The 67,578-nt window shown below is 46.5% G+C and overlaps 2 protein-coding genes across 2 annotated transcripts in view; one reads left to right on the forward strand and one right to left on the reverse strand.

Annotated features, from left to right (window-relative positions):
• The window catches only part of LOC114047003 (adhesion G-protein coupled receptor D2-like), a 43,744-nt gene extending 41,425 nt beyond the window's left edge, over positions 1-2,319 (forward strand). Inside the window, exons 23-25 of the mRNA XM_027867646.1 lie at positions 647-705; positions 1,801-1,971; positions 2,179-2,319. Coding sequence (XP_027723447.1) covers positions 647-705; positions 1,801-1,971; positions 2,179-2,319 — 371 coding nt within the window. The remainder of the gene's footprint in view (positions 1-646; positions 706-1,800; positions 1,972-2,178) is intronic.
• Positions 2,320-14,788: 12,469 nt separating this feature from the next.
• LOC114047120 (steroidogenic factor 1) lies at positions 14,789-57,772 on the reverse strand. The gene is made up of 7 exons (XM_027867861.1): positions 57,707-57,772; positions 55,463-55,579; positions 53,030-53,171; positions 48,056-48,687; positions 40,444-40,563; positions 35,832-35,979; positions 14,789-17,776 (listed from the first exon to the last, which is right to left on the reverse strand). The coding sequence occupies exons 2-7, from the start codon at positions 55,562-55,564 to the stop codon at positions 17,529-17,531; spliced, it is 1,392 nt and encodes a 463-aa protein (XP_027723662.1). The 5' UTR covers positions 55,565-55,579; positions 57,707-57,772; the 3' UTR covers positions 14,789-17,528.
• Between the last annotated feature and the right edge of the window lie 9,806 nt (positions 57,773-67,578).

The raw sequence follows: 67,578 nt of genomic DNA on the forward strand, positions 1-67,578 counted from the left end.
TTATAGATAAGGAAACAGATGCCCCCAGTAGGTAGGCTTAACATATTAACTTCAATAATGACAATAATAACAATTAGCATGTGTATATCACTTTAAGGTTTGATCCTCACCACAACCCTATGAGGTAGGTGCTATTATTATCCCTGGTTTTACAGATGAAGAAATTTTGAAAGAGGTTCAATGACTGGTCCAGGATCACACAAGTAGGTTTCTGAGGCAGGATTTGCACTCGGGTCTTCCTAACTCCAGATCTTTGGGTTCTGAGCTCCTTCCACTGTGCTGAGCTCTCTCTAGACTGTTAGAGCTGGGAGGAGCCTTAGAAAAGGTATGTGCAGGACCAGAGAGGTGAGGAGCAGCCATTCACCAGAGTAGGGTGTTCTGGGAGGGGAGAATCTTTTTGGGCCATCGGCTTTAACTTCAGTGGCACAAAATAAGACCGGCGACTTGTTCTTCATCAGTGTCTAAGGTTTAGTGGGTTTTTTGTTTTGTTGAGTCCATTTGAGACGTTTCAGTCATGACCCCTTTTTGGGGTTTTCTTGGCAAAGATACTGGCGTGCTTTGCCATTTCCTTCTCCAGCATGGTGGTTTCTAGGCTCTGTTAAAGCCAAGCTTTGACACAACTGTTGTCATTTTCTTAAAATTCTAGGGAATCTTGGTGCCGAAATCCCAGTGGGTATTTCATCCATCATGTCATCTGAGAAGTCAGTAAGTAGCCTTTGGGCCTGGTGTTTGGGGATGGGAGCATTCTCTGAAGCCCTGAACCAGGATCTAGGAGCTGACACAGATCTTATGACCCACTGGGCCCAGGGGCTTATCATGAAATTCCATTGCTAGAAAGGACCCTTAGGACCCAGAATGTCAGAACCGAAAGATACATTAAAACATGAAATGTTCAGGCTGAGACAGCTTGAAACATAGACCATCAGAGCTAGAAGGGAACTTGACTATTAAAACATAGAACATAGATGTTTTGAGATGGAAGAGACCTTAACAGACCGTCTAATCCAATGCCTTGATTTTAAAGCTGAGAAAACTGAAAGCCAGAGATGAAAAGTGATTTGCCCAAGGACACAAAGTGAGCCGAGAGCAGAGCTGGGGCTGGAACCCCTATATTCTGATTTGTGCACTGTTCTTTTCACTGTATTTAAAGCTGCCTCTAGCCCCTCGGTCTAACCTGGGCTATGTTTTTAGTGCCCAACCCACAAACCAGAAGGGAGTGAAAAGGAGGGATTGGAAAGGCAGATCCCCGATCAGATGATCTCAGTCCTCTTGGTGCTCCCCCACCCCCTTCCTATGCCTCTGGTGGGCCAGCTAGGCCTCTCCACCCTAAACCCACCAGACCAGAGCAGCTTTCAGCCACCTGGGGGCTGAGTAGTCAGCTGGGCATTCAGTTACTGGGCAGAATAGCCCTGAGGGAGGTGCTAACTGGGAGATGAGCCAGGTGACATGATTTCTGAGCCCGGGAGCATTAATCTCCGCATGGTGTCTGAATGCCAAGGCCAAGAGACAGAGGGAGGCTGAGAGATCGAATCAGTTTGTTGCTGGGCTGGTGTTTGAGGGGAGGAGGGGAGACGAGGAAACCATTTCATAACAGCTGCAGCTGTTGGGAAGGGGGAGAGGCGGGCGGTCAGTCCCTGATCCAGTCCAGAAGTGAGGAAAAGCCAACTTCACTAAAAGGGGGTCCCACCCTCTCTCTCTCAGTGTTACCCACACTCTCAGGGCAGGGAGGAATCCCAGGTCATAGATTTAGAGCTGGAAGGGACCTCACAAATCATCTAGTCCAACCTCATCATTTTACAGATGGAGAATCGGAGGCCCAGAGACGAGGAAGGTCACAAGAAGAGACCAGTGAGCCTTTCCTACAGACCCCTAAATTCTGAGTCCTTGAAGGATAAATGGGATGGGGGGAGGGGTACTGAGCTGAGAAGAGCTGAATTGGAAAATGGAAGGCAGAACAGGGACAGACTTGGGGTGAGGGGGTGTTGAGAGGGGACAGAAGGAGGGGTGAGTTGAGTGACAGAGGGGAAGAATAGGCATTCCTGGAGAAGGTCAATTGGGCCCAGGCCAACAACAGTCACTGGATAGAATTCAGATTGGGAAACTAAGCACAAAAGTCCTGTGGCTGCCCCTGGTTTGGGATGTACTAGTAACCCTGTCTGATTTTCATCCTGTTTTCAGGCAGTGGAATTGACAGCGTTCAAATCCTCAGGTATGAGATGGGAGGAGGCAGAGACAAAACCCTTACTGGGGCTGGGGGCTGGGGAGTACTGGCCTAGGGCCCGAGCTCAGAAGCGGGGAACAGCTCTGCTCCGGGCTTAGGGACAGCTCCCTACCCACTCTGGAAGTTCTGGTGTGAGTCAGAAGGGAGCCTAACTCTGCCTGAGCCGAGTTCTCCACACAACGCTCTCCATCTTGTCCCCTCCCCCTTCTCACTTCCTGCCCCATGGCTGCCTCCCCTTAAAGCTTCATGCCACAAATTTCACCATTAGCCCTTCATTTCTTTGGCTTGGTGCTTTGTCCCCTGGAGGACAGCGCTTACACATTCAGTCCCTGAATCCTCAGTTGATTGGCCCCTTTCCAGAAAGCAGGGTTCATTTGTAGGGTCTTTTTTGGGGAAAGGCAAGGAGAAGACAAGAGGACCCTGGGCACCTTGTGGCTGGTAGAGTGGGAGGGGGAACATGACCGAAGTGGGGTTGGGGACTGAACTTGAAGAAGATAAACAAAGCAGTTTTGAGTCTGGCTGCCTTGACCCCACCGTGCCCCCTTTCTTTCTCCCCTTCTGCTCTTTCTTCCCCTCCCCATTTTCTCCTACCCCAAAAGCAGAAGATCTCATCTCCCCCCTCCCACCTCACCACTGCCTCATCACCAAACCCAGGACCTCCCTGCTCCTGACTGTCCCCCCATACTCTGTTTCCCTATAGGTAGGAGGCCCCTCCTTCCCCTCAACCCCCATCCCTCAAAATCCAGAGATCCCTTTCCTCCCCTCCCACCTCCCTGTCCTCTCCCTGCTCAAAAGCAGAAGGTCTTTTCTTCCTTCATCCCTCCTCCCCAAGCCCAAAGGCGGGAGATGAGTCTCCTTGGGCTGACACGAGAACCACTTATCCACCTGCTCCCAGTTTTCCTTTCTTGGTCTTCCCCCTCCCCCCTTCCTAAGTAGCCCCTGAATCCGGAGGTGGCCCGGGGGGGAGGAAGGTATTCAGAGCTGGTGGGGTAGTGTCCTGTCGCCTCCCCCCACAGATAAAAAGGCAGCCCTCTTCAGGCCTGACACCGAGGGGGATGAAAGTGGGCAAGAAGGGGGTGTAGAACCGTGACATAGCCCTGCCCAGCCTGTCTGTTTGCATCTGTTTGCCCACGATGCATGTCACACGCATGTGCTGTGGTTTCTGTGCATGAAACCCAGCTATATATGCATAGATATATACAGATATGTAATTATCATTGCAGTCATCCGTGCCCCCCCCCACCCCAGGTTAACTAAACAAGCCCACGTCCTAGATAAATCTGGAGAATTTACTGTCGTAAGCCATTCGGTGTAGCAAGGTCACTGTCATTTATCTCCCAGGGAATTGTCAACTTCAGAGAAGAGCTCACACTTTCCCCTCACCCCCTTCTCCACCACCCCCCCTTCACCCATCCCTGCCCCAGGGACAAAGGGAGGGAGAGAGGAGAGAAGAGAGAACCCTAGAATGTCAGCCCTACCTCCACAGACGGCTGGAGCTGGATGCCCCTTTGGGCCAAAAACAGACTGTTAGAACCGGGAGGGATCTAGAACAGAAAACATTCGTTATTAGGCACCTACCCACCCCACCCAGCACCATAATGATGGTGGCCTTAGTCCCTACTCTCTATCAACTTTTAGGCCTACTGAGAACCCAGAACTCCTGAGCTAAAGAGATACACTAGCCTCGTCCTCCCAAGTTGCTAGGGTAACAGGTATGTGTCAGGAGGCCTGATGCCCCATTTTATAGCTAAGGAAACTCCTCACAGGTGGGTCATAACTTGCCCCAAAGCAGCTATTTAGTAGCAGAAGGAAGGTCTCTGCTAGATTTGTTGAATATGATAAATCTCAGAGCTAGAAGAGACCAGAGCCTATCAAGTCCGGCCCCTATCTGAAAAGCCATGCCCTCTCCAGTCTCCTCAATGAGTGGTCTTTCCCGAGAAGACCTCCACAGGTGGATTCTTTGCTAACCTGAAGGCCGGCCATTCTACTTGAATGGAGAGGTAGTTCTTCCTAATATTGGGTCCAGCTCTGCCTCACTGGAACTTTCATCCAGGGCTCTAAGTTACTAGTGGCTAACTTTTTTTTTTAAGAATTTATTTATTTATGTCAAGGCAATCGGGGTTAAGTGACTTGCCCAAAGTCACACAGCTAGTGAGTATCACATGTCTGAGGCTGGATTTGAACTCAGATACTCCTACCTCCAGGGCCGGTGCTCTAGCCACTGTGCCACCTAGCTGCTCCACCAGTGGCTAGCTTTTGAAGGCCTATATAAAGTACTTGCCTTGCCACAATCCCGTGAGGTAGGTACTACATACAGGTGACCCGACAACATCTCATTTTACAGAGAAGGAAAGTGAGGACCAGAGAGGTTGAATCCTGTGTCAGGGGTCACACAGCTAGCAATTATCAAAGGCAAGATTCAAAGCTAGCTTTCGCCACCTTCTGCTATACTACACTGACTCTCAGTTTGGTCTCTAACAAAAATAGTCATCAGAATCCCCCCTCCCCCAAGGCTTCTTTTTTCCAGGCTAAATCCCTCAAGTTCCTCCATTTGCATGGCTGTCTAGTCCTTTCAACATCTTGGTTTCCCTCTTGTGGATACACTGAACACAGCACTCCAGAATCGTATGACTAGAGTAGAAGAGGAAAGAGCCTAGGAGTTGGAGTCAGGGGACCTGAGTTCAAATCCTACCTAACTGGCTGAAGGTGACCTTCATCACTTCAGGTCACTTCATCTCTCCAGGCCTCTGTTTTCCTCACTTGAAAAATGAGGGCCTTGAACTAGATCTCTAAAGGCCCTTCCAGCCCTAAAGTAATGAATGATCCTATGAATTTCCCCATTCTGGCCACCACATGTTTATTAAGGCAACCTAAGATCCAATCGACAGGGTAACGAATGATAAAATTCCCTGGAGGCAGGAAGATCAGGGTTCAGATTCTACTTCTGAAACAAACTAGTTATGTGACTTTGTATAAGTCACCTAACCACTCATTACCCCCCAGGCAGCTTTCTAAAACTACAGATGGTAAAGAAGTTTTTTCCCCAGAAGTTTCTTATATTGATTTAATAATTTTAAAAGTCTCAATGAGGCTGTTTGACTGCCCTGTCACACTGTTGACTCATGTCCAGTTTGAGGTCCACTAAAGTCATCAGATCTTTTACACACAAGCTCTTGACTATTTACATTTTCTCCATTGTTCCCTCCAGTTGTAATATTCTAAAGTCCCATCCAACTCTTACATTCCATATTACAGCAGTCCATTATTCTAAGATCCCTTTTGGCTCTAACACTGTATGATCTAATGTCCTAGAGATGGTCCTTATGTCTCACCCCAGGCCCTCTTTTGCCTAGAACCAAGGACCAGTATGGAAAAGGAGGGAAGGAGGGGCCAATGTGGCTGATGGGGGACTGAAACAGAGTAAGGCAGTGACCCTGGGTAGAGCAGAAGTCATGTTGCCAAGTACAGAAGGCATGGCCTGTGGCTTGGAAGGAGACCGTGTGGTTTAACCCATCACTTTAGCACCCTGTTCCTGTCTGGTCCCTGGGAAGGATTTGCAGGGGAAAGCCTGTCCTTCACTGGACACTTTCTAGCCACATGGGTTTCCTCTCCCCTCCCCTTAGCCCTCCCCGACCCATCGGGGCTCACCTTCAAGTGCCAGGACTGAAGGTGACTACCTCACCCCCTTCCCCTCTTTTTCCCCCCTTTCCTCTGAGGAAAGAATGAACTCAGGGCCTCCTCCCTCCCTCCCTCCTCCCCCCACCTCCAACTCCTGTGGCATAAGCCTTGTCTTAACAAACAAGGGATGTCGGCAGCTCTGGCTCCTTCTTGGCTTCAAGTGATGCCTGCATTGTTTCCTGGGGATAATTTCATTATCCTCAGTGAATGCACGTTGCTAAGCCATGCATAGCAACGTGGAATGAGCTTCTCCCTGACTCCAAGAAGGTGTTGCCCTGCCCAGCAGGGCCCAGCCCCCTGGGAGAACCAGAGAAAGTAGCCCCAGGAGACCCTCCCCTCCACTTCAGGGAACAGAAGCCTCCCACCCCACCCTCAGGGAAACAGTCTTGTCTCCTACCCTAGGAAATAGCCCTTCTCCCTCATCTCAAAGAAAAAGACCTTACTCTTTTGCCCCCTGTTTCTCCTCCCCACCAGAAATAGCCAGGTCACCTCCACCCTCCACGGGGAAATACCCTACCCACCTCAGGGCCTGCCAGTGGTCTGATTCTCTCCCCTGCTAAAAGCCCAGAGGTACTCTGTCTCTACTATCCCCAGGAAAACAGGCCATCCCACCCCTCAAAGAAGAATACCCTCCTTTCACATCAGAAAGGCCAGCCTCCACCAAAAAAACCTAGCCAACACCTCCACTGCCACCACCCACTCCAGAAACAGCCAACCACCCTCGTGACCCTCACAGCCAAATGCCCTTTTATCTCACAGAACCATACCCTTACCTCCACTGGTCAATCAACTAGCATCAAGTACCTATGATGTACCAGGCACTGTGCTAAGTGTAGAAATAGCCAAATTTGCCCTCTCTTCCCCTCCCCTCCCCTGAAAAACCCTAGCTCGCTCTTTACCACCTGTTCCTCTCTTCTGTACTCTGTACTCCCCCCATAGGGGCAGAATTTAAAGGAGCAGACTTGGGAAATTCTCTCCTCCCAGTGGACCCAGTGGGTAATCAATGCCACCTTCAAAACCAGGTTTAATTCCTTACCAATAGGCCCTGGTCTATGCTCAGGTTTCTAGGGCAAATGTCAACATGTGAGCCTAACAGATCTTCAGCGAGGGTGAAGTGAAGCCCACAGAGAATGTTGCCTGCCCATTATCCCAGTCACAGGTCAAGCTCTCGGATGTACATCCTGGAAATCAGCACCCCACCCCCAGCTGTAAGGAAGAACTTGGCCAGCAGACCAAGGACATAGGTTTTGCATATAGGAGGCCTTAAATAAATGTTTGTTGAATTGAATTGTGGCATTGAATTGAATGGAATAGAACCAGAGGCTGGGAAAGGAGCACAGGTCACCTTTCTGTGTAGTTTGGGTAGCTGCCCTCTTACTGTGCATCCTAAGACGACATTTTTGACCCAATACAAAATTATAGGATTTAGATTAGAAGGTTCCTCAGAGGTCATCTTGTCATCTAACCCGTGGCTGAACATGAATCACCCCCGTAACTCCCCTGACACATGGTCATCCAGCCTTTCCCTTCCAGGATGGCCCATTTCACCTTTGGACAAATCTTAGTGTAGGAAGTTATTCTGGACATCAAGCCCAGACTTAACTCATTGCAGCTTTCCCCCATTGCTCCAGGTTCTGTCCTCTGGGGACAAATGGCATAAGTCTAGCCCTTCAGATGTTTGAAGGCGGTTAAAATTCCCCCTGTCTTTTCAGGCTAAACATCCCTATTCCCTTCCATTGAGCATCCTAGAACATGCACAGATTCAATGATCCTTGTCCTATTTGCTCTCCTCTGGACAGTTTCCAACTTCTCATGTCTGAGATTCAGTTCCCATTTGGTACTGTATGGCTCTTTAAAGAATGTTAGACCTTAGAATATTACAGCTCGAAGGGACCTTAAAGTATAGAATTTCAGACCTCAAAAAGATCTTTAAAATATGGGATGTTAAAGCTGGAAGGAGCAATGGTAAGAACATTGAATTTGGAGTCAGGAGACCTGAATTCTAATCCTGATGCTGCCACTTTCACTATGAAGTCATATTTCCCTTCCCTCAATTTCAGTTTTTTTATCTATAAAATGAAGGATGATTATGAGCAATATCATCTTACAAAAAAGAGAAGCAGAGGAGGGTTAACCCAGTTTAGAGAAAACTTGCCAAGACATCCAACTAAGCAAAGTCATGCCAAAGGCATTCAATGATGAAAATAAAGGGACTATACACACAAGAAAAATGGAAAAGATTAGCAAGAAACAGTTGTTTTCTCCATTGAGAACAGTGGAATTCCATACTTGAACCCTAACATTGCAATCACAGTTGTGTTCATAGACAGGATATTAACGAGGAAAAAGATGGGGGAAACAGCTGGATTGGACCAAGTGGCTATAGAGGACATCCATGCTAGAGGCAATACAATTGTGAAGACACACACAAACTATCCAAAGGAGAAGATACTAAAGGCATGGAGAAAATCTCAGGCATATGAGAGAACATAGATGACTCCTGACTTATACACCTATTCTCTCTCTCTCTCTCTCTCTCTCTCTCTCTCTCTCTCTCTCTCTCTGTCTCTATCTCTATCTCTATCTCTCTGTCATCAATACAGATCTTTATTAACATTTTCTCTACATGAATTAAGAGCATCCTCGATGAGAGAATTACTAGGGAACAAGGAGGCTTTTGCAAGTAACATATTCAACAATGGACACTTTATCATTTCACAATCAACTGAAAGATGTAAAGAATATAAGATCCTGTTGTGTTAATCCTTTGTTGATAATGAAACACACATACACACATTTGAATTGGTAGAACAAAACATTGTCTTACTGGCTCTTTGACAACAAAGTGTTTCCCATCCATGCTTCAAAATCATTCAAGATTCCTTGGAAGACATAACAATAGAAATAATCCTATTCAATGACTCACTGATAATAAGCATCAGGCAAGGCATAAAACATGGAGATGGATGTATTCTCCCCAAAGGTGTTCACCACTGCAATAGAAGAAATCCAGGGCAAAGTCCAGGTAGAAGAGGAGATGGTGAAGTTCTCTAGATCTCCTGTTTGGTGATGTCATTGTTCTGGTTGCATTGAGACCTTGAAGATTGCAGAATCACCTGGAGAGAGATCAGTGATCTTGCAAGGGAGTTTGGCCTTCCATCTACACAAGAAAGACTAAGTGGATGAAGAATGTCTCCTGCCCAGATTTTAACATACATTTGGAGGGATACCCCATAGAACTTGTTCTGTTGATATGTATATCTGGGACAGATATTAAAGATGTACAGTGATTTAAGCCCAGAACTGAACAGGAGAAAGAGAGGGAGCTGGATTGCTTTGGGGAAATTGCAGAGTTTCTTACCACAAGCTTCCTCATGAGAGCCAAGGCCCATCTTTTCAATACTAACATTCCACCAGGGTTACTATATGGTGTTGAGTCATGGAATATAATTACCTCTGAAGAACTAAAAATGAGTACCCTACAGAGGACAATAGAGAGGAGTATGAAGGTGAGAGTAGGATGCAATATGTAATCAATGAAGAGCTTGTAAGAATAGATATCATCAAGAAATTCCATGATAGGAAGTGATGATGGGTTGGTCACATGGCAAGAATGACAGATGACAAGGGAACATGTTGCCAGAATGCTTTCCTGGAACACTAAGATGTAGGAGAAAGTCAGGACAGCCTCCAGAATATCTATGCCTGGAGCCTCAATGGCAAATTTTTGGGAAGACATAGACAAGAATTGCACAGAATTGGCAGGCATAGATGGATTGGAATCTACACTGGTGGAAGGAACCACTGAATAGATGAAATCATAGATTTGTTTGAGTAAAATAAAGGAGTCAGGTTAGATGTCATGAATCAGTGAATAGAATGTTAGAACATAGAATGTCAGAGGTGGAAGGGACCTTAGAATTAAAGAATGTTGGAACATGGAACATAGACAATCAGGAGATGGCAAGGAACTTCTTGTTGTTTGTCCTTCATTCTCCAAGAGGACCATGATGTTAAGAAGGTGATGCCATCACTTGCAAGTGAATTGGATTTAAGTGAGGCAGGGCTGTGTAAAGTCACCAGCCTCACTTTCTCCTCCAGAGCCACCTGGGTCCAGCGGCAAGATATAGATCAGTACGACTGGAGATGACTGCCTGGAAAGGAGCTGAGGACATAAAAGAGAGAAGATAAGAATCCAAAGAGACCTTAGAAGAGGAATTGCTAAAGCTGGAGGAAACCTCAGAAGTCACTAAGTCCAAATCCTACTTGAAGCACGAAACTCCTTTACTATCTTCCCCAGTGTTGACCTGTGTGACTTTAGATGAGCCACAGCTTCCCCACCATATGAGTTAAGAGCTGGAAAGGACTTTGGAGATTATCTACTCCAGCAACATCATTTTACAGAGGAGGAAACTGAGGCCTCAGAGGGAAGTAGCTGACCTATAGACACCCAGAGTAGAATTCAGGTCCTCTGACTACAGATTCTTTGGTTTTGCCATTCAGCCTACTTCAGTAGGGGAAAGAGTCTCCAAAACAAGGTATCAGAGTACAGAAAAGAGACTACAATTTGAGAAGGCCTTTGGACATCTGTGGTCTCCTTTACTTCTCATAAGAATAATAGCTAGGACTTAAATTGGCACTTTAAGGTTTGTACTTTACATTTATTATTTAATTTGATCCTCCCAACAACTCTGTGAGATCGATGCTATAATTAGCTCCATTCTACAGATGAGGAAACTGAGTTGAGGTTAGGAAGTGACCTGTCCAGTGTTACACAGCTAGTAAGTGTCTGAGACAGGATTTGAATTCCAGTCTCCTTGACTATAAGTCCATTGATCACTCTATCCACTATACCACCTAGCTACCTCATATACTTCCCTCCTCCTGGACCATCTTTAGCTCTTTCATTCACAAAGAAACATTTAGATACACAAACACACAAGCATCCTCACACAGCTTCAATCCCTTAGGCCAGTGCCCTCCAAACTTTTTACTTATGCATCAGGAAAACATTTTTGAGCCCTTCCCGATATATATTTATTTATAAATTACATACATGTACTTCTGTACTGATAGGTACATTATAAAGCTTACACCAAAATTTAAAGTGTGAGATAAAAATAAAACAATATTTGATCCTAGATTCAATTGGCAGCCAGCCACCAGAGTTTATTGAATGGGGGTGGGGTGGGTGACATAGTCAGACCTGGGCTTAAGGGAAGTCTCTTTTGGAAGCCATGGAAGATAGATTGGAGTGAGAAGAACCTTGAGACAGACAGATGAGTTGGGAGGCTGTTCCAAAAATTTAGATGAGAGGTGATAAGGGCCTGAGCTAGAGTGCTAGTTGAGGAGAGAGGGAACACAGATGGAAGAGATGTGGAGATTTAAAAAAAAAGCATTTGACAAGTGATTGGATATATGGAGTGAGTGAGAGGGAGGAGGCCAAGATGGCACTGAGATTGCAGACCTGGAGACTGGAAAAATGAAGGTTCCCTCCACAGTAATAGGAGAGTTCTGAAAAGGGCTGGATTTAGGGGATAAGATAATGTACCAAGATTGGCAATGCAAAGCATAATCCACTCATGCCCACTTACCCCATGCAACTCATTCTGTCCCACCAAGACTGGAGGTTGGGGGAGGGCAGGGCTTTTACTTAGGGCCACTGAAGCACATGGAGTTCCTTGAGGTCTGCCTGCCAAATTCAAGGTCCAGAGGGCTGACTGTGGGCCTCCTGGGCTGGGAGGAAAATTTGTCAATGCAATCACTTCAAGTGACAGGGGCCAGGGCTAGATTATAACAACCTTGAAGGCGAGGGGTGGGGGCAACATCAGCCATAGTGGTACAGCGGGAGAATGTTAAGTGATAATGGGTAAAGGGGGTAATTTAGTTGTGCTTGTCAAAAGTTCATGACTGGCTGTCTCTAAGACTGGAATTTAGCCTCTTTTCCCATCCTCTGATTGACTGATGGCCACCCATTCCTTGTGGTCATGTCATGCTTTCCTGGGGTACACAGCCCCCATGTAGGAGACTACTGCCCTACACTCCTGAGTCTCAGTGGTCCTGAACCCCATTTTTCCCTTGGGAGTGGGGATCACCAGCCTCGATACTGCCCTTTCTCAAAGCCTCTGCCCTGGACATCACCCCAGGGGTGAGTCAGGACCCTGGGAGTATGTCAAATTTTCATTTTTTTCTATCTTCCACTGCTATTGATCCCAGTGTTTCCTCATGGCATGGAGGTGACTCTGAATTGTAGACGACTCCTCCAGGGAAGCATTGTGTGGATCTGCAAAGACCCGGAGGCTGAGTGTCTGTCAGTTGAGGACCAGAGAGGTTAATTTTTGGTCACTGCAACTCTTCCTAACTTCCTCATTTCTGTAGGGGGCATCGCCATTCTTCCAGTGGCCCAAGTTCTAACTCAGGGAATCATCCTTGACCCTTCACTCTCTCTCACCACCACCACCACCCCTTCAAGACCAGTACTCGTCAGGTCTTACTGATTCCACATCCTCAACATCTCTAGAATCCATCGCCTTTTCTCTACACATACCCTGCCCACCTTCATCCAGGCCCTCAGCACCTCTAACTGATGCTACAGCAAGAGCCTCCTCCTGGTCTCCCTCCAGCCTAACCTCTGCACAATATTCCCAAGGTAGAGATCTGAATACGCCACTTCTGTGCCTCAAGAAACTGCAGATGATCCCCATTACCCTTAGGATAAAATACAACCTCCTCTGGCTTTTGAAGTCCTTTATAATCTGGTTCCTGCCTATCTTTCCATGCTGATTACATAGTATCTCCCCCCTCACTTACTCTACAATCAAGCTAACTTGACCCACTTGCTCTTCTCCATATGTAGCATTCCATTTCTCACCTCCACATTTGCATGAGCTGTCCCCCTTAACTGAAATACTCTCTATTCTACCCTCTGACCCTTGGAACTCCTAGTTCTCTTGAAAGCTCAGCTCACTTTGACACCTCCTTCCAGCCTCTCATGAAGCCAGCGGCCCCCACTAACTCACTATTTCTTTTGTATATATCTTGTATGTATTTTCTAGTAGGATATAAGCTTCTCAAGGGCACAGACTCCCTGGAGTGGGTACTGATTGATTGATTGATTGATTGATGAATAACATTTGCTAAGGCAAGGAAGAGTTTCAACCTGCTTCAGTGAAAGAGAAGGACACACACTAATGAGATCCTACATTCGTGAAGTACTTTGCCCCAGACAGTAGTAGAGTCAGAGATGGGGCAGAACCTGTCCCCCCCCTTATCATTATCCCTTCCTTCTTCACCAAAAGGTTGGGAGTGGGGGATTAACATCAGGTCAAAAGAGGCACTTGGTTTAGGCTCCCCATATTTAGGTATCCCCAAAACTCCATTTGGAATGTGTGTATATTGGGGGTAGGGGGGGCTGGTCAGAGGATGGTTCTCCTGCTAAGCTCCCCTCCCCAGTTTCACTTGTAATGTCTCCATCTCCATGGAGATAGATGACACACAACCCTACTGGGTTAGATTCATCCTGAGTTTGAAGTCATGTAAAAGGATTGAGGGAGTAAGTGAAGAGTCCTATTCCATCCAACACAGGGAATCAGAAGGACTGGATGTAGGCAAGGAAGGACTCCTTCCCACAGGGTGGAAATGATGGGAATTAAGTCAAAGGTTCCCAGATATTCTCACCAACCACCCTGCTCATCTTCTAATTCTGTGAGTCCAAATAGTGTGTGCTTGAATCCAAGCCCTTCTACCTTTTCTCCCTTCTAATCTCATCTGTTCCCACCTTGGCTGAGCTCAACTCATGCATGTGACCACACACGTCTCTAGTGACTCCTATTACTATCCTCTCCGGCCATGGCAATGCTGATCTGCCTTCTTTGTCTTGCCAGCAGCTGGGACACAGTAACCTCACTTTAGGAAGCAGAGGCCAGGCCAAGACCCCTGCCTCATAGATTCATAGAATGTTAGAGCTGGAAGGGAGCTTAGAACACAGAATGTTAGAGGTGGAAGGGAGCTTGGAACATAGAATGTTAAAACATAAGACTCTTGGAGCTGGCAATTTCAAATACAGAATGTTACTCCTAGAAAAGATCCAAGACATAGAATGTTAGATGATAGAATGTCACAGCTGGAAAGAATCTCAGAAATCATGAAGCCTAAACCCTCACTTCATGGGCGAGAAAACTGAACCTCAGAGAAGGAGAGGTCATTTAGTGTCCAAGGAGCACTGAAATCTAGGTCATCTGATTCTAAGGTACTGTGTGTGTACTGTTCATGTTCAGTCATTTTCAGTCGTGTCTGACTCTTCGTGACCTCATTTGAGATTTTCTTGGCAAAGGTACTAGAATTATTTGCCATTTCCTTCTCCACCTCATTTTACAGATGAGGAAATTGAGGCAAACAGGGTTAAGTGACTTGCCCAAGGTCACACAGCTAGTGTGTGAGACCACATTTGAACTCAAGAACATGAGTCTTCCTGACTTCAATCTGGCACTCTACTGAGCCACCTAGCGCCCACTGTGTGCACTACCACAGTGCTTTGAGAGGGTGCTTCCTCAGTGTCCCTATCTGCTTTTTGAAAACCACTGATCCTGCTCCTTCTCATTTCTTTTGGTTCATTCTCCCTTCCCCTAACCCCCACACATGCATACACACACATGCACATGTACACGTGCACACATATGCACCTACGCACGCACATGTGCACAAAAACCCTTGGTAGAGAACTGGGAATATGCTATCTAGATCTGGTGATCTACATGTCTGTCTCTGCTGAGTTTTTACCCTCAGCCTTATCCACCACCCTCCGCCTTCCCTCAGTGCTTCAACCAAGGAGAGACGAGATTGTACTTCAAGCTTCAAAAGACAAAAGTAAAAACACTTCGAAACCAATTGCAAAATTTATTGGAGGAGGGCAGAAAGGTAGAGACCTTCCCATTGGGGAGGGGGAGACACTTAAGGGCACTTCTCGTTTTCCAGAAAGAGGACACTGTGTGTCTCCCATCCGCTGGTCACCAGCTCTTCAATGGGCTGCCCAGTTCAAAGTGGGGACTGAATCACAGACAGAGACTGACAGATGGGAAGGAAAAAACACCCATGCTCTTGAGCCAAGATTCACCAGGTTTGGGCAAATGGCAACAAGGAAGGCTCTAGGGGGAAAGGTCCCTGGTTCATCTATTCATGCACCATCTTATTCTGAGAGACTCTTGCCCCTTACCCCACCTAGACTGCCAGCCCATCCCTGGTGATGGGGATCCCTTAGGCAGATGGGGAAAGTGGGCAGGCGTGCTAAGGAACTGGAGCTGAGGACAGATCTACAAAGACTCTGGGCCACTGAGAGTGTAATACAGAAGAGGTGAGGAAGGCTTCAGGATGGGACCTGTGTTTGGGACAGAAAACGGGAAGGGCAGATGGACCAGTACCAGGCAAATGAGAACCCATTTTGCCCATAATGCCAAAGCATTATGATTGGCAGGTGCCAAAGTCCCCATTCCCCAACCCCTCACCTCAAAACAGCTTTTGCCTCCCCCAGCCCAGCAAAGGTGAACAGGTGCAGGCCACAAGCAGAGCTCCTTGGCAAAGTTTTCTTCCTGGGTGTCCACGAGAGAGAGAAGGGGCTGCCCTCTACCCTCCTCAATGGACCAGTGTATCTCCACTGAAACAGAGCACAGGCTCAAGATTTCTTTCACTTCATCCCCACATACAAATACACACAAAGCCATCCTGAGAACCCGCCTAGGGTCTGAACCACCCCTAAAGGAATAGAGTTCCCTTGAGGGATGAGGGTGGGCCAGAGATCCCAACCATTCTAAATCATGGAATCTCTCAGCTAGAAATTACCCCAGGTCATCTGGTCAGAGGATTCCCCCCTACCCATTCCCGAACATAAGTCCTCCCCACAATGTCCCCAACATGTTGGTCATTCAGACTTTGTGAAGTCCTCCAGTGTGGGGAATCCATTTGACATTTGGACAGCTCTGGAGGTAAGGATATTATTTCTTGGGTGGGTCCTAAATCTGTCATTCTGCAATTTCTACCCACTGCTCCTAGATCTGTCCTCTGAGGCCGGGAGAAATGAGTCTACTCTGGATAGCAGAACCCCAAATCCCTGTAATTAAAAGAACTTCAGGACAATTGCCCAATTGCATAATGAGGCTAGGGAAGAATGAAATGTTGGTTATGGGGATGTAACAGCACTGGGGGAGCTGGCGGTGGCTGCCAGCCCTTAACCCTTTCCCTTACTTCTTCTCACATCCTAGGATTGTCCCCAAATCTCTCCCACAGAGAGTTCCATCTCCCTCTCAAGGAGTGATAGAGATGGTTGGAGAGAGCAGACCTTTTCTGTAGCCTTGCAGATAATACCAGCCTGGATTTGCCAAATGAGAGGATGGAATGTGAATCGTATCCAATTCTTTTCTCTAAGGAAGATGGGGGCTTCCTGTGCCAGCCCGTCTCCAGGTTCCCTCTGTCCACCATTAGCCTCTGCCCAATGTGACTCACTCTTTTATTGCTAAAATAACAAGATCTATGCAATAGGGGCTGATCCCCACCCTACTTCTACTCATTCTATGCTCTTTTAAGGGTTCATGAGGAAATTGGAGAAATGCACGATGAGCTGCTGCTGTGGGCTTCCTCCCTGTCCTTTCAGTGGGGAGATGCTCTGCCTCGTCTTTTCCTCTCTCCCATCTTCTCCCTGCATCTAGGGGTATGTATCATAGAGTCCATGTCTGTCCCATGGGGAAGGTGAGACTAAGAAAAAAGGCCCCCTGCGAAGTTACACGCCGTCCCCTCTGACCCAGTCCCGTGCTTCAGCCTCTCAGCACAAAGATCAGGATGGAGTAGAGAGAATGCACCACCTCTCCCCTGAGAGCTCGGGTCTAGTGGTTGGCAGTCAGTCAGCTTAGCCACCCAGCCATTGGCTAAGTAGCTCTATAGAAGAAGAAAATGATAGGGCTAGAAAGGACCTTATTGATCATCTCACCCAACATCTCTTCATTTTACAGAGGTGGAAACTGAGGCACAGAGAGGGAAATTGACTTGCCCAAGGCCACACAGTGAGTTACCATTAGGGCCAGGACTAGACCTCAGGTCTCCAGACTTCAAGGTCAGAGCTCTTTCTATCACACTGACCTCTCCTAAGTAATTACCATAGAATCCTAGAGTTTAGAGCTGGAAGGGGTCTTAGAGATCATCTAGTCCAACCACTTCATTTTACAGAAAAGGAAAATGAGGCCTGGGGAGGGGAAATGACTTGCCCAAAATCACACAGGTAGCAAGTAGCAAAGCCAAGATTTGATCTCCCAGGACATCAGCCAGGTCAGGAAATACTCCGGCTTAACAGAGGCCTGGGAGTTGGAGGCACACATGGGCACATGTGCTCACACACGCATACATACACATACACACACACCAGGGGTCAGGTCCATACCCTCCCTCCCTGCTTTCCCAAACACTAGCCAGGGAGCATGTCCCTGGGAGGGTAAGGGTGGAGCAGTTCTGAGAAATAAGACCCACCAGGCTTGTGATAATAAAATAAATCATCTCCAGATATGGCCAAGGCCACCCCTCCCCTGCCCTGTGGCCTAGATCCCAGCTCCTCGGAGTCCCAGGGACTGGGCAGGGCCAGGCCAGAGGCTCAAGTCCGCTTGGCATGCAGCATCTCAATGAGCAGGTTGTTGCAGGGGACCTCCCCACCCAAGTGCTTGTGGTAGAGGTACTCCTCAGCCTGCATGCTGAGAGAGCGCACCTCAGCCAGGCGCAGGAGCAGCTGCCGGAACTTGTCGCCACAGTGCGGGTAATGGCACATGGTGTACTCCAGCAGGGCCGCGTTGGCCTTCTCCTGTGCATCCTTGGCCAGGCCGTGATTCTCTAGGAACTTCACATCTGTAGAGAAAGGCATATCATCAGCATCACCACTATTCCTGTCTCTTTCAGCTCATCTCCGGACTCATCCTTACTGCCTGGCCACCCTTGCCCCCATGCCCATCATCACCACTGGCACTGACTGTCAGCTTAGCCCAGGCATCATCCTTCTCTTCTCCATCCCCATTATTCATCAGCATAGGATAATGGGGGAAAAAAAACAATAAATTTGGAGCCAGAGGGCCTGGGTTCAAATCCTTGCCCTGCTACTTGGCCTTGGATAAATCACTTATCTTTCCTTTTCTGTGCCTCCTCTTTAAATGTGGTACAATGGACAACCATCCCCCAAATCAGGAAAATCTGGGTTCAAGGTCCCTTGCGCGCGCACGCGCACACACACACACACACACACACACACAGACTATGTCACCCTGGCCAAGTTAGTGCCCGGGCAATTCTCTAAGATTCTGAGTAGAAGTACTTTCTTCACCACAAAGCGACTTATATGATTGAAATCATGGGTTTTGTCCCTTTCCCTGCAAAATGATTAAAATGAACCAAGTGATGTCTAAGTTCCTTCCATGTCTAACAGAAAGATATAGACAAAATCTTTTGCAAGATCAGAGGAGGGAAAGATAATTATGATTTTAGTTAACATTTGTGTAGCACTTACTATGTGCTAAGCCCTTGACAATTATTATCACATTTGATCCTCACAACAACCCTGGGAGATAGGTACTATTATTATCCCCATTTCACAGATGAGGAAACTGAGGCAAACAGAGGTTCAGTGACTTGCCCAGAGTCACACAAATAGTAAGTGTCTGTGGCTGATTTTGAACTCAAGTCTTCTCCATTCGAGACCAAGCACCCTGTCCACTTCATCATTTAGCTGCCATAGTGAAAGATGACTTCTAACTGGTCAGATATGGGAAAGTTTCATGGAGAAGGTGATGTTTAAGCTGGATCTTTGGGGATCAGTAGGATTTCAATAGCTATAGACGGAGAGAGATGGAATGTCAGGCATGGAGGATAGAGTGAATAAAGACACAAATGCAGGAGAACATGGGGTATTTATGGGGGGACGATGTAGTCTCTTCTGGCCAAGAATAAAGTACATGGGATGGAGTTGCATTTGCTAAAGCTGGAAAGATCATAGAGTACTTTGAATACCCAACTAAGGAGTGCAGACTTTCTTCTGTAGGCTATAATAGAAAGCTATGGCCCTGCATAATCAAGTCTGTGCACCAGGAATATGGAGGTAGTATTTTATGAAGCACGGAATTGGAGGAGACAGCAACAGCATCACTAGTCCCCATCATCACCCTCAGGCATCAGCTGTTTCCCATATCCCTTTATCCCCATTCCTAGTGTCTATATCCCCATCATCACTATCTTCAGCATCTCTTTAAAGTCACTATGATCCCCATTCCCAGCATCCCCATGACCATCATCCCATCTCCATGGCCACCATCCCCACCCCCATTACTATCATTACAAAGTTCTGATAAAGCACCTGCTTGCTCTAAGGATTGTACAGACAAGATACTTCAGCCCCTGAGGTCTGGGAGTTCACAATTGGAGACATATACATTCCTGTACAAACTCCCATGGAAAGGATGCCCAGGACCTCCTAGTATAAATGTGCCATAGGTGAAAGGGAATGGGATTCAGAATCTAAAGGCCTGGGTTTGGGTCCAGACCCTGTCAGCTTGGACTGGTCACTTCCTCCTTCAGTTACTTGGCTTCCTCTTCCGGGGATCTGGGGATGACACAGGACTTGCCCTCCATCCCTCACAGGGTCGTGGTGGGAAAATATACTTTGGAAATCTTTAAAAAGGCTAGAGAAACATGAACTATGACTATCTCTGACCAGCAGTCATTCAGCTTTCAATTAAGGAGCTCCAATGATGAAGCTTATTAACCATAGCCTGAGGTGGCCCATTTCACTTTTGGAAAGCGCCCAGCTTAGGAAGTTTGTTTTTTTTTTTTTAAGATAAGCTAAGTTCTACCTCCCAGTTACATAAATTCAATGCTCTTTCTTCTAGTCTCAAGTCCATAAACAACCCTTTGATTTCTTGAAGACAGTGATTCTGGTCGCCCTAAGTCTTTCATTCTCTGAGCAAAAGATCCCAGCTCCACCTGTTGAAAACTTTTTTCCTGATAGGCTCAGCAAAGGTTTTACCTCCTTTAGGAAGCCATTCTGATCCACCTCTCTTCCACCACCACCAACCCCCACCCCACACAGCTGAAAGGATCTCTCTCTCTCACCTCAGATTTTGCTAGAGCACTCGGTATGGATTGCTCCTTTACTCTCATCCCATTTTGGAGACAGCCCAGGACCTTGAACCCAAGAGCCCTGGGAAAAGCTTAGCTTACCAGTCCTGTTTCCAGCCTGGCCCCCACAGCCATCATTGAGGGGAACCATCCCTATGGAGAAAAGTCCCACCATCCCCTCCCCACCCAACCACTGACCAAGTGCCAATGAAGGGCAGGTCAGCCCCCGGCAGCTGCCTTTGCAGGTCTAGGCAGCCTTGCCTGCCTGGCTACTGAGGACCCAGAAAAAAAAAAGTCTTCACCACCAAAGACCTTGGCACCATCAGCAGAAATCATAAGCAGATATGATTTTATCAATGAAAACGACATTTAAGAGGATGTGTCACCATCGGCTTTGCTGCTGCACCCTAAGGAGTGTGGGGCCTTTCCATCTGACTTGTAGCTGAAACCTCCTCAAGGTGTCATCACAGTGCTTTGCACATAGGAAGAGAGGAATAAATGCTTTTTCATTCATTTATCATGTTTTACCTTGCATCATACTTATTTGTGCACATGGTACATCCTTCTTAATAGACTGTAAGCTCCCTGAGGGCAAAGATCATATAATTTCTTATCTTTATATTCCCAGAACCAAATATAGGGCCCTTGCACATAGTAGACACTGAAAAATGTCTTCTGGAGGAAATGAATTGTAGAACAAGTAGAAAGTGGAAAAGGAAGGGAATAAGAATTTATATAGGGCCTGCTATGTGCCAGGCACTGTGTGATAAGCTCTTTTTACAAATATCTCATTTGATCCTATCAACAACCCTGCAAGGCAGGTGCTATTGTTACCCAATTTATAGTTGAGGAAACTGAGGCAAACCGAAGTTAAGTGACTTGCCCAGGGTCACACAGCTAGTAAGTGTCTGAGGCCGAATTTGAATCCCTGGTCTCTACCCATTGCACTACCAGGTAGAATGATGACCTGGAATGAGCAATGAATGCATAGTCAGAGGAACTGACCTTAAATTACAGCCACGCGCTTACTACATGTGTGTTTTGGCAAGTCATTTGCCTGCTCTGGGCTTTTTAGTCTCCTTATCTGGAAAAAAAAAAAGGAAGAAATTGAACTAGATGACCATTCTGTGTTCTAAGATTCCTTCCAGCACTAACATTCTATGTTCTAAAGCTCTTTCCAACTCTAGAGCCCATGATCAGGTGTGTTTTCATCTCTGCTTTATGTTTACGTCCCTCCTGGTGAACTTGAGGGGTGGGGGAGGAGAGGAAGGGAGAGTGTGGGGAGCCTGAACCTCTCAGATGGAATCGGCCTGGTCTCTGCCCCTCAGGAAAAGCTCCAATTCTAATCCCCCTAACACTCAGGTGCGCTGAAGAGGCCCAGAGAGCTCAACGATCATGGAAACCCTGATCCCCCTGCCCGCCCACAACGCCTGCCTAAGGCCCTTGGCGTCCACAACAGCTTTCAGGGAAATGTGATCCGGAGCAATCCGAGGCTAAGGTGCCCCCAGATCCTGATCCCTGTATCGCCCCCGTCCCCATGAGTGCGCATGCACACACACACACACACACATACACACACACACACACACACACTCTAGTTTAGCCCTAGGGCCCAACACCCCCCAAGCAAGAAAGGAGGCTCTCACAGCATTAACCAGCAGCTCAGGGTACTGGGGACCCCTCCCACCCTAAGAAATTGCTGGTGAGTATATGTTATTAAGTTAAAATTAAACTATAAAATTAAATGATTATTAATCTCATCTAAGATTTAGTAATAAAATTTTAAAAATAAAGATAGGACTGGGCACGTAATCTCTTGAGTCTTCAGTTTTTTTATCTGTAAAATGATGGGACATGAGTCAGGGGATCTAGGTCTGAATCCCTGTTCTGACACTATGTAACCTAGACTAAGCATAAGGACAACCAGGAGGCTCAGTGGATCGAGTGCTGGGCCTGGAGTTGAAATCTGGCCTCAACACGCACTGGCTGTGTGACCCTGGGCAAGTCACTTCACCCTGTTTGCCTCAGTTTCCTCGCCTGTAAAATGAGCCAAAGAAGAAAATGGCAAACCACTCCAGTGTCTCGGCCAAAAAAAAAAAACAAAACCCAAGTGGGGTCATGAAAAGCCAGACGCAACTGAAAAAGTCTGAACAACAACAACAACAAAAAGCCAAACGTAAGGAATGGGATTTGCGGACTTTAGACCTCTCCATAAATGGGAGTGGACATTATTAATATATATAATCCAGTGTGTGATTCAGTTCTGTATTGATACGCATAATTCAGTTCACAGGAGGTGTGATATTGTGGAAAGAGTGCCAGAATACGCCTGAAGACCTAAGTTCTTCTACTCGCTGCATGACCTTGGGCAAGTCAATTCCCCTCCATGCTGAAGTGTCCCCGCTGGTAAAATGAGGAGCTGAAGGAGGCAGCCGTGAACCTGGAGCTTGAACTGGTGTCATAGGGCCTGAGCTTACATCGTGGTCTGCTACTTACTACCTGCTTGACCTTGGGTCAGTCACTTAACATCACTGAGCCTCGGTTTATTCCTTCACTCAGAGGCAGTGGCTGCCTTGTAGCCACTTGTATAGGTGCCTGCCAGCCCTAGAGTGACGATCCTGTGCATCTCCTCGATCCGTGGGCTCCCTCCTGCAGGGCTGTAGGAAGACAGCGTCATGAGCTCCACTGACTAAGATAGCCCCTCACCCGTCGAGCTCTCTGCCCTCATCAAGGCTGATGCTCAGACAGCAGGCACCCAGCCCATTGCCAGTGGAGACTGGAAGCCAGCCTGGCCTGCTATAACCTGCCCAAGCTCATCTTCTGCTGGCAGAGAACCCTTTGAAAATCCAGTCACCTCTGAGCCACCGTGAGGCATTGAGGGTGGACATTGGTGGAGGAATGTATATGTATAATTTAGCAAGTTAGCAGTAGTAGTAGTAGTACTTTTATATTTTCCAAGAGCTTCACACACATGGCCCCATGAGGTAGTAGGGCAAAGACATCTCCCTCTTTAGCAACCCAAGCTCAAAGATAGGAAAGGATTTGCCCATAGTCACACAGCTAGTAAATGGAGAGTCAGGACTTGAACCCAGATCTTTTGACTGTAAGTCCAATGATCCTTCCCACAAGACACCCACCCCAGACACAGGACCTATTGCTTCCAGCTGTCTCCAGGTCCACCCTAATATTCTGCATATTAAGTGGGTTTAGTGAAGCTCAATTTACCTTCTCCACCAAAATAAAACTCCTAAGCAGCTCAAGGGGAATTTCTAGGGCTTCTTCTGTATTTCCAGAAGCCGAATGTCACCCTCCTCCCCAGGTAACCTGGCACTATGGACTCAACTTAGGGTCAGAACACGTGGGTCCAAGTGTCAGCTCACTTGCTATGCAAATCACTCTGTCTGAACCACAATTCTCTCTGTAGTAAGGTAGTAAAATGGAGATTTTACTCAGCTTGGTTAGTTGGATAGATAACTGACCTCAGAGTAAGGGATGTGGTATGTGTTGAAGGTCACATAATTGCTGTGTGACTGGCAAGTCATTTAACCCTTGAATGTCCCCAGTTAACTCTATAAGACTATTATTTGTGAAACAGTTACACGTCTGCATTGGTAGAAAGCATTTCCTTACCCCTTTAATGTAGGGAACTCCTATACTAATGAAATCACTAGTTCAAACATATACACACACACACACACACATGTACATACATACATATGTGTGTGCATATATGTGTGTATACATATGTATGTATGTATGTATGTATGTATGTATGTATGTATAATCATAGCTTGGGCAACTAAGTAGATAGAGCTTCTGCCCTAAAGTCAGGAAGGCTTAAATTCAAATCCAGTCTCAGACACTACTAGGTGTGACCCTGGGCAAGTCACTTTATGTCTGCCTCAGTTTCTTCATCTGTAAAATGGGAATAATAATAGCACCTACCTCCCAGGGTTGTCGTGAGGAGCAAATAAGATAATATTTGTAAAGCACTTTAGCACAGTATCTGGCACATGGCAGGTGCTACATAAATAGTTATTAATACTATTATATTATTTATCATAGCCCTAGAGCTGGAAGGTATTTTGGAGGCTGTCTAGCCCAACCTCCTCATTTTAGAGATAAGGTTAAATGACTTGCCGTGGCTCACACAACTAGTAACTGGCAGAGCCAGAATCTGAACCGAGATCCTCTAACTCCAAATCCAATTCTCTTTCTTCTTCAACATATTGCCTCAAGGAAAGAGACTTCCACCCAAAAACGAGCTTGAAACTCGGACCTTTTTAGATCAGAAGTGTGATGTTCTACTGACTGAGTTATCCAGAGCTCTCCTCCTCTTCTCCTCCTTTTCTCCTCCCCATTTTCCTCCACTCCTCTTCCTTTTCTTCCTCTTCCTCATTCTCTTTTCTTCTTCCTCCTCCTCATTCTTCTCTTCTCTTCTTCTTCCTCTTCTCTTCCTTTTCTGCTCCTCCTTTCCTTCCTCCTTCTCCTCTGCCTCTTCCTCTTCCCCATTTTCCTCCTCTTCTTCTTCCTTCTCCTCTCCTCTTTCTTTTTTCCTCCTCCTCTTCCCCTCCTCCTTGTCCTCATTGTCCACTCCAGGCCTAGCATGAAAGTCTGGTTTCAGGGGAGGAGGTTTTGAAACCTGGCAGGACTTCCTCCCCCATAGCCCTCCTCATGTGGTGTGGAGGCGATGGGCTTTTGAAGGCCCTACCAGCAGAGTAGAAGCTCAGAGAGGGCACCTCCCACCTCCATCCTCTACTTTGTTCTCTCACAGCACACCCCTGGCTCAGGCTCTCAGCCACCCCCTACCTAGACTGTTGCAATGGTCTCCTAATTGGCCTGCTTGCTCCAATTCCCTCTACACACAGCTACTGAAGTGATTTCCCTAAAACACAGGTCACTCCTCTGCTCATTAAACTCCAATTATTCCCTGTTACCTCCAGGATCAAATATAAACTCATTTGTTTAGGCCTCAACCTACCTTTCCAAACTTAGTACACATGACTGTATCCCCTTCATCTACAATCCAGCCCACCTTGCCTTACTGCTCTTCATGCACAGTGCTCCATTTCCATCTCCATGCCTAGAATGCATTTCTTCTTCAGCTCTGATTCTTAGCATCCCTCGTTTCCTCCAAAGCTAAGCTCAAACCCCACTTCCTACAGGAAGACCTTTCACGATACCCCCCCAGGGGTATCTCTGCCCTATTACCTTGAATTTTTGTTTGTTTTTACACACACACACACACACACACACACACATTTTGTCTTCTATGATGGAATGTAAGCTCTTTGTGGGCAATAACTGTTTAATTTGCCTCCCCCCCTTTCATCTCCCAGGACTTTATCACTCCTGCTTGCTTCATCAAACAGTAAATTTCTTCAAGATCCGTCAGGGTGATGTTGCTATGAGCCCTGGGGGAATGCCCCTCTGGGGAGGCACCCCAACTCTAACAGATCTGCCAACTCTGGGACCTTCTAAGGGCCAACAACCTTCTCTGACTGTGTGACCTTGGAAGAAAAGAAGAAAACAAACATTTATTAAGCAACTATCATGCGCCAGGCATGTGGCTCAGTGCTTTACAAATATTATCTTATTTGATCCTCACTGCAACCCTGGGAGGCCCAGGGTCTGGCACTTGGGAAGTGCTTAACTGATTCTAGATTAATTGATTGGTTGGCAGGTTCTACAAAGCTAGAAGGATCCCAATGGGGAATCAGTATGTCATACAGGCTGTATGTCTGCTGTGGGATGACCAGCCTAGCTAAGAATGAAGAGGGTCATTACAAAGTTAGCCACCAGCAAAATAAATTTCACAACCGCAGAAACTCTTGGAATATCTGCCAAATTAGAGATGGGTCGCAATCTGAGGTGGTGGAGGGCATGCCCACACTGATAAAATCATCAAGCTTTGAAGTATTGGTGTATATGTAATTTTATGGTATAAAATTATTAGAGCAATTGATCATATTTAAATATCATATAATTATATGAATAACTAGGTATTACAAAGATATTGTTTAATGATGTTCTTGACTCTGCTATTTATAACCTATACAGATTTGGGCAAGTTCCTAACCCTCCCTGGGCCTCAGCTTCCTCATCTGTAAAATAAAAAGGTTGAGTTAAATGATCTGCAAAGTCCCTTCAAACTCTTCATTGAAAGATGCCCTTATAACTACACACATTTCTGTAATATTTAAAAGTTTTCAAAGGACTTTGCTCACAGCTCTGTAAGGTGTGCTTGCTCTCTCTTTGACAAAAGGTCATATAACCGGTGAACGCCAGAGCCTGGATTCAAATCTCATGCTCCTAGCTTAAAGCCCAGTTTTTTTTCTACTCTGCTGCCTCATTGTGTGACCTTAAGCAAGCTACCTTCCCCAGGCCTTTGATATTTCCTATGTAAAATGAGGAAGTGGACTTATAAGTGGCAGCAGAGGTCATATTCGAACCCAGGCCCTTTAACTTCAGCCTTATCTTCCCCAAGTCCCAAGTGCCTGTTTGAGGTCCAAAGAGTGGGAAAGACTGTCTGAAGGAAGCTAGGTACTACAGTGGAGAGAGCACAGGGCATGAAGTCAAGAAGACTTGAGTTCAAATCCGGTCTCAGATATTCACTAGCCATGTGACCCAGCACGTTACTTAACCTCTGTCTGCCTCAGTTTCCTCACCTGTAAAATGGGGATACCAGCACTTACCTCCCAGGGTTGCCATAAGGATTGAATGAGATGATATTTGTACAGCACCAAGCCACATGCCTGGCACATAATAGTTGCTTAATAAATGTTTGTTAGGGGCAGCTAGGTGGCGCAGTGGATAGAGCACTGGCCCTGAAGTCAGGAGGACCTGAATTCAAATCCGACCTCAAACCATACACCTGACACTTACTAGCTGTGTGACCCTGGGCCAAGTCACTTAACCCCAATTGCCAAAATAAATGTTTGTTTTCTTCCAAGGTCACACAGTCAGAGAAGGCTGTTGGCCCTTAGAGGGGCCCAGAGGTAGCAGATCTATTAGAGGGGTGCTTCCCCAAAGGGGCATTCCCCCAGGGCTCATAGCAACATTAGCCTAACCGAGAGGATCTTGAGGAAATTTACTGTTCCCTGAAGAAAGTGGGGAGCAAATAGGAGCCACAAAGCCCTGGCAGATGGAAGGAGGATCAGGAGGAGGTCGTTTGGTGCTGTAGAAGGAGTCATGAACTTTGATTCAGACTCTAGCACTTCCTAGCCCTAAGAGTTTAGCCAAGGGGCAGCTAGGCGGCACAGTGGATAGAGCACCGGCCCTGGATTCAAGAGGACCTGAGTTCAACACTGGCCTGAGACATGTAACACTAGCTGTGTGACCCTGGGCAAGTCACTTAAGCCCATTGCCTAGCCAAAAAAAAAAAAAAAGAGAGAGAGAGAAGAACTTAGACAAAGTTCCCCTCTCTGGGACTAGATTCCTCGTACTTGAAATGAGGGGATGCTGTGCACTGTCAGACGAGCTCTGAGGTCTCTTCCAGCTGTCCTGTGCAAATATGCTCATCACTCACACTCTCTAGTGGGGGAAGACCAACTTCTGGGGTCAGGAGAAGGAATCTTTTCTCTCCTTCACAAGCTCCAGCAGACAGCCCAAGAGGGACCATTGTATCATATATCTGAGCTTGAAGAGTATTAGTCCAATTCTGCAAGTCCCTCATTTTGTAAAAAAAAAAAAAGAAAGAAAGAAAAAAGGGGAGGAGGGGAAACTGAGGCACAAGGAGGTAACATGATTGGCCCAGGTGTATACAGGTGGTAAATATCAGGAGCAGAATTGGAACTCAGGTCCTATGATTTCAGAATCAATGCTCCTTCTACTATGCTATGATGAGGTAGGACTCTCGTACCTTCTCCCTCCCCCCACCAATATCGTCCACAGAAGGATACAAGGTGATACCGGCTAGTGGAGCATACAGCCCTGAGTGTCCATTCCCCTAGGGTCATCAGGGCCTATGAGCAAATCCATCCCTATTCTGCCTCCAAGCCCGCCTATCTGCCCAGTCAGGTGAGGGCACAAGTGGGGACTACTTAGGACCACCATCTAAGTGAGACAGGTAACAACACCAGGCCAGGCAGGGGGCAGGGGGAATGAGACAGGTCAAGCCTTCCCACGTGGGGCTCCTTCATTGACGGTCACAGGCTTGAACGAGGCAGGGCAAGAGCTTCTATGGCTACCTCAACTCCACCCCCCCCCCCAAATCCCTCAAGTAGAGCATCAAGTCAGAATCTTTCACCATCAGAGCTTGAAGTAATCTTAGGACACAATGTTAGAGCTAGAAGGGACCTGAGAACATAGAATATGGAAACTGGAAGTGACCTTAGAATATAAAATTATAGAATATTACAGCTGGACAGGGTATTAGAAAATGTAATGTTAAAGCTGGAAGAACACAGAATGACTTCCATGTAAATAAAGACAACAATAACAGCAACAAAAGCCAGCTAAATATAGAGGAATCAGAAAGGTCACAGAAACAACAGCAATTTTGTTACTACCTCGTTAAAATTATTTTGGCTTTAAAAAAAATCTGTAAATAACAAGCTTATAGTTACATGTACAATCATTTAGAATCACTCGTTTTGTTATAGTCTATTTGCTTTTGTTTTTCTTATTTTTTTGTTCTTGTTTATATAATATGTATACTTGTCAATGGAAGTTAACATAGTAATAATAAAAAGAACATAGACTGTGAGAGAGGAAAAAAAACATCTGAGCTGGAAGGGATCTCAGACCAAAGAACATTAGAAAATAGAATATAGAACACCAGAGATGGAAGGGACCTTGGAACACAGTGTTAGAACAGAGAATACCTGAGCTAGAATATTTGTGCTACAGAGGATCCCCAGGCTGTCTAGCCCAGTCCTTACCTGAAACAAGAACTCCCTCCTCAACATCCCTACCAAGGGTCATTCGTGTAACCTCAGCACAAACCTCTGACTTGTAGAACTTCTAAGCCGTGGTCTTAGTTCTGCCCTCTCTTGGGGTCAAGAGAACAAACCTGCCCCCTCTTCCAAAGGTCAGCCCTTGGAATACTTGAAAACATAGAGCACATCCCCACCCCACTCCCAAGTCTTCTTTACTTGAGGCTAAATGGCATCCTAATACCATGCTATTGGTCCACAGACCAACAGATCAAATGGTCTGCCAATGGAGGCAAAAGGTGGGCACCATCCACACCTTTGCCTGGCAGGGTCATATTAATAATAACCCCCACTTCCATAATGCCTTCCTCACAACCCTACGGAGTGCATTATCCTCATTTTATAGTGGGAGAAACTGAGACCCCGAGATGTAAATTAACTTGACAGTAGGATCATAGATTTAGAGCTGGAAGGGACCTTAGAGACCATTAAGTCCAAACCTCACATTTACGAATGAGGAAACCGAGGCATAGAGCAGGAAAGTGACTTGTCTATGGCCATACCTATTAGAAATAAGATGAGATGCTTCACTGGGGCATCCTGGCTGTTGAATTCAACCCTCTTCCCACTTGATCCATTTTCCTAGAAATGCCATCTTCATGACCAGCCCATAACCTGGGTAGGGGAAGCCCCTGCTTTTTAGGCTTAAAGGGGTCAAAAGATCAGAATCACCCCCTCTCCAATTCATCTCTTCTACCTCTTTTTCCCTTCACCCCTCCCATGCCCAGGAGGGTGGGGGGAGCTGAGCATCTGTCACAATCCCCTCCTGCTTTTGGGGGACTGCTGTTTATCTATATAGGGTGACAGTGAGTGTCAGCAGCAGAGAAAGAAGTTATATTGATAGATGTCAAACCCAGGCCCCCCCTTCGAGCAGCTGCTGACAATAGGCAGTTCTGCTGGATGAACTCGCCTGAGGTTCTCAGGGGAAAAGAAAAAAAAAACCTTTTTTTTTTTTTTTTTTTACTGTTTAATTGAATATTTGAATAATCCTTTCATTCCTCCGAGGAATAAAGAATGTTGTCCAAATAACATTGACTCACTCCATTGGGAGACAGGGAAACAGTTGCAAAGGCTGTCGGGCACAATGGCCCCCCTCACACATCTCCAGCCTCTGGGATGATGTGTGTACCCTCAAGTGGGCCTGCTATTCAAGACGCCTTTTGTTGGCGAGAAGCTGTTGATAAATTGCAAACGCTTAAGGGAATGTGCGCTCTGAAAGCCGCGCGGTCCCCGCCTGCTGCCGCCGAGCTCCCTGAATGTGAGTCATGAAATCGAATGTTAGGTCAATCCATTAAGCTTCTATTAAGCCCTTCTGTAGAACAAAGCTACCCTGGGCCGTCTCCATAAATATTGCTATTTTGAGAAGAAGGGTCCTAATTTTAATTAAGCCTCTTTACCTGCTCAGGAGAGAAATCTATTTAGACACCAAATGGCTGCCCCTTGTGCTGTGCGTGAAGGCAAGCTTCGATTGTGCTATTGCCGGGTGTTGGAGAGGGGGGAGGCAGACAGAGGTGATTGCAACCCCAGGTCCTCTGCCTGCTATGGGTTCATCCTCCCCAGTTAGGTCAACCCCTGACTTGTCTTCAAAACTTCCCACCCAGAGGCTGCCCAGTCCGGCTTCCCAGGGGGAAATATGGAAAAGGGGTAAGGGTCCAGAAGACACCCCGCCCCCACAAGTTTGCTAAGTTCTGATCGGTGGGAGAAAGGGTAACAGGGAGTGGTTGAGTTTAGCAGTGTGGAATGCTACAAGGGTTTTGGGCTAGGAATCAGGAGATCTAGGTTCTAGTCCTGACTTTGTCACAACTTAAGGAGAATTTCATGGGATATATAGATTATATATGTGTATATACACATCTGTATGTGTATACATGTGTATATATACATATATGTATATATGTATACATGTGTAGATAGGTGAATGGATGGAGAGAGAGAGAGAGGGAGAGGGAGACGGAGAGAGATTTCACCCTTGGGATATCAGGAAAGGTAAAATATAGACTGCTGACTGTAATTAAAGGAGCCAGGTTCAAATCCAGCCTTTGATGTTTACTGCCTTTGTGACCTTGGACTTAACCACCCTGGGTTTTTCTAATTTGTAAAAATAAGTTGGTTGGAGAGAAATGGCTTCTGAGTTCCTTCCCTTCCCTATAGCCTAAAGGTCTTTCCTCTTCTAGCCTATGTATAGGACCCCTTCAAGCTGTAAATGATATGATTCTATGAAAATTATATGGGCTAATATTCCAACTATCTTTTATTCACTTCTCACGTTCTAAGGTCTCTTTCTGCTCTGAAATTCTGTATTCTAAGGTTCCATCTTGGAGGAGTGCCTTAGGGGCAAAGATGGAAACTGACCAGACCTGAAATACTCACCCAAAGTGGACTAGAGGAGATGTGATATAGAAGGATACCTAAGTCCTTAAGGAAGTTAAGCAGATTGATCAAATTCTGAAGTCTCCTTTGGGCCAGACTCTGATGTTGCTCCATATATAGTATAGTGGGAAATTAAATCCAGAGGTTAAATCCACTTACCAGCTGATCAGGGTCATGTGACTTCAGTCGAGTAACTTTACTAGTCTGAACCTCTGTTTCCTCATTCATGAAATGGGATAAACATTGCCCTAAATACCTCATGGACTTGTGAGGGGAACTTTTTTTTTCTAGACTGGATGCCCTATAGAAACGTTGACAATTCTATTAATAATAATTAATAATAAATTAAAAAGTGTTATAGCAATGAGAGCAAGTTACAGGAGTAGGAAATGGGGTAGTGTGGGAGGATGGAAGGAAGAGGCTAGGACTCCAACAGATGTTATCAGATCAGTCTGGGCAGAAATGTGGAGGTGGAGGCGGAGGGGGGAGGGAAGCAGGTTACAGAACTTTAAGCCCAGAGAAAGGGAGAAAAAGATTGGTGAGACAGAGAAAGGATTTGAGTTGGGGGGATGGGACAAGGAGGCGCTTTCTTTGCCACCACTTATTCTGGGATATTTAGTCTGGGTCAGAAGGGAGTTAATCGTGGAAACACAGAAGTCCTGGGCCAGGAGCCCAAGAGGGCGGCACCCAGGGCAATGAGCAGATGTATCCCCAAGTTGGTCCAAAGACCTCCTCCGACTGAGATGCTGATGCCCCATAGTTCTTTCCTGGACAGGGGAAGAGGCGGTTATCTGTGAAGGATATCTTCTCCTCTCCCCTGGGGGCAGTCTCCCCCATCCCCATCCTTGTGTCCTCTCTAGGGATTCCACTCGATTGGGAATTATATGGCTCACTTCTGGAATTTAGGGAAATTCCAGGCATGGGGCCAATTATAATAATAATTTAGGATTACATGAATTAGAATAGGAAGGAGCCTAAACAAAACCTCCCATTTTATACAAGAGGAAACTGAGGCCCAGAGGGGGTCCAAGGACAAACAACTAGTAAATAGTTTAACTGGGATTTCAACTCATGTCTTCAAATTACAAATATGGTGCTGTTTTCATTATACTATACTCTCACATTTATATACCACTTTGTAAAATAAATATTATATAAATGTAAATCATTATTGTTGTTGCTATGATTTACAAAATACTTTACCTACTTCTTTATCTGTAAAATGAGAAATGTGGACTAGATGACCTGTAAGTTCCCTTCTGGCTCTAAATCTATGATCTTATGATTTTCACTGACATTATTTCATATGATCCTCACAATAACCCAATGGGAAGGTAGCAGAGGTCACATTGTCCCCATCTTATGGATGAAAATACTGAGGAAAGAAGTGACTTGTCCAAGGTCACGTAGCAACAGAACTGGTATTTGAACCTTCATCTTCTAATAATTCCACATTCAGCATGATTTCCAATATGCCACTGACCCTTAGCACCTTCATTTCTGCTCACAACTCAGTAGCCTGGGGTATGTCAAAATAAGAAGTAGTTCTTCTGGAAGAACAGAACTCACCATTCCCCAAAGACTTAAGGAAATTAAGCAGATTGATCAAAGTCTGAAGTCCTCTCTTGGCCAGACCTTGCTGCTGATCCATATATAGTATAGTGGGAAATTAAATCCGGTGGTTAAATCCATTTACTAGTCAATCAATAGGACATGTGACTTTAGTCATGTAACTTTATCATTCTGAACCTCTTCACTTCTGTGAAGTTTGGATTCAGTCAAAGGGCCACACTTGAGGGCCTAGAGAGCCACATGTGGCCTCGAGGCCATAGGTCCTCCACCCCTGCCATACACTTTCATCCTTAGAAAATAACCTCTACCTTCTCTAAGTCATCTATTCACTCCCCCTTCCCCACACTTGCAGATAGGACACAATTACTCCCCTACAACACACACACACACACACACACACTTTCCTTCCTTTCAATCACCCCTTCACTACATATACCTCCATCATCATCCAATTATAAATACATCCAAATCACCCCCAATCATATACTCCCCAAATCACCCCAATAAGCTCAATTATAAACAATCTCATATGATAAATATCCCTTGTAATCATTCTCAATTATATGTACCCATAATCACACACACACACCCCTCCCACAAGCTGGTTAAAACAGGAAGAAAAAAACTGATCTTTACAAAAATATTTATAGCAGTATTATTTTGAATAGCAAAAAGATGATAAACTATATGCTCAACAACTCGGTAATGACTGAATAAATTGAGATATGTTGATGTAATGGGATATTGTTCTTAAGGCAAAAATAAATGGTAGCCTATCACTAAACCTTGTGATCAGGAAGAGCTGGGTTGGAGTCCTGCATCTAACATGTACTGGATATTGACCCTAGTCACTAATTTTTAAAAAATGAAATAACAGCATTATATACTGCTTTAAAGTTTGCAAAGGGCTTTATATAAATATGTTAACTCATTTGATCTTCACAATAACCTTGTGAGGTAGATGCTATTATTACCCTCATTTTATAGATGGGGAAACAGAGGCTGAGAGGTCATGTGATTTGCCCAGGGTCACATAACTGGTAAATATCTGAGGCTGGCTTTGAACCCAGGTCTTCCAGATTCCAAGTCCGGCACTCTAAGCACGATACCACCTACCTGCCCCAGGCAACTGTCTAATTCTCTAAATTAAATTAAGCCGATGTTTACCTGCCTTGGTAGTGAGAGTGAGAGTTTCCTCACTGAGTGTTCTCTACACCAAAGAAAATAGAAGGACAGGTCCCAAAAAAGAGGGGCCCATTGGGATGCTGGGAAAGGCACATAACATATGAAAAATTCAGAGACGTATGGGAAGACTGGAATGAAGTGATACAAAGGGAAGCGAGCAAAGCTGAGGAGAAGAAAACATTCACACGTGACTACAACTATGTAAAAGAAGACAATATTGAAATGGCAACAAAACTCTGGCTGAATACAATGGGTGACGTTGTTGCTGCCCAGGCTTATAAAATTTAAAGCAAGCAGCATTTCCTTTTTTTTTTAAAAACAAACTGCAAATGACAAAAGCGGGCAGTTCCCTACTATCAGTTGTAAACACTCCTTTGTGTTGTTTTGCTTTTCAGGAAGCTCACTTTGTGGTTTGTTGGTGTGTCTGTTTATGTGTGTCAGCTGTGTTAAGACAGAATTGATCAATTTAAGAAAGAAAACCTATTTCCTTGAGTGCCTGCCCCCCCCCGCCCCCCATCCCCAGCCTTCTCTTCTCTCCAGCTAAGCTGGACAGGTCAGCTCCCCAGCACTCCCATGCTTCATGTGTCTATGCTTGCCTGCCCCCAACCTCTGCCTCGGTCCTCCCTCCCCCTCTTCTCCAGATGACTTCCTACCCAGCCCTCGAAAGCCAACTCAGCACCAGCTCCTCCCAGAAGCCTTCAGCCCCACCCCCAATTTGGTGATAACCTTTCATGGTACCCTATTTTATAACACTTCAATATATTTGTCATATAATGTTGTGTACTCGAGGTATCTGTGTTTGTATCTTATTCTCCTGCTCAATGGTAAACTCCATGAAGGCAGGAATCACGTCTCTAGATTTTGCATCTTCCCCAGCCCTGGGTGTTTGGGTTCTACAAAATGTTACTTAATAAACGGTTGCTGAATAGATGAATGAATGAATGAACGTCCCTGCCCAACTCCAATCATGACATTCAGTGCAAAATCCCCAAACTCCCTCCAGAATCATTGATAACCTTCAATTATGTTAGCCTACTGGATTTTGGAATATGGCAGAGCCATATTGGGTCCTCAGCCAAGGCTTAGGATTGGAAGTATCAGACCAGCCCCCTGTCTCTTAGAAGGTGGGGGGGTGGAGCTGGTGAGAGAGAGATGTCTTTAGTGTGGCCTGATGCTGAGACCATCTGTGTATCCTTGCTAAATTGCTGTGGATATAAGGTAAACAACTAGACCTCATTGTGAAGAGTTGATTGACAGTGGGTGGTAGATGCCTGCCTGACTCCTCCATAAGAAACCAAATGGCTGAGGTTTCCAGTGAACAATGACCCCTGAGTGTGGGGCGGGGGGAGGAAGGGAATAGCTGTCCAATATCACAGAAACATGAAATATTAGAGTTGGAAGGCACTTTAGGTAAGAGAATCTTAGCACTAGAAGGAATTTCAGGAGATGTAGAATGTTTGAAACAAAAATTAGAATATTCAAAGTGGAAGAAATCTTAGTTAGAGGTGGAAGGGACCTTAGAGATTATCAAGTCCAATTCCTTCATTTAACGGAGGAGGAAAATGAGGCCCAGACAAGTTAATAACTCATCCACAGTCATAATGAACTCTGGTTAGAACCTAGGTCTTCGGACTCCTAAATCCATTGTTCATTCCACTACCTCACCTCCCTCACCCATCTCCACCCAGTACCCTGGTCCCACCCCACCCACCCTCCCACCCGGCTTGTGCACTCACCAAGGCTGAAGAGGATGAGGAACTTCAAGCAGACAAATTCCTGCCTGTCCACCTGTAGAGAGTGCAGTTGCTGTACAAGCTCCTGGGCCCGAAGCACTAGGCTATGGAGAAGAGATCCGGCCTGGACTGCCACTGTTGATAAGTCTACCTGGAGTGAGAGGAAGCAGGACTCAGGATCAGAAGGAAACCACCGGGGTCTCGTAGTCAAATCAAGGGGAGGGACTGTGTGAGGTGATGTAATAGAGAGCACTCTGCATTTGAAGCCAGAGACCCGGCCATGAGAATATTAGTCATGTCAGTTCTTCCTTTGGGTCTCATCTACAAAATGGAGACATCCAGGCTAGACTCTTTCTAGCATCTCATCTGGCTCTAAATCTGTGATCTGAACAGGTATATTTACAACAGACACCACCACCCCTATTCAGGAGGGCCTAATTCTCTTTTCCTTGCAACTACTTGAAAATTTCAATCTCAGCCCCTCCCCCTCCACACCCACATCCACTCATGAACAAGCACACAACCCCCTGTAGAAACTACGGTCCCTGAATATGGCACAGACGTAGCCTGCGAAGGTTTGGGCTGGGAGGGCAGGGAGAGAGAATTTGTAGGTCAGGTTATCCATTGATTGATTTCATTTGAAATCACTCAGAAGTTTTCTAGGTACTGGGTCTGGGATAGAGGGGTGAGAGGCAGCAGCAGTGCATAATGGATAGAAACCTGACCTTGGAGTCAGAGAGATCTGGGTTTGGGTTCCGCCTCTAACACATATTAACTGTGTGACTCTGGGCGTGACTCTGGGCGCCGGTGAGTCACCGCTTCTTGGGACCTCTGAGCAACTCTTTAAGATCCTAACTTACAGAACAGCCGCTTTTCTGAACTGGTTAACGACATTCCCTTATCTAGAATTCCCTTCACCAATGGAATCAGAGATCCAGACTCCCTCCCAAAAAAAAAAATCTGGAGGGAACCGTAGAACATCAAATGACCTGAAAAAGACCTTAAAAATAGTATTTGAGCTGAAACATAGAATGTCAAAAAATAGAATGTTAGGGCTCAAAGGGACCTGCGAACATGTTAAAGATGGAAGGGCCCTTAGAATATAGAATGTTTGACGCAAACAAAACAAAACAGAATGCCATGTAACTATAACATCCAAGCTTGTCCTGGAAGAAGAGATGAGAAAATGCATCTCCCCCTTCTTTGCAGAGCTAAGTTGACTTTGGGTGTGGACTGTCAGACTATATATGTAGGTTAGTTTGGCTGAACTGCTTTTTTCCCCATTTCTCCTTTTTTCTTTGTTACAAGGGAAGGCTCACAGAGTAGAGAGAGGGATAGATATTCAGAAATGAAAATGATATGAGAAAAAAGACCTCAACAAAAATCTATTTTTAAAAGAATGCAGAATGTTTGAGCTAGAAGGGACCTTAGAATATAGAATGTTAGGCCATAGAAAGAATAGACTTAGGGGTCATTAGAATATAAAATATTAGGGAAGAGTTCTCAGAACACAAAATGTTAGAACTAAACATAGAATATTAACGTGAGAGAGTACCCTAGGGACCATTTAACTCCACATCCTCAATTTACAGACATGCAAACTGAGCTCCTAAGGTGGGGAATTGACTTACCCAAAGTCACCCATTGAGTTAATGGCAGACCTAGGAGTGTTTCCAGGTCCTCTGAGTCAGAACAGTGCTGTTTCCACCATAAGAGGTTATTTCGCTCTATCCAGTTCTATGGGGGATCAGGCCAAGGTTCCTTCTCCATCCCCTTTCTCCCAGTAGGGAACCTTGTCATTCTGAGGTTCTGAACTCCTTGTCCCTAGGGTCCAGGATAATGCCTCTCATCTCTGGAAACATGTTGGGGTGGGATGAGGAGACAAGGAAGTGGAGATACCTTGGCATCTTCTCTCCCTCAATCCCACCTTTTCTTTCTTCAGCTAATCTCTCTTTCCCAGGATCCACCACAGAATCTGAGGTCACCCTCCAAGTACATCCTAAATTGTCCAAGTTACTTCTATCACATCATATTACAAAGGAGACTGAAGGCCTGGAGGTGTGAAATGACTCACTGTAGGTCACATATCAAATTAGTGATGGAGCTGGGACTAGAATCCTGGTCTCCAGGATAGACAATCTTCCTGAGCCCAGAGAAATATGGGAGGGAAGGGGAGAAGAAACAAGAAGAAATCCTACTAACAGTATATAATCCAGAACTGCCTAAATTTAATCTTCCCAGGGTGAAGACAAGAACTAGGCAAAATTTTAAAGCTGGATGGGGATCATCTAATCCAGTCATTCTCCAAGTGCGATTTGGCCACCCCTGGGGAGTCCCCGAGACCCTTTCAGGGGGTCTATAAGGTCAAAACTATGCTTATAATAATACTACTAATCTGCATTTCTAATGCAATAAATGTTAATAGATACATCCCACATAAACAGAAGTCCTGGGGGGGGTGCAGTTCTCATAATTTTTAAGATTGTAAAAGGGTTCTGAGACCACAAAGTTTGAGAACCGTCGATCTAATCCAGCCGTTTCATTTTGGAGATGAGGAAACTGAGGCCCAGAGCAAGGCAGTGACTGGCCCAGGGAAGCGATGAGGTCTTCCCTCCCCTGATCCCTTCTTCCACCGCCCCTCGGCTTCCCCGCCACATCCCAGGCCTCTGAGGCAGGCAGGAGCCAAAGCATCAGTGGCTGCACCCAGAGCTGACACTGCCAGCTTCTGAAGGGCCCTCCAGGCACAAAGAGCCCCGAGCCGCCGTTTGCTGTTGTTTGTGAATCATTGTACCTGGTGAATGGGAGCTGGGCTCAGACTCAGCTCCCTGAGCAGGGTCAGGCAGGCCGAGGGGGCGGGAGCAGGCCTGCAGCTCTCTGCTCCTTCCACCACACGGCTCCAAGAAGGCTCTCGAGGGCACACACACACACACACACACACACACACCGCTGCAATGTATATACTCTCCCCCACACAGTCAGGATGTCACATGAATGCACATAGACACATTTGCAACCTTAAGCTCACAGATATACATACTTGTATCCACATATATACTGACACACAGCCACAAGTACACTCACGGCCACAGACACATATGCAAACTCACAATATACCAAATAGTCTCAAATACACAGAAAGTTCTCACAAACACACTGGAAAGCACATTGGATTTGTAGTCAAGCAGCCTTGGGTTCAAATTTCAGCTCATCAACTTACTTCCCTCTGTATGACCTTGGATAAATCACTTCCCTCTCTGGGCCTCAGTTTCTTCATCTGCAAAATGAGGAGGTTGTACTAGATGACCCCTAAAATCCATTATTCCAGCTCTAAATCTATAATTTGTTGTTGTTCAGTTGTGCCTGACTCTTTGTGACCCCTTGGGTCATAGCACACCAATACTGTCTATGGGGTTTTCTTATCAAAGATACTGGAGTGGTTTTTATTCCCTTTTCCAGTGGATTAAAGCAAACAGAGGTTAAGTGACTTGCCCAGGGTCACACATCTACTAAGTGTCTAAGTTTGGATTTAAACTCAGGTCTTCCTGACTCCAGGTCCAACACTCTATCCACTGAACCATCTAGCTGCCGTATGATACAATAATTCACACACACACACACTGCATATTTATTTACTTTTTTCCAAGTCAAGCCCCCAAATTGGGAGATAAATGATGCTGGTGAGGATTAAGACTTCATCTCTGAGACTGCCATGTGTAAGGTTATAAATGAGGAGGCGGCTGGGGGCTTGGTAAAAGAGGACCAAGACACCCTTTGAGCATAAAGCTCTCTCGCTGGATTTGTTGTGATGGAGATTCCATGGCAAGTTCTGAGCCATGGCATTGAAGGGATTCATTTGTGGAACAGAGATTGAACTAGGTGTCCTCAAAGATCCCTTGCAGCTCTGAGACTCCATATTGTAATAGTCTGTGTTGCAGGATCTGTTGTGATATCGCCACTGGGCAGTTACCACTTTGGTGTCCTTCTATTCAGTGTCACGGAAAGATCCCTAGGCTTGAAGTCAACAGACTTGGGTTCCTTTCCTCATGTCATTGATAGAGCTTGAGCAAGTTATTTCCCTTCTCAAACCTTAGTTTTCTCATCTGTAAAATGAGGCTAGTAATTCCTACACAACCCACATAGATCCATAGTGCTTTGGAAAAATGAAGTACTATGGAAATCTATTAGTATTATTATTAATTATCACACTAAAATTCTCTTGAGAAACCCAGCCTCTGTTTCTTGGAGCTAAGGGGGAAAGGAGAGAATATACAAAGTTAGAGACATATAGAAGGGACTGTACCTCAAATATCTGGAACGAGAATAGCCAAAACAAAACAAAACAAAAAAACAACAATGGAATAGAACAGAGAACTGAAAGAAAATTCTATTCCTGCCTGGAATCTTCTCCTTTTGAACTTCACATCCAGCATGTACATCCTAGAGCAGGGATTCAGTCAAAGGGCCGCACTTGAGGACCTAGAGGGCCACATGTGGCCTCAAGGTTCCTCGCCCCTGTCCTAGAGAATGGCAGGCCCCAAAGTATTGTCAAGAACGGGGGAGAGGACAAGGAAGGTGGAGATTATAGGAGGGAGTGGGAAAGAGGAAAAAGTGGTACCTCCTGGCCAGTGACCAGCAGAATGCTCCCCTCCTTCCCATGTTGGATCTGTCTGTAGATGTGGTCAAAGACAAGCAGCTCGCTCCAGCAATTTTGCAGAAGTTTCATCTGGTCAGCCACCTGTCGGAGAGACACAGAGACAATCAATTATCAGGGCAGACCACAAGCTATGAACCCCAGCTCTGTATCCAGAGAATCTGCAGGGGAGGCCTTTAGGGCAGGTATGATTTGGGGTGGCAGCTGTAATGTAGTAGACGGAAGACCAGAGCAGGGGTCAAAAGACCTGGGTTTGAATCCCCCTCTCAAACTTATAGCCCCTCAGGCCCACATTCAAAGACTCTCAGACCCAGTGACTCCTCCTCATCCCCAGCCTTTATAACACAGAATATTTGTTAGAGCTGGACGACACTTCATAGCATGAAATGTTAGGGTTAGGACAGCTTTCAGAACATAGAATATTAGTTTCAGAAGATCTCAGAACAATAGAAAATCAGAACATAGAATATTAGAGATGAAAAAGACCTCAGAACATAAGACCATGTGCTCTGAGATATTAGTGTTAGGAGACAGCTTGGGAGATGATCTGGTTTGAATCCCTCGTATTACAGATGGAGAAACAAAGGCTCAGACAGAGGAAGGGACCAGCCCAAGGTCACATAGTGAATTAAACCAGGTTTTCTGACTCCTAATGAGAATGTACTGTTCAAGAATGGCCATCTCACAGTGGCTAAATCCCTTATGTCTAACAGGACTGGCTGTCAGACCACCTACCTGCCTGTCATGGGGAGAAGCTGAATCAGGCAGAGGTTAGTGCTAAGTAGAGGGGACAGTGTGTGCTCCCTCACTCTCTCAGCCTCCTCCTCTTCCTTCCCCATCTTGCCTCTCCCTTCTCTTCCACTGCCCAACTCCAGCAACTGAACAGGACACCATACAGAACATAAAACAGGGGACCATTGGCCAGCCGAAGGTTCATGGTTAAGACCCCATGATGCTATGGAGTCTGACCTGGGAAACTCAGAGCCAGAGCCCTCGAGATAGAGAGAGAGCCTCAACCCCCAGCGCTATTAGTGCTGGAGCAGAATGAGATGGGAGATAAAAAAGATCTCCTCAAGCCAGTATAGGGGGAAGGGGTCACTGTGACCCAGGCATGTGGAAGCCCCAGAACAGCTACCATACACAAACTCCTGCCCCAGAGATCAGTGCTGGCAAAAGCCAGCTCAGATCTTACTCCTCCTAAGCTTAGCTCTGCCCCACCCCACCCCTCCTTAGCTTAGGACAAAAAGTTTGGGGATGGGAAACAGGAGACCTGGCTTCTATTCCCAGCTCTGCCATGAATCCTATCAATTGTTTCCTCTCTCTGGACCTCAATTTCTTTATAAAATGAGGATAATAATCCTTGTCTCCCACATAAGGTGGCTCTGAGGATAGAATGAGGCTATAGCTGGGAGAGGTACTGCTATATAAATAATAATAGGAGCTTTCTCCATAACAACCCTATGAGGGAAGCAGTGGAAGGATGATTATCCCCATTATAAAGATGAGGAAACTGAGGTCCAGAAAGAGTCAGTAACTTCCCCAAGGTCACACAACTGGACTTGAATCCAGGTATCCTGTCTCTCACAGTCTAATGTAAAGGGCAGGGTAGCCCTAACCCCATCCATTATAATTATGCTTGGAGTGACAGCAAGGGAAACATTTCAGCCTCGTGTTCCTGCTTCAATTTTGACTCACTTCTATGCTTAGTTAAGAGATGGACAAATGGAGCCTTCAGTCAATCAACACAGCATGAAATGGAAAAGATCACTAGCCTGGGAGTCAAAAGACATGAGCCGTAGTCAGGGATGTGCTGGGAAATGTTTAACAAACAACTGGGTGGGGGGCAAGGCCACATTATACTTTAATCTACTATGTTATTTGCATTTTCTCCACCACTTTCTTAAATCTAGACAATCAACAAAACCAGAAGTCAAGCCCTGATTTGTCAGCATTTGTTGACTTCTGAGGTGTAAATGCTCACACTGAAAATTTAACAATCAGCTCAGCATGACTGAACTGGCTCCAACGCATCTCTGTCATTCATTTACAGAGATCTTGGGTGAGTCATTTCCCTTCACTGGGGCTCAGTTTCCTCGTCCTATAAATGTGGAGGGAGATGGACCAGATGATCTCTAAGTCTCTCCCCCCCATCACACACTTTCACATTCTATGTTCTGAGGTCCCCTCCAGCTCTGACACTCTATGTTCTAGGGCCCCTGTCTGCTCAAGCATTACATGATTCTGTGAGTCTGTTAGAAGGCAGGTGGCTGGGACCCTCATTTAACCAAAGACAATTGGTTTAACCTTCATGAGGCTCAAGTTAAAGGTTATTCTCTTGTCCCCGTGTGCATGCCCTACCTCCCCTCCGAAATATATATAAAAATGGCAATTTATAGCCCCTAGGACAAAGTTGGCCACCACTCCCCTGGGCCAGCCCCACTCCCTGCAGCCTACAAGTCCTCCTCTCTGGACCAGGGAAGGCTGCAAATCTTCCCTGCACCTTGACACATCTCATCCCGTCTCGTTCCAGAAGGGTATTTATGGGTGTCACGCTGACCTCGCTCCCGTCGCCCCCACCCCTGGCCTGCCGAGGCCCTCTCACAGCAGACCAGCCCCCAGAGCCCCCTGCACCCTCCATGTTCTGATTAGTCTCCTTGCCGAAGGCCAGCTCGGGTCTGTAATTCTCGGGTGGTTGACATGCTCCCGGCTGGCCCTACAGAGTGGCAGGCAGGGGGCTCATTTGTCAGAGACAGACTGACAGAATTACTGCCCCTTAAATGAAACCATATATCTGGGGAGTTAAATCTGTTGCCAATCGTGGCTCTGGGGGGCTTCAAAGGCCAGACGTGGAGTGTGAACTGATGTCAAAAGGGACTATTAGCCATAACCCTCCCCCTCCCATGGCCCTTCCTTGCTCTCTTTCCAACCTCCTCCCCTTCTTCTCCAGCCTTCAAGATAACACAAGGTTTGCCCAGGGCCTGAGCAGAAAGGAGATTGGCTGGAACTCTCTTGGGCAGTAGGCACAACAGCAGTGGGCAGGCCATTTGAACATAAGAAGTTAGCATGAATTTGCTCCCAAGAACCTTAGCGGAATAAGCATTCACCTGTCACTCAGGAGAGGTTCAGTCCAGCTCTAAGATTTTATGTTCTATGTCCCAAGGTTCCTTCTGGCTCTGGCTCTAATATGCTATGTCCTATGTCTCTTCTGCTACTATGTTCTAAGACTCCTTCTCCTAACACTCTGTGGTCTGACATCCTGTCTTCTAAAGTCCTGTCAGCTCTAACAGCCTATGAGTCAAAGTCGTCTCTCTTCCTGGGGGCTGCCTGTGTAACAGATGTATTCAGGGGAGTAGATTATGTACAACCCTCCTGAAAGAGAGTGAAGGGTGGGGTCTGGGATGCTCTGCCACGTAAAGGAATGGGGCAGAACCTTCCAGTTGCCCTCGCCTTCATCCAAACCTCTGATTTCATAGGCTGCTTACCCCCATAAGGTTCCTGGTGGCTGGTAGGAAAGAATGTGCATGTAGGCCAAGCTGGGGAGAGCATTCTGCACGCCAGGATGGTACTTATCTGCATAGCTGTTTTAAGAATTATGTATGACACTATGCATGTTGTCCAATGGTGTAGAACACTATGAATGTTTTAAGAATATTGTAGGATATTACAAATGGTGTTTCTTGGGCTTAATACTGACCCTGGCAGAGGAGACAGGAAGCAGGAAGGCCCAGCCAATGGAATAGGAAAAAACACTCACCGAAGTAGGCAGAAAGCCTTGCTTCTCCTGGATGGAAACACTCATGGGAATGGCACCTTATTACCCACCCCCTGCACTGGAATACAGAGCTATATAAACCCCAGGTCTGCCTGCTATTGCTGCCCTCTAGATGCCTCCAGCTGAGGCCTGGACATGTGAAAGAAGCCAGGGTCCTTCACAGAAGAAATGATTTGCCTTCCCAGGGACTCTCTTTCCCCCACCTATAACATTTCCAGACTTAGTTGACCCCACCTCACAGCTTCCCCAAACTCCATGCCAGTCCCCATTCAGATATGAAGTATGGCTTATGTTAGTAAACACAGCTTATGCCAAGGCCTCCAGGGCTGTATCAGCCAACTTCCATTCCAGCAGCCACAGAGAGACCAGGACAAAGAATATCTTCAGACACCTCCTTTACCCCCGACCTTCTTACTCCCATGATGGACCATGGCCTCTGGATATGATAGCCCACAGCCCAGGTATCTAAGATAGTAAATGATGCCCCTCCCATGGTCCTCACCCCCACCCAAGAGCAGATGTTATCCCATAGTCCAGCCCACTCCAGTCTTGTGAGCAGATAGGGTCTTTGGTCTGCCCTCTTTTTCCCAGGACAGACATCAAGCTATACCCTGCATGCCCAGAGGAAGCTGTGGCTCTGCAGCCATCAGCCCAGACAAGAGCCAGTCAAGGCTGATCCAGCCCCAGAGCCCAGTTTGGCCTCACTGTTTACAGTCCAGGTCCAGGAACAACAACATCCTGGCTGGCATGGGAAGCAAACACTGATAGGACTGAGACAAACAGTCACTGCCCACAGAGACACCCCCCGCCCTCGTCTGCCTGAAATCAGCAGAGTCTGAATCTCTGAAAGCTGGTAGGGTGCAGACATCTATCTTATTTCCCGCCTCAGCGATAGAATATTGCACCTTAGAATGTTAGGCCAAATGTGTAGAAAGAGAAAATGCAGCATGTCAAAACAGATAAAGTGTAAGACCCCAGAGGCACCCTCTTGAAGTTATTTATCCTGTCCCTCTCCTTGGTCTCTAAGTGGTAGGCATGGGCTTTCCCAGCAGCTCCCTAAGAACCCCATTCCATCTTATTAGGAAGTTTCCATCTTACTGGGAAGTTCTTTATTGTGTCTCTACTGTTCCTGTTGCCTTTCTTCTTATCTCAACCTGAGGGACAGGGAATGGAAGAGAATCAGCCCAGGAATTGGAGGAACAATACCACATGGAGGCCAGGCTGCCTTTGCCAGAAACATTATCAGTAGGAAGATCCCAATTGCCCCATTCTCCTCATTCCCATTCCTTTAGCACATGGAAGACTCATTTCTGTAGGAACTCATAGGATCATAGACATAGAGCAGGCAGGGACAGTAAACGCCATCTAATCTCAACCTTCATTTTATAGATGAGAATGCTGTGGTGCAGAGTGACTTGCCCAACCTGTCATTCCCACCACATCAAAGGTAGGATTTGAACCCAAGTTCTCTGACTCCAGAGAACCAATGATTTTTCCAGTACACCACAATGACTCCTTCTACCAATGCACCAACCCTTCTAGGACTAGGTAGTTTTCCCCTGAGGATTGCTAAGGCCAGAAAATTCATCCATATGCAGCCAACTCAGTAATAAGTTGTCTGTCCCATACTTCATGAGACTGGTCCTGGGACACAGATGCACAGTCCATCAACAAGCTTGTTCCAGGCCTTTTTAGGTTGGTAGGACTAGAGCTCACCTTAACACAGCCTTCAAGACCCCAGGGTCAGAGAAACCTGGGAAGATTATGAACTGTATGCAGAGTGAAGGGAGCAGAACCAGTGGAACAATGTATACAGTAACATATATAATATTTAATAATAACATTATATATACATATGTAAAGATGTGTGTATACATTCACAAATCAATACATATCTGAACACATATGTACATACATACAATAAACATGTATGTATATGTGTATGTATGTGTTAGACATAGCCAACATAGGAATGTAGCCCATGTGTGCACACATTCACACACATATATATGTGTATATTTTAGATATGGTCAGTGCAGGAATTTTTGCTTGACTAAGCATATTTGTTACAAAGTTGTTTTTTTCTTTTTCAATTGGTGTGCAGAGGTAGAAAAGAGAAAATATATTTTTGCATGGGAAAAACAAATTTAATTTTTATAAATTAGGTCACTCCCACATAACAATGCGGAATCAGAGGCAAAGGTTAGTAAAAATGCCCTCCCTAATTCCCTACAAATCCTTGCCATGATACCACACCCCATGATTTCCCTCCGACATGAGTCTCTCCCAAAGATCAGTATATGTGGAGAGAGTTCAACCTGGAAACCCAAATATCAGCCATACTCAATGGTCCATAGGGAAATTTCCCACTTTGTACTGCATAGGCCACCAAGATTTGAAAGCCATGTCCTTTCCTGTGTTGTTCTCCAGCTGTGGGCAGAGCCAGCCAAGCAGGAGAATACACAACAATACAGCCCATTCCATAAGCACAGAGAACCAAAAGGATCCAGGATCCCATTCTGGCTTTCACAGTGTTCAGAGAAGCTGTGGAAAGGGGAAACTTCTGAATTGGTTCTACCTCTTCCGTCAGAGAATCACAGATGGCAGAGATGCAAGAGACCATACAGCTGGGCAGCATCTTAGAAGTCATCTCCTCCAACCCCCTCATTTTACAGATGAGGAAACTGAGGCCCAAAGAGTAATGACTCATCCAACATGACATAATGAATAAATAGCAGAGCCAGACTGCAGTCCAGGTCTCCTTACTCCCAATCCATTGCTCTTATCACCACAGTATATGTCACAAAGATAAGGAGAAAACAGGAGAGATAGACAGAATAGTCATTGGTCTGGAGGACATCTGAGGCTCTTTATCATGCAATTCTATGATTCAAATAAATCAAAGAGGGAAGGGGAAATAAAAATAAGGAAGAGAGGGAAGTATGGAGGAGAGAGAGAGAGAAATTAGAAACAGAGTGGTATATTGGAAAGAGCAGTAGATTAGAAGGCCCAAAAAATAGTGACTAATTACTGCTAATTACTATCTGTCTGATTGCACAAGTCACTTAATCCCTATGGGTCTCAGTTTCCACTTCTGAAAATGAGGATCCTAACATTAGAACTGGAAGGCACCTAGGTTCCTAGGTCCCTTTTAAACTTAGCTAAAGAGAGGAAGATGAGAGAAGAGAGGAAAGGGAGTGGGGCAGTCGAAGTCTCAGAGGGAGCTAGAGAGAAGAAGTCAAAGAGGAAGGCAAGGAAAGAAGAAACAGGAATGCAAACAGAGATAAATGTTGGTTCTGTTCTCTGTCATGTCATAGGAACGTAGACCTGGAAGCACCTTAGAGATACTCAGGTTCACACCTGCCATTTTACAGCTGGAGGATGCTGCCCAGAGGCCCAGGGGAGAGAAGCCACTTACCCTGGCATCACTCAGCTAAAAAGTAACAGAGTCAGAAAAGCCAGCCCACACCTCTGACTCCTAATGCATGCTCTTCCCATGCTGCATCACACTATCAGGTGGGGACTTATTGTTCTCATTAGAACCATCATACTTCTGACCCAGAGAGATACCAGAAAGGGAGAAAGGGATTGAGGAGAAAGAGAGGAAGGAGAAGGACTGAGAGAGGGAGAAAGGGAGGGAGGGAGAAAGATGTGGGAGGAAAGGGGAGAGAGAAGAGAGAGAAAGAGGAGAGGAGAGAGAAAAGAAAGAGATTGGAAAAGAGGAAAAGAGAGAAGAAAGAAGAGAAGCTGGGGGAGAGGGGAGGAAGGAAAAGCATAAGGGGACCATTGACCTTGGCCACTCACCTCTAGCTCTTTGAAGACCACACAGCTCCGAGCCCATTCAACAATTGAGAAGAGGGTCTGGTCAGCCATCTTGCACATGAGGCCAAAAGGTGTGGGCCGGTCAGGCCGGCCCTTGGCAGGCTCCTGTAGGCAGGCCAGGATTCGGGTCTTGAGCTGGCCTTCATCAGGCTCTAACTGCAGCAGTTTGAGGATAAGCTCTGGGACCCCCGGCAGGCCAGGGCCACTGGGGTAGGGCTCTGGGTAGCCATAGGGCGGGGCTGGTTCATGGGGGCTAGCATAGGGCTCTGGATACTCTGACTTGATGGCGCGGCCAGGGAAGGCAGGGTAGAGGTAGCCAGCTAATGGGCCATGAGTGGGCACTGCCATAGGTAGACCTGGGGGACCATAGGGGCCCCGCTCATAGTCACCAGGCGGCCCTGCAGGTGGGGCAGGTGCCAAGCTCTTGGCCCCTGGGTGGAGGGCTGGTGCCAAGGGGTAGTCAGTTTGTGGAGGAGGTCCCATGGGCGGACCCGTCTCAAGCTTGAATCCATTGGCTCGGATCAGGGCCTTCTTCTGCTGTTTTAAGGCACGGTCTCGCTTATACATGGGACCAAACTTGTTTCTCCCACCTCGCATTCGGTCTGCCCGAACAGCTATGGAGAAGGCAAGAGGGATCTTGTTAAGAAGTCCTCCTAGACTGATCAGAGAGAAGCCACCTGGGCGTCCCTTAACTTCTCTCCTCAATCTCCATCCCCCGCCTCCACCCTGACTCTTAGAGGTTAAGAAATGAAAGTATGATACTCCAGATCTGCAACTAACTTACTGCATGACAGGCCATTTCTTCTCTATGGGCCTCAGTTTTCTCATCTACAAAATGAAAGCATTGAACTACATGATCTCTAAGGGTCCTTTTGACCCTAGTGTTCTATGTTTGAAGCTTTGTGTTCCAGTTTTAAGATTCTTTGTTCTAACATCCCAGATCCTGACCATATCATTCCTCTGTGCAAAATAACTTCATTGGATCCCAACAGCCTCTGGGATAAAATACATAGTCCTTAGCTCCTCATTCAAGACCCACAACAATCTGGTTCCAACCAGTCTTCCTGCTCTTCTTTCATGTTATTCCCTTTCATGGAATACTATACATTCTAGCCAAACTGTACCGCTAGCTATTCTTTGAACCTGACACTCCCTCTCTTATCTCCATGCGTTCACACAAACCATTCCCCATACCTGTAAACTCTCTCTTCAAATCTGCTTATCAGAATCTTCATCTCCCTTCAATGCTCAGTTTAGTTCCCACTTCCTCAATTAAGGTTCCCCTGGTCCTTGCTCAAACTCCACACCCACTTCCTAATATAGTGCCTTGTACACAGTAGGCAATTAATGTTTGTTGAATGGAATGGAATTACAGTCCCTTACATCTCTATCATTCTGTATTCTGAGGTCCCTTATGGTCCCACATTCTCTGGTCTTATTCTAATAGTCTGTGTTCTAGGGTTCCTGCTACCTCTGACATTTATACTCTAAGGTCCTTTCTAACTCTGACATTCTCTGACTATGATTCAATTAAATGGAGAATGCCTTACCAACCATAGTTTCACAGCTGTATCATATATTCTCCATTAAAAAATGACCCAAACTCACTCATCAAATGAGTTTCTAAATCTTACTTTAGGTGACTGGCCATCCACCATAGTTGGCATTCTAAGGAATATGACTCTGCCTAGGTTTGGGAACCACTTCACTTTGTAACTTCTAGATAAATTGTTCCGCTGGGCCTCAGATTGTCCAATCCAACTCTGATCTGCTCTCCTAGAATTTAGTAAATGTGGGTGGGGGATTATAGGGAAATAATGCTCCTACTCCTCCTCTTTCCCACTCCAGAAAGGGTCTGGGGCTGCTGGGTGTCTTTTTTTAGGGGAGGAGGGAGCAACATGTCCCATTACCCTATGGGAGGGAAAGCCTTCCTGTATCAAGCCTAGGGATCAGTGTTTTGGGCTCCCCTGAATACTAGCAGGTTTTTTTTCCCCATCTATACTTTGTATCTCCCTGAACATAGTACTCAGCACACAGTAGGTGCTTAATAAATGCATATTATATTACATTGTATACATGTCTCTCCTCCTTGTTAGAAGGTTGTCAGAGCCCTGATGACAGGGAAATGGTTTTACTCATCTTTGTATCCCCTACAGCACAAGACTGGCACATAGTAGGTGCTCAGTAAGCATTTGTTTGAATGAATGCATAAATGGATCTCTATTTCAGTCAAACCTGAGTGAGGCAGCCTCACTGGCCAGCCCTTCTGGAAGCTCTTTCCCCCGGGAAGGCCTCTCCAGTCCCCAGCCAGATGTTCCTCCCACAGCCCAAGAATGTGTCACTTGGCTGGGAACAGGTGCTTCTCTGCAGCACAGCATTTCCTCCTCCCTCCTTCCTCTACTCTGCGCCCCTCCCCTGCCATCTCCCAGCACCGACTGAGAGCCTCATGGGGAACTGGGAGAGCCCTCCCTTGGCCCAAGAAGAGTAGGGGGAGGGAAGGAAGGAGAGAAGGAGCAAGATGAATAGAGGCCTCAATCAGTCACTGTTCTAGGTCAAAGCTAGGGCTGGTCTCTTCTTCCTTTTTCTAGAATCTCCCCTGTTATCCCCTCCTCTGTTTCTGAGACTCACAGAGACAGTATTGCCCAGCCCCCTACCCACCCCCCCACTTCCCAGCCTGTGCTGAGGAATACATGTAATTATGCTGCATTGTGCTGCCATGGAACATCTTAACTAGGAAGTCAGCAGGCATGGGACCTAGTCCTGCATGGGCTGTTACATCACTTTGTGATCTTGAAAGCTTGTATCACCTTTCTAAGATAAGAAGATCTTAGATCTTAGCAACTAGAAGGGATCTCAGAGATCATCTAACCCAAAGCCCTTAATTTTATAGATGAGGAAACTAGATTCTGGAGAAATGAAATAATTTGGCCAAGGTCACACAAATAATGTCAGGTGAGATTTGAATCCTTGTCCTTTTTACTACAATGTTAATGCTCTTTCTACTGTACCCCACTGCCTCCAACTAGGTAACTTCTGTTTGTTTGTTTGTTTAGTGAGGCAATTGGGGTTAAGTGACTTGCCCAGAGTCACACAGCTAGAAATTATTATGTGTCTGAGGCAGGATTTAAACTCAGGTCCTCCTGACTCCAGGGCCAGTGCTCTATCCACTTCACGACCTAGCTGCCCCAAAGTAGGTGACTTCTAAGGTATCTTCCAGCTTTAAAGTTCTTTGTTCTAACAGTTAATGTTCTTAGGTCTTCTCTAGCCCTAACAACCTATGTTCTATAATTCTAAGGTTTTTTTGGTGCTAACATCCCATATTCTATTGTTCTTTGAGTTGTGAATTATGAACTTTCTGTCTTCTCCCCTCACCCAATGGAGAAAAGGGAATTTGGAGGGGCTTGAAAATGGATTCGTGCCATTTCTTATATCCCCTGTGTAAAGAGGAGCACAGTAAAAACCAGCAGAGTCAGCATTGCAGCTTGGCAGTCTGAAGAAACCTCTCTGGATCATCTTCAGTGCTCAGCTCAGATGCTACCTCCATGGAATATTTCCTGACCCTTTCCCTTCCCTCTCCTCCCTTATCATACCAAAAGTGATCTTTCTTTCCTCTGAGCAGTCCTTATAGTATTTTGTTTGTGCCTTTCTTCATCGCCTTATCAAGTTCTTTTGTGTACTTTTGTTATTTGCATATTCTCATCTCCCCTTCTACAAACTTCCTGTGGAAAGAGGACTTATTCATTTATTTACTCATCTTTGCACCACTTCCCCCAATGATGAGTCATTGTAGGTGCTTAGTAAAGTTGTGTTTGGATAGACAAGTCGATGGATTTCTAATTTAGTCAAACTATTTAGTTCTCAAAGTGAGACGTTCCAACTCTATACCACATGGGTTTCTTTGAGCCAGTGACATGATCATGTATCTCTAATGTCAATATCTGGAAGAAGAGTCTGATCATGTCATGAAGTTTACATATGCCAGCCCTGTTCCAATACAACTGATTTGGATACCAGAAGGCATCCTATGCTTTTTAACTCTTTCATACTCAAGAGACAGTGTGCCATAGTGAGAGAAGTGATAGATTTGAATTCAATAGACCTGTGTTCTACTCTCAGCTCTGACACTTTGCTAGCTGTGTGAACAATGAACAAATCATTTCCCCTTTCTCAGTTTCAGTTTCCTCATCAGTAAAATGGGGATAATAATATTTGCACTCCCTGACTCATGCTGAAGAAATAGCTTTGAAAAGCTTAAAATGATACATACATTTGAGTTGTCCAATCTACTGGGGTCTTTCTCCCAGACTCAGGTAAAAGTCCTTAAGGGAGGAGGCTTATCAGTGTCCCTTGATCCATAGAGAATCAATGAAAAGGACTTTAGAATACAGAACACAAGAGTTGGACAGAAGGGATTTTCGATGTGGAATCAGGAAATGGCTCCATCCAAACCAACCTCTCTCATTTTTCATAGAAGGAAATGTCAGATTCCTTATCCAAGGAAGGTCACACTGGGCTAGGAGAAGTAGAGCCCAAACTTAATGGTTCATTTTCCCTGACTCTTATCACTACACTAGCTGTCTTGGTAAGTTAATGAAACCCAGTTTCAGAAAATTCACCTATGATCTCCAGAGGTCAGGATTAGTACTGATCACTACCCCCAGAACAATGTAGACTCCAGTCAGAAGCTCTCTTTTTATCATTGAGGTCTCCTTCCTCCAGGGTCCCCATCACCTACCTGCCCCTCCCACTCATTGAACTGGTCAAGTTGGGAACCTCCCAGCTCTCTTCACCAGCTTTCCTAGCCCTCCTCTCTCTTTACAATAAACTCAATTCTTCCTCCCCTTCTACACCCTGCAGAGTGGGGCTGGAGAAGGAGGAAGCAGGGACAGAGAAGAGTCTATGGTTAGGACATGGACCAGGAGCTAGGGCTGGGGTTGGGACCGGAATCACACCCACCTTCCAGCCGCATCCCCACAGTCAGGCACTTCTGGAAGCGGCAGTAGGGGCATCGTTTACGCTGTGTCTTGTCAATCTTGCAGTTCTGGCTCTCGGTGCACGTGTAGTGTTTGTTATTCTGTACGGTGCGCTTAAAGAACCCCTGTGTCCCGAGGAGATACGAGGCAGTTAGCCCCCGAGTCCGGGAGGGGAAGCCAGATGAGGGAGGAGGGGGAGAAAGCACCTGCGCAGGGGAGAAGCAGCTGGGAGAGGATGATGGAAGAAACTGTGGGAGGAGAGAATAAGAGGGGAAGAGGAGAGAGAGATTACAGGAAGAGGCCTGAGGAAAGGGTTCTGAGAGATGAAAAAGGACAAGGAGGATGAAGGAGAAGACTGAGAAAAGTGGGATAGGAAATGAAAAAAGGGAGCGCTGGAGGACTGGGAAACTGACCAGGGAAGAGAAGAAAGGACTGGGGAAAGTTGAAAGGATAAAAGAAGATGGGAAAGGATGTGGGGAAAGAGGAGAGGACCCAAGAATAAAAGGAAAGGACCCCGGAAAGAGGAAAAGATGCAGAGAGTGAGAAGAGGTTATATGGAGAAGAGAGGACAAGGGGAGAGATTTAGGGAGTGAGGAAAGCACGTGGGAATCCAAGAGATGTAAAGAGAGTGAAGAGACCAAGAGGTGAGGAAAGAACGCCTAGGGACAGGGGAGGAGACTTAGGGATAGGAGAGGGGACGTTGGGAGAGTGTGGAAAGATAGGGGAGAAGGCACGGCAAAAGGGAAGGGGAGCTGGAGAGAGGACTGGGGAAAGGATATGGATAAAGGACAAAAGGAAGTACTTTGAGAAAACAGAGAGAAGGAAAAGAAGTCGAGAACGAGGAAATGGAGAGAGGCAAGAATATACAGGGAAAGAAGAGAGGATATGGGGGGGGGGGGATTGGGGAAGAAGACACAAGGAAAGAGAATGAGGAACAGGGTTTCCATAGTTAGGCCGAGATTGGAACACGTCAGCAGGAAAGCGAGGAAGCTCAGAGTGCCCCGGGAACTGCTTTAGCTCTGGGTGAGGAGACACTCGGAGCAGGGAGCTGGGAAGGCGGTTAACACACTAGTACGGACCAAAGAGGGGCTGTGCGAAAGAGAAGCTAGCGTTCTTTGCGCAGGCAGAGGAGCTTGTTCCAGGCTAGTTCCTCGGCGCGCAATCGGCACCGGAACGCAGCGAAAAGGCTTCTATGCAGCTCCGAGGAAAGATTCGGGTCCCGAGGTTGGGTGAGAGCCAGGTACGAGGAGGTGACAGGGTGACGGTCCGTGTCCCCAGGGACCTCTTTTTGACCTTGAAGGGCAGTGGCTCCCAGAACTAGCCCAGACTCTTCCTGACTGGAATTAAGGGGATTGGAGAGAAAAAAGGCTCTCCGCAATTGACTTTCGCAGGTCCCAGGAAACCGGGCAAGATTCAGAACGGGGCAGGTACCCACTTCTAGCTGAATACTAGACAGGTTAACAGAGAAGACCTTGTGTCTGACGAATCCCAAATTTATTCTTGCCCTTACTCGGGACTGGTGGGTGGTGGGGCTGGATTCAAACGGCAACGGAATCTGGGCCTCTTACAGAGCGAGTCGTGAGAGGGTTGCAGTCCCATCCCTCGGGGCTCTTAGGTCCTTCACCGCCACCCTCGGGACCAAAGCCTCATTCGGAGAGGTGGATGTGGGAAGGAGGAGCTGTCCAGAGTCAGCGCTTCCAACGCTGTTAAGGCCAAGCCACTGTCACCTCACTGTCCCGCCACGGTGCCTGAGTGACTCCCCTAAGCACCGCAAGTTCATCTTTAGTGTTGGTTCTTATACCCCCGTCACCTGTCACCTTCTTTTTCTCTCCGTCTGTCTCAGTCCTTACCGCGATCCAGCCACACCCCACCCTCTCCCTGTCCTCTTCCTCTTTCTTGGGCTAACCTAGCCCCGAGCGACCCGCGGTCCTGTCCTGGTCACTCCAACAGCTCAGAGCACCCACTGGTTACTCCTCCTCCCTTCCAACCACATTCCTCTTCTTCACCCCCCCCCCCCCACACCAGGTCTGTTAGCATCCCTCCTCTTCCCTCTTTCCTGGATGGCCAGGCCAGATCCCGTCGGACTGGCCCAAACTATCCAACCCACTGTGTCAGCTGGCCAAAGCACTCCTTTCGCCCTCTCCATTTTTCTCAGTCGACCGGGTCAGTTAGCGGCCCTTGGTCCTTTCTGCTACTTCTTGAGGGTCCTTATCTCTCTCCTTCCCCATTGCTAACCCACCTTGACCAGAGTTCCTCTGTCACTGTGCTGCCTGGCCGTCATCCCTCCCTTCACGATCATTTGCTGTAGATCCCTGCCTGTCAGTGACCCCACCAGGACTCCCCTGGGCCTCCCCCCACACCCCGAGTTCGTCCGAATCCCTTTCAATCTGGCGGTCGGCCTGCGGGGGCAGCTCACCTTACAGCTCTCGCAGGTGAGCAGCCCATAGTGGTATCCGGACACCTTGTCTCCGCACACCGGGCATAGCTCGTCCAGGTCCTCGTCGTACGAATAGTCCATGCCCTCGGCGGCTGCCTGGAGGGGGTGGGGGGAGAGAATAGGGAAAAGTCACCACAGAGCGATCACTGGCAGCCCAGGGGCTGAGGGTACAGAACCAGGGAAGGGGCAGGGGGCGGCGGCTCAGCAGAGCCAGGAGTGGCTCAGGGCTACTGCGGAGCCTTTATAGCCCCCGCGGGGCCCTGGAGAGACCAGCCCTCCCCCCCCCGGGGGGTTCCCTCCCTTTTCTCTCGCCTCTCCCGCCCCCGGGGGGGGGGGGGCGGGCGGGATGGCGGGCGGGGCGCGCAGTCTAAGGGGACTCAAACTGGGTTTCGAGCTGGGCCTCTGGGGATCCAAGTAGCCAGAGACAGCACAACATAGGGCCTGACCTCGATCCTTGCCAGGGGGACAGCCAGAGCCGTCGAGGTAGAAGTTTGCAAGCCAATGAGCTCCTCTGGCAACAAAAATCCCCCAAGACCGAGTCAAGCGCTCTTCTAGCTAGATGGGGACTAGATGAGGACCAGCTACCTGGAAGAAAAGGAAGGGCGGTGGAGTAGGAAAGAGGGAGAGACTATGAGGGGAGACAAGTCCTGAAATCGTGGCAAAACAGAATAGGTGCTGGTGTTGGTGAAACCCAGGGCAGATATAGTGACAATGGGCAGAAACAGGGGTGGTCTACGGGTAGATTCAGAACAGAGACAGAGATCTCTGGAAGAAAGAGAGAGACCCAGAGCAGAAACAGAGCCAGTGCACGTTCGGAAACAGAGGCTGGAAGAGGTAGCGACAGATATTCCTAAGAAATGACAACGGAAAAATAGTCAGAAGAACACACACACACACACACACACACACACACACACACACACAGAATCAGAGATGGAGACTGAGAGAGTAGAAACACCGAAATATGGCCTCCAGATAGAGATGCTGAAGCCGAAAAAATGAAACAGAGACATTCAGAGGGGATTGGGGGAGAGGCCCAGCCTCGGTGGCCAGGGCTTATAGACTAGGGCTGACTGAATCAAAGACCCCAAGAGAGATAGAGACCAAAGAATGGTTATGAAGACAGAAATAAATACATGCAGACAGGGAGAGCGAGACTCCGGACAGAGATCAGAGTTAAAAGTCTAAAGAGAGGCACAGACACTGAGAGAAACTGAGGCGTAAGAAACACAGGTGCACAGCAATAGGAGAAAGATAGAGACTTTGGGGGCTAGGGGAGGCACCTTAAACAAAATTACAAGGACGAGAGAGTAGAGCCAACGGAAGAATGGAAATGGAGACAGAGACACAGCAGAGACTGAAACAGAGTACCCAAAGCAGGACAAGGACTGTGGGCAGAGACAGGGTGGGAGAGAGAGACACGGGTAACGACCGAAGGGTGGCAACGGAGGCAGAAAAGCAGAAACAAAGACAAGAGAGACAGAGACAGAGACTTGGAGAGAGAAGTGGGTATCGAAGAAAGGCATAGAAACGCAGAAAGAGACGTGAAGGGTTAGCAACCGAGATTCAGAAAGAGACACACAATGACAGAGACGTGAGAGACAGAGATAATACGCACAGAGACACGTCCAGAAACAGCAGAGACCGAGGAAAGGACATGGAAACAGAGACATTGAATTCAGAGAGACAGAGACACTGACAGAAGCAGGGAAAGGGAGGGATGGAAACGGACACAGACAAACAGACGGAGGCAGAGACACACACTGAGATACAAGTGACAGAGACATTAAAACGGGCACGCAGAGATGGAGAGACAGAGACAAACAGCAGCAATCGTCAGAACCAGAGAGACAAAGTCAAAAACAGCAAACGCAGAGACAAACACACAGGGACAGAGACATGAGATCCAGGGAGGGAGACACTGCCAGGGAGAGAGACAGAGACATCGAGAGACACAGAGCCCTACAACTGCAGCAAAGACAAGAGTCCAGAGCCAGAAAGCTCGTCTGCCTTGGAAGGACTCTTCCCGGAATCCCTGCAGCTGGGGCCCTGACAGTAGGGGGAAGCTGAGTGAGCCCGGGATCCGCCCGCCCCGTCCCGGTATCCAACCCCGCCCGACCCCCAGTCCCTAGCCTGCCTGCTCCTCCACCTCCTTTCTCTCTCGGTTGCCCTGTGGGGCTCCTGGGCCCTCTCCCTCTCGGGGTCATAGGCGCTGGGACCCACCTGCCCAGACGAACACCGGCCGGCTATAAGCCGCACCCCGTCCGGCAGCTGATACTCGGCACTACAGCTCAGCTCCGGGGAGAGTCAGCTCCGCGGTGCTGGCAGCCCCTGGGGGCGGGGGCGCAGGACTCTCCTGGGCGGCTTCTATCTGGGGAGCTCTTCTCCGCCCCCCGGCCCCGGCCTCCGCTTCCTCCTCAGAGGGGGGAGGGGGGAAAAAGCCCTACCGAACACCAAGCCTCTACATATAAGCCGCCACATCACTGCCCACAGCGACCCCCATTTTCAGAAGAGCTTGCTGGGGACCGTGATTCTTCGCGGCAGGGGAGCCCCCAGATTTCTGTTGCAAATGGAGACTAGGCATGTCTCATACACCTGTAAACACGGTATTCGTTCTCTAGCTAGACTCAGAAAGCATAGTCTGGGGTATCAGATCCATGGACCTCACGCCCTCCCTCTACTTAGACCTGTGTGATCTTGAGCAAGTCACTTAATCATATTGGACTCTGTTTTATCCTCTGCAAAAATGATTGTCATACAACATGATTTTTGAGATCCATGTACTATGTTCTAAGCTCTAACATTCTATGTTCTAAGGTCCCTTTCTTCTTTGGCTTCCATGGTCTCTGATTTAAGGTTCTTTTCAGTTTTACCATTTTATGTTATAATGTCCCTTTCAGTTCTGATGTGTTCTGACTCTAATATTGTATATATTTATGGGCCCTTTCAGTTTTAATATTCTAGGTTTCAAGGTCTTTTCCGATTCTCCGTCCTAAGAGCCTAAGATCCTATCTCTGAGTTGGAACCCCTAACCCTGCCGCCTGCACTTCCCTCTGCCCTTTCCATCTGTGGCCGAGAAAATTTGGGGTACTCAAAGATTCGATGCTCAAGCATCAGGGTTTAGCTCTGGGGGCAGAATACGGCCTTCCCAGCTTCATCTTTGGGAAAAAGAAGAAAATAAAAATCCCATCAGTTTATACTCCTAACAAGCACGAATCAGCAGTCTCGGGACTGTTTGCAAGCCTGACTTAGACTAAAGGGGTGTTTGGTTTGGTAGTTTTTGTTCTTACGTTTTCTTCGACGTTTATTCAGTTGGGGGGGGTTGTCTGAGACCAATGGGGGTGAAGATGTGGGAGGAGACACACCCCAAACCCTGCACGGCGGAGAAGGTAAGACACCAGAGCGGGAAGAAATGTTCCCAGCTAGGGATGAAGCCCAAACTCCATTCCTAAGTAACTCACACCCCCCCCCAAAAAAAGTAACCCTGAGACTCAGAAAAGCCGGACGCTGAATGCTTTGAAGAATGATCCTGCGAACATTTGATGAGAAGATCGAAAGAGTCTGAGGGGAAGGAGGGGAAAAGCCTAGCATAACAACAACAAACATATATACCACTTTACATATCTGTACTAGCTTAGTGATTCCTAGCAGGTCACTTTTAACCTCTCTGTGTGCCTCAGTTTCCTCATCTGTAAAATGGAGAGGGTTGGATTAAATGACCTCTAAAGTCCTTTCCAACTCTAGTAGTCTACACAGGCCACTTCCCTTCTCTCAGGCTCAGTTGCCTTATCTGTATAATAGGCATAAAAATCCCTACACAAGGATACACAAGGATATTTTATTTCACTAGGCTGCTAGGACGACAGAGCTTTGTCAATCTTAAAAAAGCTTGAAATGTGAACTATTGTTATTCAACTAAGAGTGAATGGAGTCGTGGATTGAAGACTGGCCTTAGCTTCTGGAAGAACAGCAATTAAATCCTTACTCTTTTTATGCTAGCAGAATAGCAAGCCACAGTCTCTGAATGACTCCAGGCAACGTTCTAGATTACAGACGGGTTGCTGATTTGCATATGTGGAGAGAGTACCCACACTGAGAATTCCCTACTCAGATGAAATCACGGGTCCAGGAGTTAGATATGTGTACACAAAACATACATATGTGTATACCCTGGACAAGTCACTTAACCCTGCTTATCTCAGTTTCGTCATCTGTAAAATTAACTGGAGAAAGAAATGGCAAACCACTCCAGTATCTTGGCCAAGAAAACCCCAAATGGGATCACGAAGTATCAGACACGACTGAAACGACTCAACAACAAGAATATACACGTATCTGTGTACATATATACGTGATTTTATATTTTCAACAAATACTTAAGCGCTTTTTGTATACAATATTCTTTGCCCGAAGCTCGGGGAGATATAAAATGTAGCTAAAAAAAAATTTCATTTGAGCTTCCAGATAAGCCTATGTGATGGCAGAGCTATTGAAAAAAAAAAAAGAAAAGAAAAAAGACGAGTTATCCCATTTCACAGAGAAGAAAACTGAAGGCCAAAGAAGAGAAAGGAGCGTCGTCCCGACGCGTGATTGAGAGCTAAAGAAGGCGTCGGGACTCGAATCCAGGGTCATCCTACTCGTAACATCTCCAGTTCTTTTCACTACGCTCGGCTGCTGCTAAACGTGCTACCACAGAAGGCCCGGGAACGACTTGCAGGTGAAGAATGCTCTCTCTTTCCCTTGGCCTAGGAGAAGAAAGAGGTTCTGGCAGGGGGGGATTCGGGGATGGGGTTTCAGGTAAGCAAGGTCCGAAGCTCCGAGGCCTCCCGTCGGCTTGTGTGGTGTATCTTCCCTCAAGCCCCAGAGAGAAAGCGCAATAGGAGTGGAAGCCCCTTTCCACAGACTTGGGAGTGAGTGCGCACCATTTCAGACGCGGGCAGCGTCTAAGACCAGGAACGGCTCTATTCGTGGCGGCTCCGAAACCCCTTCCTCTAGCCTCCCCACGGACCCTCGAGATGTGGAGCCACAGTCTGCTTTTTAAAGTCTCTGTTTGTGTAGCTCTTCCAACCTTAATGAGACTCCGAGGGAAGGCGGGACAGGAGTGATCCCCATTTAACAGATGGAGAGACTGAGGCCGGGAAAAGGCTCTTGGGACCACAGATTAAGGACTTGAAGGGATTTTAGCTCACGTAGAACATAGCGTCGTGGAGCGAAGGTGCAATGACTCGGAGAGCAGTGGGCCAGAGTTGAGGCCAGGTTCTCTTGCTGCTGTGATTCTGAACAAATTCCTTAACCTCTTTGGGCCTCGATTTCCTTCTTCGATGAATAATAACAATATAATAATAATTAGCATTTAAGATTTGCAAAGCGCTTTACATATATTTTTTTAAATATATGTAACTATCAATGACAGAGGCAGCACATATATCATTATCCCCATTTGACAAAGAAAGGTGTTCAATAGAGGTCGGAAGAAGAGACGTGACTTGATCAGTCCCACGGTCAGTAAGTACTCTAGTGTTTCTAGTGCCCCACAGGCTGCAGCACTCGAGGGTGAAATTAGGGCATCTAGCTCGGAAAGTCTGGCCAGAGTTAAGGGCCCTGGGGCAGATTTAAAAAAAAAAAAAAAAGGTAGCTAGATATATAGATCGGATTTCTTTAAGGACTGATGTCATAGTCTAAAGTTTAGATTCCCAAGCGTTCCTTGCCAAATCACCGTAGCCGAAGACACCGGAGAGCAAACGTCTGGTGTCTGAAAAACTCGATCTTTACATATATAAGCAGCCACTATGGGTGCTACCGGAATAAGAGGTACGGCAGATTGCTCATTACTGCAGCATTCTCCTGAACAGTGGAGGGTAATCCCCGGCCCCTGTTGCTTTTCTTGGCTCTGCTTTAGACGGAAGTGAAAAAAACTTGGGGCTGGCGTGGGGTGAAGGGGTTGTGGGAGGGTAGGAGGTGTTCAATCTCTCGGTAGCAATACAGTAGTCCTAGTTGACTCACCTTTCCAAAGTCGCCCCAGGTGAATCCTTAGCCCATCCTCTGAATCCCACTCCCAACATATGATCGTTCCCTTTCACCTGGGATCAGAAGAACCTGTACCTGGCACCAGGGAGACTAAGTCCATGGGAGACTCAATGAGCCTCTGCAGGTCTCTGTCTCTGTCTCTCTGTTTCTCTCTTTCTCTCTCTCTGTCTCTTACACATGTCTTTGTACTGACACACCGACATAGATACACACAGGTGGATACACGTACATACAGGCTCCTTGAGAGTAAGAGGTGTCTCATTTTGTCTCCTCCAGCATGTAGCACAGAGCTTGACATAAAGTAGGAACTTTATAAATGCTTGCTGAGTGATTGAATGCCAGACACATAGAGGCAGATGCAGATATATAAACGTAGGGGGACATATGAGGACATATCTTGGCACGCAAATATACACAGACACAAAATCTTGAGTGATAGATACACAGTGAAATAGACACACAGGCAAACACACAAACACAGGGACACACAGATACAGTCAGATACAGATGCACAACCATAGATACACACACACACAGAGGAACAGAAACAGAGACACAGACACTTATACTACCAATGAGTGACATGGACACAAAGGCACATGGCTAGGGACACACAGATCTTAGACACATTAATAGCCCTATCCATAGACAAACACTGTTAGACACAGATGCACATAGAGACACAGAGATAGACATGCAACCAGGAAGATACAGATAGATACATAGACACACTCACTGATACAGACATCTCTCCCCCATCCCACAGGGAAGGAAGAGAAAGCTCAGAGTCCTGGGAAGAGGCTTATGGGTAATCAGAAAGAAAGAGTGGGGCTGGGGCTCAGAGATATGGCTGCCACACTCAAACCCATTCCCCTACCCACATTACCTCCCAGGGAAATGTCTCCTGTGGCACAATGTTCTAAGTCTAGCCTGGTACAAGGTGCCTTGTTTTTTTTCATGATGGCAGCAAGCAGCAATGAGGACTTAGTGGCATGTAAAAATTAATAATAGTAATAATAAACCTCCAATGGGGGTGGGGGCACAAAAACACAAAAGATGTTTCCTCTCTAGGTGGAATTAGGTTAGGAGGTAGGAGAATGTCCAGCATTCCAGACTAGGGGCATTGATAGAGTGCTAAAATGGAGAGTGTTAGAGCTGGAAAGGTCTTAGCACATCAAATATTGCAGTTGGAATGGATCTTGGACATCGTGGAATTCACACCCATCATCTTAAAGGTGAGAAAATGGAGGTCTGTAGAGTAGAAGGGACTTGCCTACGGTTGTACAATCAGTTAGTAGAGCTGAGCCTAGAGCCCAAGTCTTCTGACAGCTCCCCTGGTGCTCCCTCCATGCTACACAATGCTCTAGCCCAGAAGAGGCTGCTCATCATTTGATCAGCTGTCTGATTGGGGCGTGGGGTAGGGGGGGGAAGGGCATTTCCTGTGGGCAGAGGTGGTATGATGTAGCAGATTGGGCATTGGACTTAGAGACAGGAGGACCTGAATTCAAATTTCCTCAGGCACTTAAGTTTTCTGATCCTGGGGAAGTCACTTCTCTGTGCCTCAGTTTTCTCATCTGTGAAATAGGGTCATTGAACTCAATGGCTTCTAAGGTCTTTTCCAGCTCTAAAGCCATGATCCCATAACTCTGGGGTACTGAAGGAGGCCAACTGGGAGATGACATTTGGTAGCTTCAAATTCTCTTTTCATATTCTTCTCCCTCAGACCAAATGCAACTTCCACAATAATAAATCAGATTTCTATGCACTTGAAGGTTTACAAAAGCCCTTTCCTTACAACCATCCTGTGAAGAGAGTGCAAGTATTATTATCCCTGTTTTACAGAAGGGGAAATTGAGGCTCAGAAGGGAAATGATTTGTTCAGAGCTCCTGAGGTCAAAGGGGAGGGGAAGGGGAGGCCCTTAGTCCGAGAACCAGGTAGAGATTGGCTCCCTCTTCCTTCTTTCAGTCTTACTTCAGTCCCAAATACTAATCCTAAGGGGGCTAAAGTGCCACAGCCTCCAGAATGGCTGGAGAGATTCTTTTTCAGAGAGACAGGGCCCCCAGTTGTGGTACATGTCCAGACACAAATATGTTCATAAGCTATAGATGTATACAAAGACACAAATGCAGACAAGATATGTGCACAGACACACACAGCTGAGTGAAAACTGAAAGGGACATTAGTAAACCATCTTGGCCAACTCTGAACTGGGCCCTGAGCTCAGAACCAAGAGGAAACCACCCCACACCACCCCCACCCCCCCGGGCCATGATTGCTGCCGGAGAGGAAGACTACAGCCTGTTTCCAGACCCCCCTTCTTCAAAGGGGCCCTGATTGGACACTGGTTGCAGGCCAGGAGCTAGTGTCTCTCCTAGCTGATGCCTCCCCACCTGACCAGAGCCAACAATCGTTCTCACCCCCCAATATTCCCATTGTCTTCCATTTCTGAATGGCAGTAGCAAAGCTAGTGAAAACAGACGCTGGATTTGAAATATGGAGAGGCATGGCTTTGAATTTTAGCTGTGACATGTAACCTTTGGGTGATCCTAAGCCAGTCATTTCCCCTCTATGACCCTCAGTTTCTTCATCTATTAAATGAGAGTACTCACACTGCCTATTTCAAACAGAAAAGCACTTTGTAAATCTTACAGCGCTACAGGAATCAAAACTTATTTTTTCCTTGGAAACCTCACCATGACACCCTTCAAGAAGGGTTAGAGTCTCCTGACTACCCTCAATGCCCCCAACCCCGGGCCTCTATAGTGAAGGCCAAAGCCAGAGCCGCGGCCTTGTCTCAATCAGTGTAGATCCCGTTACTTACTAGGAGCAGGGGCGCCTGTTGCAGGGCTCGGGGGCCCGGCCGGCCGGACAGACAGGCCAGAGCTGGGGCCGTGGCTGGGTTGTGGGTAAGGCGCAGGGAGCTCCCTCACGCCGGCAGGATGGGTGGGTGGGTGCTGGCTGCTGGCCCTGTCCTGGCCGTCCTTCTCCTCCTCCAGCTCCTTCCCTCCCATCTAGAGTGGGGGGGGGGCATAGGAGGGAGGCCCCCGCCTGAGGCCCAATCAAGTGTCTCATTGGTTTCTGCACACACGTGATTTGCTGTCTCTTCATTTTTTCTTAGGAGAAAAAAATAATAATAAGAGGACAGTGGGCTGGGGGGGGTGGGAGGGCGGGGCCCAGGGGGAACAGGCATCTAATGCTCCCTAGGGTAGAGGGTAGATAAGGGGATCTTTGCTGTCAATTAAGCCAAAGACAGAGGTGGGTGGGAGGGAGGTCTTGGGGGGGTAGAGGAAAGCAGCTCATTATCGAGGTGGGAAGGCTGAGGGCCAACCTGATTTATGGGCCCATCCTCCACAGCCTACAGGGCTTCTTGGCCTCTCCGGCCTCTACTCCCCACTTGGCCTGTGGGGTCCTGGCCTGGGGACCCAGTCTGACTCCCAAGGGACACAGAGAAAAGAGTAAGGATAGACTGGGGCCTTAGATAGGCCTGCTAAAAGCTTTTATGCTGTCAGTCTAGCTAGGGTCATGAGGCAGGGGGATGGACCACATGACCTTGAGAGGACAGCTTCCCTTCCCCCACCTTCCCAATACTCAGGAGGCAGATTTTACCCTTACAGAAGAAAAAAATTTCTTAACAATGGGAGCTTTCCAAAAACGGAATGAGCTGCCTTGGGAGAGAATAATAACTTTTATTTCTATAGTGCTTTAAAGTTTTCTGAGTATTTCCTAACTCTGTGAGGGAGGTAGGGCAAGTATTATTATTTTTAATAGATGGAGAAACTGAGACATTAAGTGACTTGAGCAAGTCACACAGCTAGAAAGTGTCAAAATTTCCAAAGTCCCAACTTAAATGCAGGTTTCCTAAAACCAAAACAAGGGCTCTTTCCATTCCACCACACCCTATCCGAGGCTGTCTTTAAACAGGGGCCAGATGACCACTTGTCAGGGTAGAGGGAATTCCCATTCAAATTTGGGCTGAGCTAGTTACCTTCTGAAGTCCTTTCCATCTCTGAGATCCCAGGATATTAAGAATCCTTCTATAATACCTCCCATTTCTACAATAGTTTAAGAACTTATTTATTTAATGCTTGTTGATTGGTTGACTGATTGACCTATAAGGTACTTTTTTCACAAGGATTCTATGCTATTGATAGGATAAATGCCACAGACACTTGGGGAGCTAGAAGGCCTTCAAGACTATCTAAGCCCAAACCCTTCAATTGATAGACAAAGCAACCGAAACCCTGAGAGATGAGATGATTTGGCCCAAGCCAGTTGACCAAAGCTGGAATATCCTTTTTCTTTTTAACTACATTATCAATTGCATTTATTAAACAAGTCTAATTTATCCAAAGTAATGGGGAAATGAAAGGCCTTCCCTAAGTAAATCATCCATAAATTGAACCTTATCCCTTCAATTAATCAATGATTACATGTCAAATATGTGTATGCCTGTGTATGTGTGTAGTACCCTATTTTAAGGGTTAGGGAGACAGAAAATCTAGAGAAGATATAGTTTCTGCCCTCATAGAGCTTATACTCTACTGATGGGGAGGGGGAATGGGAGGGTGGGGGGAGAGATGACAGACACAGATGACTGTCCTATACAAAGAGGCATGATACAATCATGAATAAATGAGGCTGGAGAAAGGTAGGGGAGGAAGGGATTAGAGAAGGCTTCTTGGAGGAGGTGGTATTTGAGTTGGGCTTGAAAAGATGGGTAGGAATTCAATATTAAATTTTTTTTTATTTTGATGAAAATCTTCAAATAAATCGCATACTTACCTTCTTTAAAAGAATATACCAAAAATGTAAAATAGATAATTTTGATTATATAAAATTTAAAAGTTTTTTCACAAACAAAACCAATGTAATCAAAATGGAAAGCAATGCAGAAAACTGGGGGGGGCGGGATTTGCAACAAGTTTCTCCATAAATGCCTCATTTCTCAAATATATAGACAACTGAGTCAAATTTATAAACATACAAGTCATTCCCCAATTGATAAGTGGTCAAAGGATATGAATAGGTAGTTTTCAGACAAAGAAATCAAAGCTATCTATAGTCATATGAAAAAATGCTCTAAATCACTATTGCTTTTTTTTAAATGCATTTTTAAATGCAATTTAAAACAGTTCTGAGATTCTATCTCACACCTATCAGATTGGCTAATATTATAAAAAGGAAAATGATAAATGTCAGAGGGGATGTAGGAAAACTGGGACACTAATCAGCTGTTGGTGGAGTTGTGAAATGATCCAACCATTCTGGAGAGCAATTTGGTTTTTTTTTTTTTGTTGTTGTTGTTTTTGGCAAGGCAATTGGGGTTAAGTGACTTGCCCTGGGTCACACAGCTAGTAAGTATCAAGTCTCTGTTCTGAGATCATATTTGAACTCAGGTCCTCCTGACTCCAGGGCTGGTGCTCCATCCACTGCGCCACCTAGCTGCCCCTGGAGAGCAATTTGGAACTATACCCAAAGGGCTATAAAACTGTGCATATCCTTTGATCCACCAAAAAGACCATTATTAGGTCTATATCCCAAAGGTAGTTAAAAAAGTGGGAGGAGGCAGAAGGACCTATTTGTACAAAAATGTTTAAGCAACTCTTTTTGTGGTGACTAAAAAATTGGAAATTGAGGGGAGCCATTCCTCGTCAATTGTGGAATGGCTAAACAAGCTGTGGTATATGATTGTGATGTAATATTATTGTGCTATAAGAAATGACAAGCAGGATGATTTAAAAAAAACCTGGAAAGACTTACCTGAACTGATGCAAAGTGAAGTGAACAGAACCAGCAAAACATTATACACAGTAATAGCAATGTTGTATGATGAAGAACTATGAATGACTTAGCTATTTTCATCAATACAATGATCCAAAACAATCCCAAAGAACTCATGATGAAGCATGCTATCCGCTTCCAGAGAAAGAACTGATATTGTCTGAATACAGACTGAAGCATTCTATCTCTCCCTTCCTTCCTTCCTACCTTCCTACCTTCCTTCCTTCTTTCTTTCTTTCTTTCTTTCTTTCTTTCTTTCTTTCTTTCTTTCTTTCTTTCTTTCTTT

The sequence above is a fragment of the Vombatus ursinus genome, unplaced genomic scaffold, assembly GCF_900497805.2.
Source record: "Vombatus ursinus unplaced genomic scaffold, bare-nosed wombat genome assembly UNPS02014786.1, whole genome shotgun sequence".
NCBI lineage: Eukaryota > Metazoa > Chordata > Mammalia > Diprotodontia > Vombatidae > Vombatus > Vombatus ursinus.

What these genes read in the sequence shown, in the direction of transcription:
- LOC114047120 (XM_027867861.1), bottom strand. Translation starts at nt 55,564, where the DNA reads ATGGACTATTCGTACGACGAGGACCTGGACGAGCTATGCCCGGTGTGC. An exon ending in TCACCTGCGAGAGCTGTAAG is followed by an intron (nt 53,172 to 55,462) that starts GTGAGCTGCCCC and finishes CTCGGGACACAG; the next exon opens with GGGTTCTTTAAGCGCACCGT. An exon ending in CCTCATCCTCTTCAGCCTTG is followed by an intron (nt 17,777 to 35,831) that starts GTGAGTGCACAA and finishes CTTTCTCTACAG; the next exon opens with ATGTGAAGTTCCTAGAGAAT.